This window comes from Nicotiana attenuata, unplaced genomic scaffold (genome assembly GCF_001879085.1).
Source record: "Nicotiana attenuata strain UT unplaced genomic scaffold, NIATTr2, whole genome shotgun sequence".
In the NCBI taxonomy this organism is placed as follows: Eukaryota; Viridiplantae; Streptophyta; class Magnoliopsida; order Solanales; family Solanaceae; genus Nicotiana; species Nicotiana attenuata.
The window spans coordinates 866,672-923,158 of NW_017670348.1; the positions used below are offsets into that span (position 1 = coordinate 866,672).

Here is a 56,487-nt window from a genome sequence, read left to right on the forward strand (position 1 = left end):
AGCTTTTCTAACTACTGGTAAGTGATGTATAATTGAACAGAGAAGTTGCATTTCTCTGAACATTCTTTGAAAGTTCTGCTCGCAAACTTAATGTTTAATTTTTTATTTAGATGAGCAGATTAAATTTTATATAAAATACTGAAATGAATAAGATGATAATATATCTTGTGATGGGTCTGTATGTTATTTCCTAATAATTACAATTTATGGATGCCCAGAATGTGTTCGAGTTATTGCATGTACGGTGTCTCAAATCTATTTTTGTTGCGGTAATTTTCGTGATGGTTAGAATGCTGATTTTCGCCATCAATCATATACCATGTTGCCCTTTGAAATATATTTTTCTGTCGATTGCATAAACCACTAAGGTTTTTGTTAAGATCCATTGATGGTGTTCAATAAGATTGTTAGTTACCATCCTTTAATATATGATGTGAACCTTGGTTCTGCCTTTATTTATTACTGGGTTTTGTGTTCAGTTAATGGTGGTGAGCCTCAGGTTTTGGGGAGGGCTTCTAGTATTGGAGCATTGAAGTCAGGGTACATCAAGATTTTCTTGAGAGGGGAAACCAAAGAGGAACAGTTAACTATCACGCGGAAAATAGATACACAGAACAAATCTGATTGAATTTTTAATGGAAAAGTTGTGCCAAAGAGGAACATAACTGATATAATTCAAAGGTTAAATCCAGCAATAAGATGGTGTTATCATGTATATACCATAAATAACACCAGACTTGCTAGTACAATAGAATAAAAACAACTATGCTCCCTCAGGCCCTGGTGTTGATTATGTACATTTTGCAGTAACTAGAATTAGTCTTCTAATGCAGTAAATGAGCTTAACCATCTTTCATAAAATTTGCGTTTACACCAAAAAGAAAGCTAAGACAAACAATTTTACTTGGTTTTGCTAACGGCTGCTACTCTATTCTCGAACCTTTTTGGCATGGCAGTTCACAGTTGTTTGAACCAGATCAATCTCTGGAGGTTTCATGCAGGTGATAATTTTTAATTGCATTACATACTCCAGTGTAAGTTTTACCAATTACTTGAGTCTTATGGGTTGTAACTTCGCTATTAGCATGTAAGCATCTTATTACATCTCATTGTTCTTCCTTTGTTATGGCTATATCAAAAATTTAATTGTAAGTTAACTTACTGTTTCTTCACCTTCTTGCATTGATTGAGGGGAGTTTTTTGGTCGTCAAACAGTGGAACGTCACACCCAATGCATCTCTGAAGTGGTAAAATCTCTACCTTTTCTTGTCACAACCCGAATTTCCCACCTTCGGGAGTCGTGTGGCGCCTACTCGTGAAAGCTAGGCAAGCCAACAGTTACAGTTTTACCACCATTATTATTAACTCAAACCGGAACAGATAATAACTAAAACAAAATAACTATGAAATGCGGAAGTGATATAGCAATCCAACAATTCTAATACATAACTACCCCAACTGATCTGGTGTCACAATTCACGAACGACTAAGATTTACTACAAATACAAGTCTGAAAGCAGTATAACTGTTCTCGAAAAGAAGAGACAGAAGAAACTAAAACAGGGAAAGGGAACTTCAGGCTCTGCGAACACCAGCAAATCTACCTTGGTCTCCTTCGACTAAAGGTAGCAACCTCGAATCTACTCACAATGTCCGTCACCGAAATCTGCACAAAAAGTGCAGAGTGCAGTATCAGTACAACCGACCCCATGTACCGGTAAGTGTCGAGCCTAACCTTGGCGAAGTAGTGACGAGGCTAGGACACGACAACCATATAAACCTGTGCAGTTAAATCATACACGAGCAGAACAATAATAACAGAAATTAACAGATAAAGATGGGAAGGGGAAACATGTTGCGGGGAATATCAAATTCTAACAGTAATTTAACAGAGAAGCATAATGAACACCATATTTGTATCAACAGGAATAATGAAATAGTAAAACGTGCACGGCATCACCCTTCGTGCTTTTACTCTCATCATCACCATAAGAAACAACAGAAACGGCATGGCATCACCCTTCGTGCATTAACTCTCACAATCATGGCACGACATCACCCTTCGTGCATTAACTCTCAAATCATGGCACGGCATTACCCTTCGTGCATTAAAACTCACAATATCGGCACGACATCACCCTTCGTGCATTAACACTCACTCACAGTATCATGCACGGCATCACCCTTCGTGCTTTACACTTATCCTCACCTAAACAGTAGAAACAATACATCCCGGCAAGGGAATCAACAATAGAAACAATAACATCCCGGAAAGGGAATCAGCTATAACCAATCTCGTTTCAACAGTTAATTTCATGAAATAAGTCTCAACCGGAGTCAATACTCAACAATGATCAAATACTCAACAATATCATAAAACTTGCTCGACATAGAGAAACATCATTTTAAGCATGAACAATACATGATAAGAGACATAACGATCGCAATATAAGACTCACTTGCACGCTCAACAACAACGTATAGATACTCGTCACCATACCTATACGTCGAACTCATTACTAACACGTAGCAAATAAGACAACAACACCTATTCCCTCAAGCTAAGGTTAGACCAAACACTTACCTCGATTCCACGGCCAAAATCAAGCCTCAATTACCGCTTTACCTCTCGGTTCCACTTCCAATCCGCTTGAATCTAGTCATAATTTACTTAATAACATCAATAAACACTAAATAAACCAATTCTAATGCATGAGTATAGATTTCCCAATGTCTTCCCCAAAAAGTCAAAACCGACCCCAGGCCCACTTGGTCAAAACTTGAAGTTTGAACCAAAACCCGATTACCCATTCACCCACAAACTCAAATATGCAATTGGTTTTGAAATCCGACCTCAATTTGAGGTCCAAATCCCCAAAATTTGAAAATCCTAATTTCTACCCAAGAACACCCAATTTCCCATGAAAAACCCTAGATTTTGAAGTGAAATCATGTAAAAAGATGAAATAGATTGAAGAAAAAGAGTTAAGATCCATTTACTATGATTTGGGGAAGAACTTGCTCTAGGAAAATCGCCTTTTGGAGTTTAGGTTTTGAAATTCTGAAGAATGAAGTGAAAATCCCGTCCAAGACCCCTTTTACTCAGCTGCAGATGTCGTATTTGCGACAGGAGCTTCGCAATTGCGAGACAGGCTTCGCAAATGTGAACGTCTTGCAATGTCTGCTGTTGTCGCAATTGCGAGCAGTTAGTCGCAATTGCGAAGGCTGACTTTCCTGTTGACTTTGCAAATGCGAAGTAAATGCTCGCAAATGCGAACTAAGGCTGGCCAGGGCTTCTTTGCAATTGCGGTCGAGCCCTCATAATTGCCAAGCCTGAGAGGCTCGCAATTGCGAAGCCTGACCTCGCAATTGCAAGATCAGAGCCTGCAACAAAACACCAGCTGCAACAGAAATTTTCCTAAGTCCCAAAACACTCCGTGGCCTACCCAATACTCACCCGAGCCCTCGGGGCTCCAACCCAAACATGCACACAAGTCTAAAAACATCATACGGACTTGCTCGCGCGATCAAATCGCCAAAATAACATCTTAAACAACGAATTTGACACCAAAACTCATGAATTCCTCAAGATAGTTCAAATTTCTATTTTCTCAACCAAGGGTCTGATTTATATTAAATCTCTTCCGTTTTTCACCAAATTTCGCAGATATGACTTAAATATTATAACGGACCTGTACCGGGCTCCGGAACCAAAATACGGACCCGATACCATCAAGTTCCAACACTATTCAATTTCTAAAAACCTTTATATTTCCAGCAAACAATTTTCTTTAAAAATTCTTTTCTCGGGCTAGGGACCTCGAAATTCGACTACGGGCATACGCCCAAGTCCCATATTTTACTACGGACCCTACGGGACCGTCAAATCACGGGTCCGGGTCCGTTTATCAAAAATGTTGACCGAAGTCAACTTTAATATATTTTAAAGGCCAAATTCAATATTTTTTTTAGATTTCACATAAAAGCTTTCCGAAAATGCGCCCGGACTGCGCACACAAATCGAGGAGAAAGAAAATGAGGTTTTCAAGGCCTCGGAACCCGGATTCGGGTTCTAAGCAAAAGATGACCTTTTGGGTCATCACATTTTTAGTTTTAGCAAACTTTCGTTGTATGAATAACGTCCCGTGTATTTTTTAATTTTTACATGAGCAGTGCAATTTCTGGCCTTAATTTTCTATTTTCACAAGTTAATTTACCAGTACGTGTAGTCATCTCGAGTTAAGTTTTTATAATTATTTTGTAACTTGGCTTTTCATTTTCTCCCGAATACTTGATCTTCATATGAGTAATAAAATTATAGTTTGTATTCTTCATCAAGTAGTTTCACTTTGAAATTAGTATATTATAGTTGGTAAAGCACCTATTAGAAGAAGAAACAGAGAACATAGTGCAAATTGGGATAGACTTGGACTAGGAAACATGAATCAATTTATACAGCAACTCGGAAACTATTTCAAATGCTAATATTGCCAACTATACTAACATCAAATTGCACTATGATATGGCATTTATGAGGTTTGTTCTAGAAAATATGGTTAGTGAATAAACAGTAAAGGAAGTTCTAATTTGTTATATTTAGCTTAGCCACTACATATGAAAGAAAATAATTTTAGTTATCATTGATAACGTGATTTTTTTGAAACATATTGGCATGATTATATCATTTCATTTTTATAGTACCTAAATGTGTTCTCCAACAAATCTCCTTGAATTTCTTTTGTAGGTAGTAACCAATTTATCTAATGTGTACATAAAAGATGATGTGCCTTATGAAATAATACAAAAGAGCGACACTTGGAAACGACCAATATTATTCTCTTTTTATTTTGTATAGGATTTTTTCACTCCCTCCTTTGGCTGCATTCCAGGACATGAGAGTTTCTTGCTGCATTCTAAGGACATATAATTTTAAGAGGAAATTATGCGACTCCGAATCGATTTCAAAACTCAATAATTCACTTTAAAATGATTTGGACAAAAACCTTCAATTTCTCTTTTAAAATCATCAATCAAATGTCAAAATCAAAGATGGAATCATGTGCTATAATCAAATCCAAGTCAAAAATACTTACACCAATCAATGTGGTAAAAATTCTCTCCAAAATAGCCCAAATATGAGCTCCAAATCTCCAAATGTGATAAAATGAATAAACCCTCGAATATATAATGTTCTGTCCAGACATTTTCGCATATTCGAACAAATAGCCGCTTTTGCAATCAATCTCGCTTCTGCGGAGACAAATGGAAACCCGATACCTTACACCTGCAGAAAAAAACCCACTTCTGCGACACTAGTCCGCACCTGCGCCAAGAGACCCGCAGGTGTGATAACGCTAGATCCTGCCACAAACAAGCCTTAACCAAAAAGTTCCAAAATGATCCGAATATTGTCCAAAACTCTCCCGAGCCCTTCAGGACCCCGTCCGAACATGCCAACAAGTCCCAAAATATAACGCGGACCTACTCGAAGCCTCAAATTACACATATCAACACCAAAACCACGAATCGCACCTCAAATCAAATATTATGAGCCTTTGAACTTTCAACTTCCAAAACTCGTGTCGAACATCATCAAACCATCTCAGAATAACCTCAACTTTTGTACACAAGTTCCAAATGACAAAACGAACATATCACAGCTTCCGAAACAACAAGCCATACATGATAACATCAAAGTCAACTCCCGGTCAAACCTATGAATTTCCAAACCTTCAAATTACCAACTTTCACCGAATAGCGCCGAAATCTTCTACAAACATCTAAATGCAAATCCGGGCTTATGCCCAAGTCCAAAATCACCATCCGGACCTACCGGAACCATCAAAACTCCGATCTGGGGTCAAATACACAAAAGTCAAACTTGGTCAACTCTTCTAACTTAAAGCTTCCTAGTTAAGAATCATTCTTCCAAATCAATCCGGAACCATTCGAAAATCACAACCGACCATACACGCAAGTCATAATATATCATATAAACCTACTCATTAACTCAAATCATCGAACTGGATGCAAATGCTCAAAATGACCGGTCGGGTCATTATAGTTAGGGGTGAGCATCGGTCGGTTCGGTTTGGTTATGAATATTATCGGTTAGGCATATCGGTTATCGGTTTATAAATTTGATAAACCGATAATCGAGCCGATAAGATATCGGTTATCGGGTATCGGTTAATAGGTTATCGATCATTATCGGTTTACCCGATAAGATAACTCAATTTAGAGTTAAGCAACAAAAAAAAGACAATTCACTAGAGTTAAGCAAAAAAGAGAAGAATTCACATATAGTATACTACCCATTTCTGCGTTATGTCCGGTGGCCACAACTGGAATAGTACTAATTCTTCAACAACAGTTGTTCAAATACATTAATAATAATAATAATACAAAGTAGTAGCAATTTTACCTTAAAATTAACAAGTCCAAACATATAGTACTAACATTTCAAATTCAAGTTAACAAGACAACAACTGCTCAATCCTTCTAGGCTTCACCAAAAAATGGATAAATACTTATCAAACTGCAGCAATTCCCACAAAATGTTCCAAGGCATTAGCTGCCTCCTCTGATATGATAACAACAATAGTTGATTTAGAATTTTTATTTCACACAATACCTGCACTTCCACAAGCGTTGAAGCCCTCAAACAGTCCAAGATAAACTGGATGTTGTTTGTCAAATGCCTAACCTGAAAAAAGAAACCATGGGGCGATCCCTATATAAAGATGAATTTTGTTATAGAAATTAAAAGCCTAACGTGTAAGACTAAAGACTTACGCTAGGAGTAACTAGTAAGGTCTATGAAGAATGAAGATGAAGCAACCGAAGAGTGCGGCTGAGAAAGAATAGGAGAGAATGAACTGAAGCCCTAGCATATGTATATACTTAAGGGTAAAGTCATACTTTTATTAATTCTTATTGGGTTACCGGTTAATCCATTAACAAAATTGGCAAATCGAGGCCCAAACCGATAACCCAATAGTGAAAAAATCCTAAATCGTTACCGAACCGTTAACCCAATAACCCGATATCGATAACCCAATAAACAATTAAAGATTCGAGTTATCGGTTTTACCCGATATATGTCCAGCCCTAATTACAGTTAATCACATGACAACTTCTTAAAATAAGGAGGTTGATTCTAGATCATAGTCTACAATAGAAAATGTGGGTGGTTGATTATAAAACAGTAGTCTACGAGATAAATTGGTCAAATGAATCCTTAAAATAAAGGATGTTGATTCTAGATCATAAGTCTACAATAAACAATTTGAGTGGTTGATTATAAAACAGCAGTCTATAAGACGTTGAACCTTTATGAGACCTTTTAACTGGAACTTCATCCCCTTCTTGAAACTCATATTCAACCACAAATATCTTTAAACAAGGCCTCATACCATCCACTGTAATATCAAGGAGGTACGATTGCAAATCATTGTCATTCTTAATGAAGAAAGGAGCAATCTTGTCCCTCTTCAGCATAGAGCTAAGCATATATGTAATATTCGAATTCCTCGACGAACATATTAGTTTTCCACATTTAATGACGACATCCACAAATCCGTCAGATGTACAATTGCTGGGTATACAGATAGGTATTGTAACATTTGTATAGGAATTCTAATTCCAACTATTTGGCCCCTCAACCCATTCACCAGAATATAGTCCGCATACGATAATCTCCCATCAATCTATTGTGAACCAGTGATATATTTTAACAATGGTTCATTGTACACTAATGGTCGAGCATTGTGCATATAAAGTTTGCAAAAACCCAATTAACAATGACGAAGAAGATGAGATGCAAACACTTACCAAATGAAGGAATTACACAATATACCACCTAAAATAAATTATCAATCCAATGTACTGCCAATTTCATCCCCAAATTCGACAATTCCAAAAATTTCCAATTTTTCGATTTTCTCTCCGTAAATGATTAATCAAAAGAATGAGGCTTGAGATGAATGAGGAATAAGGGAGACGACCTCTATGTGAAGCATACAAGAAAAACAAGCTGCAATGGAGGATTCAGTCGAGGGAAATGGGGATTGGGACGGCGGGAAGGGTTTGGAACTTTTTTTTTAACTCTGAAAATATTAGAAATTATAGATTGGGGCCAAAGTGTAATAAGTGAAACATTAGGGACAAAAACTAAACTTTCCCCATTTACTTTATAATCCTACTTAAGCACTAATTAAGCATGAAGGTCAATCCTACAATAATTAAAATTTAAAGGTCACTTGGCCAATTCAAGTCTGAAAGTGGGTCATATGACCAACTACCCCAAGCTAGAATGTAAAACCAAAGAAGTAGATAGATTATCACAAAAACAAAGAACTAGACTAGGAAATGATTAATATGTAATACCATAAAATTTTAAAAATTTTATGTAAAAAATTACATATATTTTTGTAATTGTTATAAATATATAATATTATGGATGTTCATTTAGTACTCCTTTGTAAATAAGCTTCCCGAAAAAGCTTATCCATATGGGACTCCGCCGTAAATATGGTTATCTATTTAGTACTCTATTTGAAATAAGCCTCCTGGAGAAGCTTATCATTTCGGTACTCCGTTATGGATAAATATTACCCCCGATAGAAAATTATCTATATCTGATACACTAGCAGCTTACAAGCAACTTACAAGCAGCTTGCAGTAGCAGCTTACAACCAGCTTACATAGCAGCTTGTAGTAGCAGCTTACAAGTAACTTACAAGCAGCTTACACAGTAACTTGCAGTAGTAGCTTACACAGCAGCTTGCAGTAGCAGCTTACACATGAGCTTGCTTTCTTCTATAATTATAGGAGATTTCAGTTCAATATATATAAGAGTTTGAAGTTGAATAATACATCAATCTCTATCTCTCTCTATACTTGTCTTTGATTTATTTAAGTTTATATTTTATAACACGTTATCAGCACGAGTCTCAGCCATTTTGAGCACTTACTTCGAATTTAATTTCTATTTAAGTGTTCATCTTCGATGTAAGCTGATGCTCTTACGTCCGTGGTTAGATCTTGCTCATTCCGAGCATCATAAGGTAGATTACATCATAATTATGTTTCATTTCCTGAAGGATGAGAACTTTGATAAATATTAATCCATTCCCTGAAGTGAATGTGACAATATTAATAAAGCTCGTAAATATGAACGCGTTTTTGATGTGAATATATTACAATTCACCTCCAGAAGAAGTAATATGATTGAGGAAATATATACCAAATATTTCGTATTTTAAATTTGCTCCTGAAGAAGTAACACAATTGAAATTTCTTTCTGAAGTAGGAAAATATTATTAAGTGGTGTTTTCTTGTGCTTAAATATTTATATTGTTTATTTGATTATGATTTCCTCTCATGATACCAGAAGTGTCTGAGCAATATTTGATAGTACAAAATGTATCAACAACTCCTGAAGAGCTACTGTTTGTCTAGAAGACACATGACACCACTAGTGTTTGATAAATATTAGATTGTGGATAATAAACGAAGGCTCTCGAAGAGCTTATATACAAATATGTCATTCATATTATATGATTATGGTCAAAACATATGTTGTAGTAAACCTGAAATTTACTAATACAAATGACTATCATATTGAGGCTACGAACGATTGGAAGATTGAAAATCTTCATGTTTCCACAATCATATGGGGGTAAAATAATATGTATGTGAGAGGTGACTCGCCTTATTCTTTAATTTGTACCATTTTATGTATCATAGTAAACCAGAAGTTTATTAATGCAAAAGAAGTAGTCACAGTAAATCAGAAGTTTTACTGAGGCAAAAGTAGCTACAGTAAATCAAAAATTCACTGATACAAAAGTAGTCACAGTAAATCAGAAGTTTACTAATGCAAAAGTTTATGACATAGTAAACCAAAAGTTTGCTAAGAGATAGCACATGCCATGATAAACTTGAAGTTTTCATTTGCCATTTTTAAATAAGCTATTTGAGAATTCAGATAAGGCTATACTGAAGAACTAGAAGATTCTTCAAGAATTCTCCTGTATTGCTTGTTCTCATAATAAATTGATTATACCGGCTAAAGTTGGGACTAAGACCCCTGATTCTGAAATATATATAAAGGGTGAATATGTGCCTATTTACCTATCATGTGAACCACTTATAGATGCATACATAAGATGGTTACATGTGTGATTATTGTCAACCTGCAGTTTGGCATTTGGAATTGCTTTTCTCAATTAAGAGCATAATTTTCAGATTATGAAATCAAGACAGTTCATCTTGATAATGTTGGTTTATATCCAAGATGGTTTAGCATTGAACACTTCCTGTTAATGTCTAAACCATTGCTTATGAGAACAAAGCTTCGTGTGTTGGTCTATGATTTTCTAAATTGCATATAGCAGCACTTGTATGCATCAGACCAATAATATATGATGAGTTCTCCCCTGACAATTGGTTTAGGATTAGAAACAAAATATTTTTACTATCTTTTGATTTGTGGTATATGATTAATTTCACTACCACAATACATAAAGATATATTTTCCGAAGAATATTGGGGATATATGTTAGTTTTTCTAACATTTGGGAGATGAAATAAACAGTTGAAAAATATGCTATATGAATCGAATTATCATTAATATGATCCTCACTTAGAAGATAATTCAAGTCAAATGCTAGAAGTATTTGGTGATCCAGAATTAAATATCATATTTTAACTGCAAATGCTCCTACTAAAATTAAAGTCCCTGAAGAATAGAGTTTACTGTATGCATGAAGCGTGGTAGACCAATCGGTTCAAAAGGTAACAATCCTTGAAAAAGAATAGGAGCAAACGATCAAAATGATCATAATAAGGAGGAAATGAGCTCCAGAAGAGCCCACGACATAACATTTCATGGAACTCCAGAAGAAGTTCAGGTACCTGAAAATAAAGAAAGTTATGAGATCTCAACAAGTTATGTCACTTAGGAACCGATACAAAATGATCGTCGGCGATATATTTGATACAAGATAGTGCAAAATATTGTAAAAGATTTTGAGGATCGGACTTGTAGTCCAGACACCTAAAGATGTCATGTCATTTAAATGTAAGTCATAACCTTTATGACTCATTTGATTAATTCTATATAAAGATCCCTGAAGGATTTAAAATGCCTGAAGCATATAGTTCAAAGTCTCGAGAAATGTACTCGATCATATTACAAAGGTCTTTGTACGGTTTAAAGCAATCTGGGCACATGTGGTATAATCGCCTCAATGAATATTTTCTGAAAGAAGGTTATACTTATTGTTTATATTGATGACATAAATCTTGTTGGAACTCCAGAAAAGCTCCAAAAGGCTATTGAATATCTTAAGAAAGAATTTAAGATGAAATATCTTGGAAAGAAAAAAGACTTTGTCTTGGTCTGCAAATTGAACATTTAGTAGACGGGATCTTTATCCATCAATCTGCCTATACAAAAAGGGTCTTTAAACGCTTTTACACGGACAAAGCGCACTCATTAAGTACACCAATGGGTGTTCGATCACTTGAAGTGAATAAGGATCCGTTCCGACCTCCAGAAGAGGATGTGGAACTCCTTGGTTCTGAAATACTCTATCTCAATGCAATTGGTGCACTTATGTATCTTGCTAATGCTAACAAAGGTGGTGCAGATCGTTTTGATTATGCAGATACATAATTAGAATGCGAAGACTCAATTATTTGAAACAAGGTTTTCTTCAGGGGAGTAAAATACGCGTTGCACTCTTTTTCCCTTACTAAGGTTTTTCCCACAGGATTTTCCTTATAAGGTTTTTAATGAGGCAGCCAGTAATGCGTATTACTAAATATGTGTACTCTTTTTCCTTCACTGGATATTTTTCCACGGGGTTTTTCCTAGTAAGGTTTTAACGAGGCACATTATCTTTTAATGAACATCCAAGGGGGAGTGTTATAAATATATAATATTATGGTGTTCATTTAGTACTCCGTTGTAAATAAGCTTCCTGAAAAAGCTTATCCATATGGGACTCCGCCGTAAATATGGTTATCTATTTAGTACTCTATTTGAAATAAGCCTCCTGGAGAAGCTTATCATTTCAGTACTCCGTTATGGATAAATATTACCCCCAATAGAAAATTATCTAGATCTGGTACAGTAACAACTTACAAGCAGCTTACACAGCAGCTTGCAATAGCAACTTACAACTAGCTTACATAGCAGCTTGTAGTAGTAGCTTACAAGTAACTCACAAGCAGCTTACACAGCAACTTGCAGTAGTAGCTTACACAGCAGCTTGCAGCAGCAGCTTACACATCAACTTGCTTTCTTCTATAAATAGAGGAGATTTTAGTTCAATATATATGAGTTTGAAGTTGAATAATACATCAATCTCTATCTCTCTCTATACTTGTCTTCGATTTATTTAAATTTTTATTTTATAACAGTAATAATATATTTTAAGTAGGTATTTCTGTTGTCGATTTAATTTAAAAAATTCAAATCCGGCAGCAGAAACTACTAAACCACTCAGCAGTCAGCAGTGTCAATCGGTCTTGCAGCCACGAATTTCGCATTAACGGCTGCTAATAACCGTTCATATTTTAAGTCTTTTAAGTGTCAAACCCACACATTTCGATAGTTATCCTTTTCTCCTTCCACTTTAATAATTTTGCCATTTACTGCTTTGAACAATAAAAATTAAACGAGAGATAGTCGAAGGGATACTGAAAAGAGTAGTGGTTGGGGGTGGGGTGCGTGGGTTGGGAGGGGGAGGGTAGACAAGAAGAATGGAAAACAAGAGAAAAAATGGAACGTTTATAAAAATCCCTAGAGACGATGATAATGGATACGAAACGATACACTTATAGGTAAAAAGGAAACCTAAAAGATTTCCAATTAGAGCTAGGGGCAAAGTAATGGGGCGTAAGAAAGTAGAAATCAAACGGATCGGAGACAAGAACAGCAGGCAAGTGACGTTCTCTAAACGGAGGAAAGGACTCCTAAAGAAAGCCAAAGAACTCTCCATTCTTTGCGATGCCGATGTCGCCGTTGTTGTATTCTCCAACCGTGGCAGACTCTACGACTTCTCCAGCACTAACAGGTTCCTCATTAAATCTCTTCATATTGTTAGATCTTCCTTCTAATTAACAGTTAGTGTTCCTATTTTCCGTACCTTTATGTTTTTACTTATCCAGAAGGTGCACTCCATTATTATATTCTTTATTATTATTGTTACCTCTTCAACCCTAGAAATTCGGGAAGCATGATAGCTGGTGAATCTCTAGGATGACACCTAGCCATATATACTGACACAAAACAAGCACGCTTGTACATTAATTTGCATTAGGGTTACAGTCAGTCTTGTGCTGTTATTATCTGAGTTTTCCTTTCCAATGAATAGTAAAGAGTGTCTTTTTGCATGTGATTATAGCGGCGCTCAGAGAATTATGACGTGAATATCAGGAACCCCGCCTTCTTGAACATTCTTTTACAGGAATTTTAGTCGGGGATATTCTGATATTTTTCGTCTGTGTATGTCAAAAGATTCATAAGATTCACTTCTTGTTGCTTAAGACTTGTAAATTAAGTATTGATATGTAGAAACATTGCTGTTTGAAGAAAATTTTGGAGAAAAAAGGGGTTGGCCTGTTTTAACTACGCTAGTACGGAATAAGATTTCCATGAATGTATGGTATATATTAGCTTAAGAAAATGTTGTGCTTGTGGTATCTTTTGTGATTGATTGCTATTCCACATGAGCAACCTAATTGGTAATAGCACCTAGTGATGATTGCTATGATCATTTATAAGATATATATCTCCTGAACAGAAGCAATGTAATTGTTCTCTTTTTAGGATTTACAATTAAAAGTGAAAAATCCAAGATTGACCATTTTTTCATTTTATATATGACTTTAGATTATCAACTAATTACTCCCTCTGTTTCAATTTACATGAGGTAGTTCGACTCGACACGGAGTTTAAGAAAAAAAAAAGACTTTTGAAACTTGTGATCTTAAAAGTTTAAGGGGTAAAAAGCTTTGTGGGGTCATCACATTTATGTGGTTATAAAAGCTTCTCATTAAAGGTACAATGGGTAAAATGAAGAGTTTAAAGTTGAATTATTTTCAAATTTAGAAATGTGCCATTTATTTTGGAACGGACTAAAAAGGAAAGTAACTCATCTAATTTGAAACGGAGGGAGTACTTTTTATCATCCCTATTAGGGCTTTCAATATGTATGCTACTTGTGTTTGTTTTTTAACAGGATCAGTTAAGTGTATAAGTTTCAACTTGAGACTCCTCATCCAAAAGATTTCAGATTTCATATGTTGTCTGATTCTTTTCTTTAAGACGGTATGTCCGCGTTATATATGAACATTGACATTATACCTTGAGAAATTGATTTTATTTATCGAATCTCCTTCATGTGCATGGACCATGAATGTATCCTGATGTACTTTTAAGGTTTTGCATCTCTCAAGCACAAAGAAGAGAGGAAAACAAAAGCACCCCACTAAAATAAAGTATTTAACAGAACTACCGAAAATGTTCTTCAACACATGTGAGAGGAAAAGTATCTTACCCACTCGTTTCTTAATCCCACAAGATTTCACGAACCGCTAACTTCAGCTCATTTTTAGCTTTTCTATACTGCTCCATATTCTTCCTCTTCGCCTCCTTGTCTATGCTCTCTACTAGTGTCAAATATGCCACTTTCTTATCTTTTACTTTTCCTTGGACCTCTTCACTCCAGCACCTGTCCCCTTTGTGGCCGTTAGAGGAAAACCTTCAAGACCCTTAACGCCTCTCTCGCAGCTTATATAATACAGTTTGCTGTCATGGTACACATACAACTCACATCCCCATTGCTCATCCAGGCTCCCATAATCAGAAACTTCTCCTTCAACTCCTGAACTTTTTTCTTATTCAAGGCACCCCACCTGATCCTCGGTTGACCATACACAACCCTCTTTTTTCTCTTCCTCATGATTTTAAGTCCAAAAATCCGAATCTTTAAGGAGAAGAAACTTTAATCTTGATTGGATTCTTAAGACTTCTTGAATTTTTTTGTAAATTTTGGTCTTTTTGATCTTGCATCATTCTCCTAGATGAAAAAAACTCGCCCTCCAGCCTAACAACTTCCATGAATGGCGCAAGATTTGCTATAGTAAAGAACATGGACCAAATACTCACTAGGTTTTAACTTACATTTTGTTAGCTTATCGTAGAGCTTTTTCACGTTGTCAGAAAACTTAGCATTTGGTTTAACTAAATTTCAATTTTTAAGTTCTAACATTTTACCAAGCCTTCTTCGTGTAATCTTTTTATATTGACTATCAAACTTCAACTTACAATATGAAGTTATTGGTGTTAGAACTTCATGAAACTTAACTAACTCCATGTCTAGCTTTGAATTAAGCATGGAGGTCGACACTTTTCTTAGGAATGCATCAATTGCAACGGTTCTACACCAACAATCGTTTGAATGATAGCCATACATATACATTTATGACGTCAAGGCGGAGTTTTAAGAGAAAGACAGGGGTTGTTTTTTTGCTCATCTTATGGGCTTTAGGATTAATGTAATATGCTGCCTTGTTTGAAATGATAGAGTCGACAATTAAGTCAATATTGTGTTGAGCATCTCTGAAATGTGGAAAGTCAATGACGCACATGGTTGGATACTCCGATGGTTTTGTCATTAAACTTTGATGGTAAATCCTCAACTTGTAGATCCAATGCATGTTTTCTTGTGTCTTTGATAATGGACTTCGTTAGTTTTGTCCTTTTCACTCCATTGACTATTTGAATATTTATCATATTGGGCATGGTGCCTCGATACTCTCATGCCTTGGTCAGCTTTAACCTCTCTAGCCTGCCAATTTTTCTTGCTCTATGCGGTTGAATTGGTGAATATCGAAGTAGTTAACGTGGCAGTGGTACTGATATGTTATGTGGTGGTGGAGGATGTAGGCATTGTGACAAATTTGGTAGCTAATATTGAAGCACGACCTTCAACCAATTCAGTCAGATGCCTCATAGATTCCGTCAAGCTGTCTAGCTGCACTTTAAAGCCATCTAGATGCACTTTAAAGCAATCTAGATGAGCTGTAATTTCTTCATTGTCTCGTTTAAGGACTTCCATTCTTAATTTTTTAATTTTAAATTTCAGATCCCTTGAAGAGGATCCTGAACTTGCTATTTTCTTGTCTGGTGACATGATGAACAAGATAGCAAATCAAGAATTCGAACCTAAAACCTATGCTCTGATACCAAATTGATGTACTTTCAAGGTTGTGCACCTCTCAAGCGCAATGAAGAAAGAAAACAAAAGCTCCCCCACGAAAGTTATTCACAAAAACAAAAGAAAAAAAACAAAATACACAAAAAAAGTAAAATTGGGGAAACTAAGTAAATTTCTAGATAAGCTGGGTTGTGATCACTTTGTTTTGGGTGAGTTTCATGGGTTGTATTTGGGCTGCTTAATGGGTCATAATGGGCTATAAAAAATAATGGGTTAACTTAGGCTAAGCCCAAATTGACCCATGAGCTAAAATATTTTTAGCCCAACCCATTAATCTCTAGGCGGGTTAGATGGGTTTGAGCTCAAATTGCCACCCCTACATGCACTTAATGTTGAATGTGGTGATTACTTTGGCGTATCTTTATGTTTCTTGTATGTCATACACTTCTCATTGTATCGAGTATTGATGTTTTAATCCATAAGCGTTTCATGTGGTAGCACAAAATATATAAACGAGTAGCAATCATGAATAATGTGCATAACATTGCATGCTAATTTTTCAAATCCAAAGGCATTCAATGTATTCAAGATTTGCTATTTGACGTACTTTCAATTCTGACAAAACTTAAGGGGAAATTCCTTCCCGCTCTCCAATAGGGATCAGAACTGATACTAACGTGACTTGCAAACAACAATGATGCTATATAGCCATATAGGCAATGCTCGGGACCACCTCCTTTCGCTTCAGAGTCTTAGGCGCAACTCTTCTAGTTAGAGAAGAGTCCAATTGCGAACTCGTGCACTCCTATCCTATTGTTGCTTCTATCGCGATAGGGAACCGTGTGATTCTTTCTATCCCTGTACTTTCTCGCTTTTATGGAGTTGTATTCCCTAGGTTATGCATAAGGTAAAATCACTTGAGCCTTTTCGCCTTTGCTTCTTCTTTCCGGAGGTACAACATATGAATTCTAATTAATGACCATGGATGTGTCCATTGTCATAGGGGTAGTCTTTCATCGAGAAATGAAGAGAAAAAAAGGACTAGCCGACTCAAGCTCTACTCCTTTTGCTATAAATTTTTCATTTAGTAAAACCTCAATCTCAATTCCAAGAAATTTTGTATATAACATTTATCCTAAAAAGACAAGAGTTCGCACCTACTTTGAGGAGAAAGAATCTCTAACATCGATTGTCAAGATTTATTGTCAACTTGGTATATGAATATGTAAATTACGCATTGGAATACTCAGTGTTTAGAAAAGCGGTCGCTTCGTCGCTTTAAGCGCGAAGCGACGCAACGCGACCCAGTGTCGCTTCTAGCTGCCTGAGGCGACTCGATCTTTGGAAGCGCACGCTTCAATGGAAAAATCGATGAAGAGAGGAAAGCGATGAAGCGATCGCTTCTGTATAAAAAGCGCGGGGGGCCCTTTTTAAACAAAAAAAATGGGTCTGTTTTTCTATTATACAAAACAGAACCTAAATCGACAAAAAAACCCCTTCCCCTTCGACAAACAGCTTCTTCGACAAAATAGAGGTCTCAAAACAAAACCTAGGGTTCCATCCACAACCTTTCTCTCTCCCTCGAGCTCGACCCCTTCTCCCTTCTCGCTCGCGGCTCGACCAGTCCAGGACCCAGGTAATTTCTTCTTCTCCTTTCTTCTTCTGTTCTTCTCGTTTTTTTCTTTTTTCTTTCTTCTTCTTCTTCTTTCTCCAGTCCAGAATAGAGTAAGCATCCTTTTTTTTTCTTTCTTTTTCCTTCTCATTTTAGTGTATATTTCAGCGTATAAAATTAATTGTTATATGTATTTGATTTTAATATTATATTTCAGCATATAAAATTAATTATATATATATATATATATTTTATTATATTTCAGCATATAAAATTAATTATATATATGTTATAATGTCAGTTTATTTGATTAATTTTATATGTATTTTCATTTTAGAAAATTCATTATTATTTATATATATATTTATTTGATTTTTTAAGGTGTATTTGAGTTTATAAAATTAATCATTATATATATTATATGTATTTTCAGTTATTTGATTATGTATTTTCTTATATCTTAATAGGGATTTCAAAATGTCTCAGAGCTCGAAAGAAAAAGACCCACCCGGCTTGGCGATATGGCGATAGAGTTAATGAGAAGAATACAAATGTTGTACGCAAGTTTTGTAACAAGACAACGGGTGGAAGTTATCGCTTTAAGTACCATCTTATTGGTGGCGATAGAAACGTCACAAGTTGTCCGAAATGCCCACCGGAGGTGAGGGAAGATATAAAGAATTTTGTGGAGAAGAAGAAGGCGCAAAAAAATCAAATGAGTCATCAACCAATGGTGACCAATCTTGATGATGATGATTATATTGAAGAATCGTCACTTCCAACAAAACGGGGAAGAGATGCAATCTCTTCAAGCCATGGATCATCGACTAAAGGTCCTATAGATTGCTAGTTCCCAAAGAAGCCGGAAGCAAAGAGCGGTGGAAAAGATGTACAAAAAATTGCTAAAGACATTTTGAGGGATCGTGCAGTTAGAGCTTTTGCACGATGGGTCTATGATGCTGGGCTCCCCTTCAATTGTGTCAACTATGACACTTCTGGAGACTTTATTAAGGCTGTTGGTCAATACGGACCTGGAATGAAGCCTCCCACTTATCATGAAATCAGAGGTCCTTATCTAAATAAGGAAGTGGAGGAGACTAATAAAATTGTTGAGGAGCATAAAGTTGTGTGGAACAAGTATGAATGCTCCATTATGATGGATAAGTGGACGACAAGAACTGGGAAAATGATTATTAATGTGTTGGTGAGTTCTCCCAGGAGAAGTTTGTTTCTTGAGCCCATTGATGCTAGCGACTCATCCACTGACCAAATCAAAATGTTCACCTTGTTTCAGAACACCATTGAAAAGATTGGCCCAAGCAAAGTTGTTCAAGTGGTCACTGATAATGCAAGTGAAAATGTGAAAGTGGGTGGCATGATTGAAGGAGCGTACAAGAATGTCTATTGGACTCCATGTGCGGCTCATTGTATCAACTTAATGTTCGGGGACATTTTCAAGGAAAAACCCTTCTCTACAGTTTTTGGCCAGGGCGTTAAGGTACATTCTTATATTTCTCAGCGGCCCTTGTTATTGAATATGATGAGAAGATTCACCATGCAAAAAAATTTGGTGAAACCGGGCAAGACAAGGTTTGCACTACTTTCTTAACTTTTGCATAGTATCCACTTGCAAAAAGCCAATTTGAGAAAGTTGTTCACTTCAGAGGAATGGAGCAAGAGTAAATTTGCAAAGGAAAGTGCAGGGAAAGATGTTGCACGCATTATTCTTTCTTATTCTTTTTGGAATAATGTCCTTCATGCTCTTAAAATTGGTGGCCCTTTGGTTAAAGTACTCCGTTTGGTGGATGGGGAGCAAAAACCACCAATGGGCTACCTCTATGAAGCTATGGATAGGGCCAATGAGGCTATTCAAGCATCATTCACTGATGAGCAGAAATATGCAAAGGTCTTTCAGATCATTGATGCAAGATGGAATGAGCAACTTCATAGATCTTTGCATGCAGCTGGACTTATTCTGAACCCGTCACTCTTTTATGATTAGCATGAGAATAATTCATTGGCTAAAGAAGTGTGGACAGGATTCCATCAGGTTGTTATCAAGTTGACCCCAGATGAAGACTTGCAAGAAAAGATAGTAGATCAGCTTGCTATTTACAATGCATCTGAAGGACTTTTTAAGCTCCGACTTGCTATTAAACAAAGAAAGACGAAGTCGCCAGGTGACCAAGTGTTTCTATATTTTATAGCTCTAACTTTAATGTATTTTTTATACTTATTAACTCTTGAACATTTATTTTGACTTCTATAGTTGAGTGGTGGGACCAATATGGTGTGGAGACTCCGGATTTACAGACTTTCGCCATCAAAGTTCTAAGTTTAACTTGTAGCTCATCCGGATGTGAAAGGAACTGGAGTGTTTTTGAACACGTGAGAAGTAAAAAGAATTACTTCGTGTTTTGAGATAAAGTAAATTATATCTCAATTGTCCCAACTCCTACTAATTAGTTGACACATCTTGTTTGCAGATTTATACAAAGAAGAGGAATTGACTAACCTTGAAGCGCCTCCATAATCTAGTGTTCATAAAATACAATAGAGCATTGAGGCATCGCTACAACCACCACAATATAATTGATCCAATTCTTTTGAAATTTTTGTAAAACAAAAAATTATTAAATACCCCTAGTTAAAATATCCAAAATTACTTATTAGCCTTAACATAGTGAAAGCGTCGTTCTAACAAATATGTGACCATACCTTGTTAATAACTCTCCAAATGGATGGGGTTCATATCTTTAATCACTTCCTCCGTTTCGTCTTTTTGTGAAAGTGTTTGACTGCGCACGAAGTCTAACAAGAACGTCTTTTAGAGCAACATACCATGACATTTTTGTGGCTATAAAGTCGTGTCATTTAGGTAAAGTAAAAAGTATTTAGCTAAATTATTTCTAAATATAGAAATTCCTATTTTTGGAACATACTAACAAAATTAGTGTCACATAAAATGAAAAAAGGGACTATAATACTTTTGTAATATTATAACATGTTGGACCGTTTGCTTCATAGTTGTATAGAATATACGTATAGACAAAAATTGGACGATTAGCCTTGACATATTCTTGAGTTAGGAGACAGTATTGTTTCTTCTACCATAAGATATTGATGATTTAGCCAGATCTTTATCTTTCGGGCAACATATATATTTTTGAAAGTCCTTTATTATTTGATGATATTGTGGACGAACATTATGCACTTTGGGTCCATAGTTGTGCAGTAATTGGGCATCTCACCATGGTTGCTGGAGCTGGACTAGACAGGGTTTCATCGTTTCTTCTTCCTTCCTTGCAACAAAGAACAAGAGAGAGAGAGAATGTAATGAACACGACATGTTATGAAAAAGGTCATCGTGTTCTCCGAGCAATAGTTCACGTTTCAGTCTATGCTTCGCTTATATGTTGGCTTGGCTGAGGTTCCTTCTCTTTTGTAGTGTTCCTGTCTTGATATGCTTTTCATGTGAGTAGAAATGGCGTTGGGATGGCGTTGGGTAGCCACTGTTTAAGCTGGTATTTACTTTTTATCCAGCATTTTTAATGCTTAGCAATAGTAGCCACTAGTCTATTAAAATTAATATGAAAAGACTGTGTTACCCTTTCCTCCCCAAACGGAAATACACTGATGCATTCAAAACATAAAGACTTCGTATTCTCTAGGTTTTAATTTGCGCTTGTTCACTACTGTTATGATTGACAACGATGCTTTTGGTTTTGAAAACAGCTGCTAATACAAAGATTGCGGATTCTGAGTCAAATGATGATAGTGACGAAGAAGTTCCTTATGATATTGATCCAGAGATAGAAATAGTCTCGCAAAATGTTGAACAGAAAACTCCTTCAGTCACTTCAGATGAAATACAAGTACTTGGTACCAAGGAAATGTAGTCTTGAAGTCCTAAAGTTAAGTTCAATAGTTAAGGACACAAGTTCAAAAGTTAAGGACAGTCAGTTCTTAACTTACAGTTACAAGTTCTAAAGTTAAGGACAGGAGTCCTTAACTTATAGTTACAAGTTCAAAAGTTAAGGATATGCAGTCCTTAACTTACAGTTACAAGTTCAAAAGTTAAGGACAATAGGTCCTTAACTTTGATTTCCAAGTTCAAAAGTTAAGGACAGACAGTCTCCTTAACTTACAGTTACACGTTCAAATGTTAAGGACAAGCAGTCCTTAACTTACAGTTACAAGTTCAAAAGTTAAGGACAATAGGTCCTTAACTTTGATTTCCAAGTTCAAAAGTTAAGGACAGACGGTCCTTAACTTACAGTTACACGTTCAAAAGTTAAGGACAAGCAGTCCTTAACTTACAGTTACAAGTTCAAAAGTTATAGACAATAGGTCCTTAACTTACAGTTACAAGTTCAAAAGTTAAGGACAATAGGTCCTTAACTTTGATTTCCAAGTTCAAAAGTTAAGGACAGACGGTCCTTAACTTACAGTTACACGTTCAAAAGTTAAGGACAAGCAGTCCTTAACTTACAGTTACAAGTTCAAAAGTTATGGACAATAGGTCCTTAACTTTGACTTACAAGTTCAAAAGTTAAGGACGCTTGGTCTTGAAGTTTGAGTTCCAAGTTCAAAATTTAAGGACATGTAGCCCTGAAGTCCTGAACTTAGAGTTACAGGTTCAAAAGTTAAGGACATGTAGTCCTGAACTTAGAGTTCCAAGTTCAAAAGTTAAGGACATGTAGTCCTGAAGTCCTGAAGTCCTGAACATGAGCAGAAGGGTATTTTCGTCCGGACAGTTAAAGTTTATTAAAGCAATGGCTAAAGACTAAAGACATTTTAAACGGTGGCTTAAAAGTAAATACATGTGTTATTAGTGGCCAACCGTGCACTTCCCCCTTCATGTGATCAATTGCTTATATCACCTTACCTTTTAGTTTTCTCTTTCTGCCTATCCTCTTTGACTATATGAGAAAATTTGTCTCATAATATCTTTGCTACAACCCTAGAAATTGTTATTTGTAGTTGTTCATATTTAGTGGTCATTAAGTTATCCTTTTTAGAAATAATAGTTTGTAGGTAGTTGCTCATTTTCTATGTCGATCGGATTGATGGGTGTTATTGGTGTTGGTAGACCTATCGTGGTTGGAGAAGTCGTTTGTCGTTTTCCACTTTTAGAATGATGGAATTCGCAGTTGATAGTGTAGTATTTCTTTTACTTCTTTTGCGCTTACGCTCCTCTTTAATCTACTCTCTGGATTGTGTTACTTGAAAGTCGGTTAAATCAACATGCCGATGAATGTTATCTATTTTGTTGAGCTTGATTTATTTCAAGGTCGTGCAAGAGATTTTAACGTTCTCACGCCTTTTGGGCAAGTCACATGTTCCGTTCTCCTAAATTGTTTCTCTAAATGAAGGTATATTTTTTTTGCTCCAATTCCTTACTACTTTCTGAATATTTCTGTGTGAGGATCTTTGCTTGAACAGGCTTTTGGCCTCCAGAGTGGTGCAATAGAATAATATATTGAGCAAAATGATGTTTCTATCCCATTGTCTTTTAAAGCTGAAATCGCCAAAAGTGACTAGGTCTATAGGGCTTGAAGCGAACAACGAGAGATGAAGAGCACACAAGTTACGAAAATTTAAACAAATATCAATTGTATATACAAATTTGGAAAATATAACAATTGAATTGAAATTAAAATAACTAATTCTGTATATAGGACTTTAGTAAAATATAAATCAAGTTGCAATTACAATGACTAATTTTCACATCCAATGTACAATAAAGTCAACATTAATCCACTCTCAAAGTTAATATTGAAAGCATCGATGTTTCTCTGACGGATAACTTCATGTGTTCGAAACGCACACTTCTATAAAGCAGACACTACTGACTTTATCCATGATGCGATAACTCCTCGTTTCACATTTCTTACAATGAAGTAGTTCCTTATAAAATTGTTCTTCACGTAGAGTCAAGTAAGCTACTGTTCTAAAATAGGACGTCTTACCTCTTGACTAAGACTTTATGTTTTCATCTTTTCATCCTTGATGCATCTACCCTACCTATGTTACAAGATTATTCCGATATGTCATTTTTTCTTCTTCTATGAGAAGTTTGTGTTAATAAAATTTGCTAAGTATCACCTCCAAGTTACATGCAAGGGAGTACTAGGCATTTGTAGCTATTGTTCAAAGACGACTGTGGTATAGTGCCTTCTGGAATGAGGTTTTAGCTATTATTCGACTTTGTCTTTTTTAGGATGTGCTATCTATTCCTTCTTTGATCTTGGCTTGTTGATCCATGTAGGATCAACTCTACTTAGTCTCGGTGCTCGTTTTGATTCTTTAAGTTAAACATATTTTGTGACCCTCACGCAAGCGTAATAATTTTGTGCTAGGTCTCAACACCATACTAAAGCATAATCTTGTGCCATACGAGGACCATTGCAATTATTCCTTTGATTCTAATATGAAACTCTTATCATACTATGTTTTACCATACTATGGCTAATCAAGTTTTAATCTATCAAAGATTGCTCATTATAAGTATGAAAGTTAGTAGCTAAGGTCTCTAACCTCGTACAGATGAATGAACGAATGATTTTTCAAGTTATACGAAGCTTTTTACGTCAGTCAAAGTATGCTTTACACCCTTTTACCTCATAATAGAATACTCACCTTTACCTGGCATGGTTAATTGAGTGATATGACTTGTGATGATTCGTGCCACCTTAGCTGATTATTTCCTTATCGCTAAGGCAACCTCAACAAGATTTGATGCTGCTTATTGTCATGCTTGTTCTTTCTCGTCTATGTTTTTGGCATGTCAAATTTGTAGAGCATTTCTGCACATGCACTTTATATTTCTAGTTCAAGATATTTCTTTTTAACATCAACAACATAGACAAACACACACCTTTGAACCCAATCAAGGGAGCTTGTGTAGCATCATCACCGAAGGCACCCCATTATGTTGGCCAAATACGAACTTTATGCTTCGATGAAAGGTCCAGATATTACTGCTCTGGTCGGGGTTTACCAGAGCGGTCAGTCCTTCCAGGCTTGCAACCCAAAGGGAAAAAAGGAAAAAACTCAACCTATGCTAACGAATCCAACGACCAACAGTTGGATTATAAAATTTTTTATTTAAAAAATCAAAGGCACAAGTAATAATACAAATGAGGGCTTGCAGCTTGTTGGAGAAACTATAAAGCACATCTAGAAAGTATGCACCAGCTTGAGGTAATTGTGAAATATACTACTTATATAGGATCAGATAGAATCAATTAAGTTTATTATTTTCCTGTAATTATGCAATTCTCAGCTTCTTTCGTAGTTTAGAACACGTAAACTTAACTGCTTAAACATCAAATAACCTGAGGGAATAATTAATTTATCACTCAATAATTGTATCCTACAATTTTGTGTACTTACACATTAGTAATCGCATCTCACACTTTTGTATGTTTCAGTCTCACAGAGATCGTTCAACAATACCACAGCCATGTGGAAGCAGAAAAAGAGAGCTCTGCAGAAGTTTTGGACACAGAGGTATATGTGTAGTTGACTTGGCAACCCAGTTTATTCTGATGACTTAGAGTTCTCTCTGGATACCTGAAATATGTTTGCGGCCTGTGAACTAGTAATAACTTATGTACAGTAGCCTAAATAATGGAGTATCAAACAACCCCATAGGTGCATAGTTAATACACCCAAAAAAAACCACTATTATAGCGCTAAATGATCAGTCGGAGACTATTTCCAAATGCACTGTATAATCCATGTAACTTCCTGTATCCTGAATAGGTCTAAAGACACTATCCAGGATATTTGTGTGCCCTCTGACTTGAAGGTTCAACCTAGTATGTAGTGATTAATGATGGTAACTTGTCATCATGGTGCCTAACAAGTGTCTTGTGCTTAGACATGGTTAGTATTTTGTTGAAACCAAAAAACCTGACAGCATTTTTCTTTTGATAAGGACAACCTCTGACAGTATTTTATGGTTCATTCTTGTATGGAGTAACTTATCATCAATTCGTTTAGAGTAGTGATCAATATTTAAAGTTCTGATTGCTGAAAGTTTTCTGTCCTTGTGAGGTGGAAATAGCACTCTAAATATTCAAGCTTCATGACAGTGGGAGAACTGTTACAAACGGTAGAAAGGTACTGACCTCATGCTCCTCTTTCATTTCTTGAAAGGAATACTACTGATCTTCTGTCTCAATTTGAAAGGCAACTCGAGGAACCTGCTGTTGATGATCTCAGTGTGACTGACCTTGTCCATTTGGAAAACCAACTGCAAACTGCTCTAATGCAAGCCAGATCTAGCAAGGTCACACCAAGTTCCTCTCTACTTTTTTACTTTCCTAGATAAATTTACATTTTTTAGAACTCTGGTGTTGATCTGTACATCGCGTTTTTTAGACGTTACACCCCGTAGCTAGTGTACTTCAGTTGTGTTCTCATTCTTNGAGGCATTTCTTGATCGTGACCTATAGCACTTGTAAATAGGTTTTACACAAAACTATTATCCTTCCATGGCTCCGGAATCTGTTACTCTATTATCCTTCCATGGCTCCGGAATCTGTTACTCCTTTGTGCGGGTCAGAGTGTCTTAGCATAAAATTCCCTTTGAATGTTCTGTAGGCATATAAATTTTATTAAAATTAAATCCATAAAATAATTTGGATTATATTTTAAATTCAAGATATACTAGTCCAAGTAAATATTATGGGCTAATATAATTGAATTAATTATATAAGTCCAATATATATGGATTAAATAAATAAGTCTTAATCCATTGGGCTAGCCCATTTAATTGGGCTACAAGTAATGAGCCCACTTCATTAGGCCCAAGATATCATCTTCCTAGAGGCCCAATTTGGTACCACGCGTGAAATGACGTGGCACGCCAAGTCAAACGGAAGAGCCAATAGGATCATGCCACGTGTCAAAATGACAAGGCATGCCAAGTCACACTAAAAGGCCAATGAAATTACGCCACGTGTGCAAGTGACATATTCTGGCCAATCAAATGCGGCCATGTCACACTTCAATTTGATTGGTCGGAAAGAGTTTGTTCTTATCATGACTCCTTCCTTCCACAACTATAAATAGGTGTCTTCATAACTCAGAAAAGACACCAGAAGTTATAACAAGAAGCAAGAGAGAGCTCGTGGATCAAACGCTGCAAATTTCTCTACAAGTTCAAGTTCAAGAAATCAAGTTCAAGCTCAAGAACGAAGAACAAATCAAGTTCAAGCTCAAGAACGAAGAACGAATCAAGGTCAAGTTCAAGCAATCATGCTCAAGCTCAAGAACAAGATCATCGTTCATGGCAACAAACATAGATTCAAGATCAAGCTCAAAGGCCTTTGAATTTATTTACTATTGAAAAGAAGAATCAAAGGATTCATAGAGATTGTACACTCAAATATTCGAAATAAAATACTACGATTGTTGCGGTATTTTCGGTCTTGATTTTATTTTCTCGACGCAAATTTATTGTCTACAAATTCTGGCACGCCCAGTGGGACAATCTCTACCTCTCATCTCAACTTTTCAATCACCAAAGTCCAAGAACATTGAAATGGCTTCAAAGAAAATCAACTCCGGTTCAACTTCCACCAAGGCTGCTAACTCCAGGTTCTACGCTGATGTGGAAAGCATCCTCGATGTCACCTTCGGAAGCTTTGGACCAGTTACGAGGAGCAAAGCAAGCTCTTTAGGACAACAAGCACCCCAAGTGCCGTCCACATCAACCCCTGTTTTCGGATCTTCATCCTCAAAAGGAGCAAGATCTTCCACAAACGCATCTGAAGGAGGAAGCGATGTTGCTGAAAAGATTAAGAAAACTCTTGCTCTGCTTGACCTCTCCGGCTCGAAGCACTCTGCTGTGAAGGAAGATGATGATGCTTCAAGTGATGGATCCTCCCCGCATACACCACATAGCGTGAGCCAATCAAGGATCAATCTGTGTGAAAATCCATGCTACTCTCCGTCATCCACGATAATCATGCAAGCCATGGTGACAAACACTTCATCTATGGAGGAGCAGTTAGCAAACTTGACGGAAGCAATCGCTGGCTTGACCAAATGCATGCAAAATCAAGAGGCTAGAATAGACAAGCTAACATACAGGGTGGGAATCTTGATGGAAGAAGAATCCACCCATGCACCCGGCAAGCTCCCAGAGGTTCTAGAGAGTGACTCTCCTCCAAGACAAGCAGCATCCACTAAGGCTATCCTTGTCTCATCTGAAGGGATGATTCCAATCGATCAATTGAAGGAGTTCATTGAAGGAACCATTAAGAACATGTCACGCCCCAAAATCCGAGGAGCGCGACCGGCGCTCAACCGAGTAAACCCGACTGAGCAAGCCTGTTAGGTGTCATTCTACCCAAACTAATTCATGAATAAATAGGAGATGGACTCCATTAATCATACTTAGTAAGTATTTCATTAACAACTTCCATTTCATTTCCATTAGCAGCTTAAATCATAATTATCAAAATATTACAAGTTTTATAAATCTTTGCCAAACATCAATATTTCTACTTTAATTCCAATACCCGACACTACCCACAACCTGTCTACGGAGCCTCTAAACACAACTGAAGAGTAATGTAATATGGAAATGCCGGTAACAAGGCTCCGACTATACCTCAAATACAAAGTACATGATAAACAGATGAAACAGGACCCCGAAACGAAGTGGGGCTCACCAAGTCAGCTGAAAGGATGATGCGGCACTAGCTGCGACCAACACTGCCTGCTATAGAAACACCTACATCCATTTAAAGACGTATCGCCCCCGGTAAAAGGGACGTTAGTGCCATCGGATAACACTAGTATGTATAACTAAACACCATCTCATTAGAAAGAACAACCATACAAGAATAAAGAAATCATAAGGATCAACAAAGCTTTTAAACAATCACTACATCATCAAATACAAATAAGAGATCACATAGCTTTCACACAATTTCCATAACTTTAGTTTGGGGCATTCCATATTGTTGCATCATCGTTCACAATACCACCGCTTTCTTGAGCGGAGTCCGATCACGGCCCAATCGGCTAAGCCGTCTCCCCGAGACGTTACCATTATTTCATTCTCACTTTCCAGTTCTAATTATCAATACATTACCACCATGTGTGTATAACATGGCGTCCGATCACGACCCGATCGGCTAAGTCGCCTCCCCGAGACGTTACCATTATTTCATTAATCATCTCACTTCAATCTTTGGTTTCACATGTATCAACTCATAGGCACTTAGCGCCACAATTTTCACATTATACTTGGCTCTAGGCCACATTTCACAACTCACATTCCACATCTCTTTCACTTTCAACATCAAGCTTTCAATTTAAGGTAATGGGCACATACAAGAGCGATTCAAGTTGTAAGCATAGAGAGAGATTCACATGATTTAGCATAATAATCACAATTTAAACTTGACTTGAAATCTAGGCAATTTAGCATATAGTTCACATTCTTCACATATCACCAATTTATCAAGAATAGCATATTGAACATCTTGGGACACACTTTTCACATATATTCTTGCAACACCAATTCCTTTGAAATATGAAATACTACGTCAATCAAATTCCGGACTTACAATTTTACGTGGGCACCATGGGAGCTCAATTTCTAAGAAGAGGGGGTTTTAGCCATACATACCATGTTTAAGCTTTCCTTAAGTTACTACGACGTTCCGAAAATTCTAGCAATCCCAATCTAGTTTGAGACATAACAAAATTGAACACAAATTAGGAAGGCATTCATGGTTTCAGCTCATTTGAGCATTTTATTAAATACTAGTTGAGCATCTTGATTTCAAATCTCTTTTACAAGATTTCCTTCATTCCCCAACCCAATCTTTACTTATTTATGTTCAACAATCTTCCCACAAACCTAATTTGTACATGCATGTATACATAATACTATTACACCAATAACCCATCTCACAATCTCTACAACACCAACACAACCTAGGTTAGGCACTTATGGCTTCCAATCACCATCCCATGAGTTCTAACGTATATATAATACATAAATAATTACCATAGAGTAGTTAGAGGTGATAGACATACCTCTTGTAGTAAGAATCTTGAGAATCCCCACTTGTAGTGTTCTTGATCAATTTAGGGATTTGAATGGGAATCTATGGATTTTCAAGATCAATCCTTGTTAGTATAAGTGTTTAGGAGTAGTAATCAACTCAAAATACTCCAAAAACATTACCTTGGATCATAGGAGGGAAGTACGGGACGGATTCCCCTTGATAAAGCAAGCCCTAGCTCAAAAAATGACTTAGAAACTCTCCATACCCGGTCTTGGGGTATTTATAGGGCTGCTAGGCGCGCGACCGCGGTCAAACCGTGCCCGGGACGCGGTGCCCGCGCTCGGAGGCAGAAACTTGCAGTTTTCCCGCGGCCGCGCCGCGGCCGCGCGTCTGACACAAGTCCGGTAAAATGGTCATAAATTTCTGTATACACCTCCAAATGACAAACGGTTTGATGCGTTGGAAACTAGACTCAAAGAGCTTTAATTTGATAGGTTTGGCATCACACAAAAACTTATATAAATGGAGATATGCTTGTCCAAATTGAGGTCTTGTGCGTACTCATTTACAACTTTAGTCTATTATGAAATTTTCCAACTTGGCTTAGACATAGGCCCCTCCTTAGACCCCAATTCACTTATAATATGACTTATACGCTTATTAACATGTCCAATTGATATCCCTTATATCATGAATCCTCATTTGCACACAAAATAAAATAATTAGCCTACCTTGGCACCACGAAATCTTAAATTACTTAGCAAAATTTTTCGGGGCCTTACAGTCTCCCCCCCTTAGGATTATTCATCCTCGAATGAGGAGTAGAGTCCGCCCTAAACGCTTAACACAATATATCCCCCCCTTTTTTTTTCCACCTACCTCAATTCCCTAAATTTAGACTAACCCCCAAATTTTTCAGAAATTTCGGCAGAGTCTCCTTTGTAACTAGGCCTATCCACCTGCTAGAGAACCACCAAGACCATCCTAACAACTTATCCTCAACTCGGCAAAGCACCACAATGTATATATCAACAATACTAATCTCACAATTACAAGCACTACATTATCATAATGATACCTGAATATGGACAGCACATTTTTAAATCACAATACCTATAAGGTACCTTTTAAATCAAAACCAATTGTTATACAATCAATCGAGAATATTTTCTTTCCACGGCACTTTCGGCCTTCAAGGTGGCCTCCTCGACTTATAAGCTTTGCCATGACACATTTACGGAAACAATCCCAACCTCCAAACTTATCTAACAAGGATGACAGCTAGATACCTCGTATAAGCTAACTATCCATTAACTTCACCTTCAATAATTTCCACCGGAATGATACGCAAAGGATCTCCAACAACCTTCTTAGACATAGACATGTGAATACACCAAATATATGGCGAACAACTACGGGGAAACTTCAAACTCCTAGTGCGGCCTAATGTGAAATACCCTTATGCAACCTTCATTATCAACTCACATAACATCTTCAGGGGAAAATATTGAGAATAACCTGTTCACGCTCCAAAACTCTAAATCTCTAGGCGAACACTCACACTAAACCTTTGATGACCTTCAACAGTTACTCTAATACGTGCTATCATAAACTGACCATAAAATTACCTATCAAATATATGTGATCACACTGCGAAGCTTCCTCTTTGACTTGTTTGAACCTACAATACCCAATGGATCTAATACAATGAGGAACAACAGAGTTCAAGATCAGGCTAGAATTATTCAGGAATCCATTAATGTGCTGAGCAGAGTATTTCATGAGGTTATATGCTAATAGACACAAATATTACTACTAATAATACTGATATGGTTAATCATTGTGACGACATCAATTATTAGACAAATAAGGCATAGGGGTAACTCGTACATTTGCAATAGGAACCATTAAGGAGGAATATTCAAGTACGTGACCCTGTCGTCTCCTGGAGTGTAGGGAAAATCCGTTTATCAAGAATAAGAATACTCTGGCACCTTGAATGCGATATGGGATTCAAAACTCATGAAGTTGAATTGCACTCCTTTCGTTAATTGACACAAGGAATCTATGCCACAAGCCCATGAGGATGGAATAAAGTGGAACACTTATGAGATTATCATGCTTCAAACAGCTTAACCCTTCCTGATAATTGACCCTATATGAGAGAATTAAAGATACGACAACTAGTCTTCCAAATCAATATGCTCATTATATGTGCAAAAAATCTGAAGGCATCTAATCTCAACCTTTCACGAGTGAAACCACATAGCTAGGAGGTGAAATCATGTATTGGTTAGAGGGGTTTTAATGGTTGACGTAACGCTCTGGGAGGAAAGACAATTAAAACTCCTATCCTCCTTAAGGAGGTGAAATGACACGGGTAGCAAAATTTCCCGCTCATGACAATGACGTTGTCAATAATCCTAGAAGCCGAGTGAGCAGAAGATCACGTAACCCATCCAATCCGACCCATTTAAGACTTTTGAAAAGGGAATGCACTTTTGTTTGAAATCATGGCAATATAAGTTTGAACTTAGGGGAAATCATTACTTTTGGAACTCATGAGACAAGCCCACGTAGCCCTACAAAATCGTTAACAATGGCGAGAAAGTACTTAAAACCATTACGAGTTGGTATAAAACAAGGCCTCAAAGTGCCTACGTGGATAAGTTTGAAAGAATGAGACGTCTTAATGCATTTATCGGGGAAAAGTAATCTAGGTTATCTAGTCACAGGGACAAGCAGAGCAGGTAAATGGTTGTTAGAAGAACATCTACAAGGAATACCAACAATATTTATTTATTCTAACAAAAGGAATATGTCCCCATCCTTGATGCTATAAGACTTCCTCTTTAATGCCATAAAACATAAAATGAGTTTTACAATGAGAGTTGTCAGATGAAATAGATAGTAGGGCAGCAAAACTAAAGAGCACCATTTGGAACCAACAAGCTTAATCTGAGTTGAAGACATTAGAAGTCTATAGTACAGGGGAATTTACCCACTTCCAGTGTCCTTTTTAGGAAAGAGGGGCTTGTAGAGTACATAAAAGTGAGGTGAATTGAATCGACTCATATAGTTGGATAGCTAGTCGAGAAAATGAGATAAGATCGTATTGAAAAATATGGAGAAACGACACATGATGCAAGGTAGATGAAAAGAAAGTGAGAGAGCCTATGGAAGTAACCTTTACATTGTAACCACTAGGAAGAGTGGTAATATAAGGGATTTCGAGAAGCTAATTTTTTTTTTTGAAAGAAGATCTCTGTATGTATTCACGTGATGTATAGCTCCAGAATTCAAAAATCCAATTATGTTTAGCAACTCTACTTCACAATGAAGCACTACAACACACTTCTACACAACCAGCTATTACCAGCCAAATTGGAAGACGCTATAAGACTTGACTAAGAGAAAAGCTTTGACATACGAATGTGTTACTAGGTGTATTTCTCCTTGGTCAACCCAAAACCAGAAGGTGAGAGTTAGACTGATAAGCAGATCGTTGGACTAGCACATGCGTAGATAATCCATTATCGAAAGGAGATCATTCAATCTCAGCAATTTCGGCATGCTATCAACCCTTGATGAACTTGAAGTGAGGTGGGAATACAATGAGATAGTATTAAATAATCATGGAAGGTTTGCAGATGTTCATAATGAGTTCTCCATGGATTTTGACCTGAGAAATACCCAGATGCTAATGAAAGGCAGAAAATAGGAGAAATGGGCGTTGTTCTACGATAACCTCCAAAGGTGCGCTTGGTCTTGACAGAGAGCCTAGTAACAGTCCTTACGAGAAAGAAAGTGTTACAATGACACATAGAAGGATATGTTCTCTCATGGTTATCGAATACGTGTGGGGAAACTAGCACAATGAATTCACTAACTAAGGAACACAATTATCACATGTTGTGGAGGTGTAAAGAGAAAATAAACATTTGTTATGAGCTGGACATACTCCTGCTATATTAACTCCCAACTGCAATACACGACCACGCCACGGGCCACCGCGATACTAGGAACAAAGTGAGCTACTTACTATGGGATGCCCCAAGTGGACACGAAAGTTATACTAAGATGGCGACACAAGATCTTCCTATGACGGGGATGTGAGGATCCCAACTTTCAGAGAGACTTTATGCACACGATGACCATTTTGATTGACATGCACTCATGTGATAGGTGCTAAGTTGTGCTCTTATGTTACTAGATATTGAGAAGCTTTCATGATGATACTCGCAAGAGAGTAGAGTGATTGTTCAAACCATATAAGCCATATTCACAAGTGAGTAAAATAGTGACTCGAGAAGGATCGCAACACTGGGATGCTTTACATGGAACTTGACACCACATAGGTAAACTTTACGACGGTGCATGCATAGGCACAAATGAGCAGACGTTGTCCATAAAAATATTTTGTAACAAATTCATCGGACGTAGCCCCCTGTTGAGAATTTGGGAAAGAAAGTGGGAAGTATTAATCCTAGAATTATAACTCCATTCAAGGACGTATTTGTAGAACTTAATTCCACAAGAGGATGTAAATAAGAGAATTTGTGATAGAGTGGATTCACGAACAATATGTCTCCTTCAAGGAGTAGTTACACACAAGTTTTTGTGACTCACATCTTATTAATACCATGTTTATGAGGACTCTTCAATATGGATGTAGACATACAATAAGTAAAATTTTTGTGTTGTTCATAATGATGTACTAGGGATGACTTACTTGGTGGGTTTAGGTTGATAGTGCAATAACTCAATCGATGCCCCTCGACTCCACATCCCTAACGCACGTTGGTAACATACTTATATACTACATTATCTGGTGGTGCAGTGACATTAATAGGAACAAGGGTACTCCCCTTAGCAACAAGTTCTACCGATCCCTCCATGGATCGATACATTCTCCTAACAAAAGCTTGGGCAATATCCCTCATATTCAATGGTGGGTTTATTCCCTCCCTACTGCTTCCAAAATCATGAATTACTCATCTTGAGATTGAGACATAGAATGGAAATTAGCTCCCTATCTTGAGCTCTACTGCACGATCTGGAGTATCAAAGAAGGGTGAAATTCCTAAATGTCCGAATAGCCTCCAACTTATAGATGTGGTCGACTACACACCGATAAGAAGGACTCTACTAGACACGACTCCGAGACATCCTAGGACACTTCAAAACCTTAGGCTCTGATACTAAGTTTGTCGCGCCCCAAAATCCGAGGAGCGCGACCGGCGCTCAACCGAGTAAACCCGACTGAGCAAGCCTGTTAGGTTTCATTCTACCCAAACTAATTCATGAATAAATAGGAGATAGACTCCACTAATCATACTTAGTAAGTATTTCAATTACAACTTCCATTTCAATTCCATTAGCATCTTAAATCATAATTATCAAAATATTACATGTTTTATAAATCTATGCCAAATATCAATATTTCTACTTTAATTCCAATGCCCGACACTACCCACAACCTGTCTACGGAGCCTCTAAACACAACTGAAGAGTAATGTAATATGGAAATGCCGGTAACAAGGCTCCGGCTATACCTCAAATACAAAGTACATGATAAACAGATGAAACAGGACCCCGAAACGAAGTGGGGCTCACCAAGTCAGCTGAAAGGATGATGCGGCACTAGCTGCGACCAACACTGCCTGCTATAGAAACACCTACATCCATTTAAAGACGTAGCGCCCCCGGCAAAAGGGACGTTAGTGCCATCGGATAGCACGAGTATGTATAACTAAACACCATCTCATTAGAAAGAACAACCATACAAGAATAATGAAATCATAAGGATCAACAAAGCTTTTAAACAATCACCACATCATCAAATACAAATAAGAGATCACATAGCTTTCACACAATTTCCATAACTTTAGTTTGGGGCATTCCATATTGTTGCATCATCGTTCACAATACCACCGCTTTCTTGAGCGGAGTCCGATCACGGCCCGATCGGCTAAGCCGTCTCCCCGAGATGTTACCATTATTTCATTCTCACTTTTTTCAGTTCCAATTATCAATACATTACCACCATGTGTTTATAACATGGCGTCCAATCACGGCCCGATCGGCTAAGCCGTCTCCCCGAGACGTTACCATTATTTCACTAATCATCTCACTTCAATCTTTCGTTTCACATGTATCAACTCATAGGCACTTAGGGTCACAATTTTCACATTATGCTTGGCGCTAGGCCACATTTCACAACTCACATTCCACATCTCTTTCACTTTCAACATCAAGCTTTCAATTTAAGGTAATGGGCACATACAAGAGTAATTCAAGTTGTAAGCATAGAGAGAGATTCACATGATTTGGCATAATAATCACAATTTAAACTTGACTTGAAATCTAGGCAATTTAGCATATAGTTCACATTCTTCACATATCACCAATTTATCAAGAATAACATATTGAACATCTTGGGACACACTTTTCACATATATTCTTGCAACACCAATTCCTTTGCAATATCAAATACTACGTCAATCAAATTCCGGACTTACAATTTTTTGTGGGCACCATGGGAGCTCAATTTCTAAGAAGAGGGGTTTTTAGCCATACATACCTTGTTTAAGCTTTCCTTATGTTACTACGATGTTTTGGAAATTCTAGCAATCCCAATCTACTTTGAGACATAACAAAATTGAACACAAATTAGGAAGGTATTCATCGTTTCAGCTCATTTGAGCATTTTATCAAATACTAGTTGAGCATCTTGATTTCAAATCTCTTTTACAAGATTTCCTTCATTCCCCAACCCAATCTTTACTTATTTATGTTCAACAATCTTCCCACAAACCTAATTTGTACATGCATGTATACATAATACTATTACACCCAAGAATCATACCCCAATAACCCATCTCACAATCTCTACAACACCAACACAACCTAGGTCAGGCACTTATGGCTTCCAATTACCATCCCATGAGTTCTAACGTATATATCATACATAAATAATCACCATAGAGTAGTTAGAGGTGATAGACATATCTCTTGTAGTAAGAATCTTGAGAATCCCCACTTGTAGTATTCTTGATCAATTTAGGGATTTGAATGGGAATCTATGGATTTTCAAGATCAATCCTTGTTAATATAAGTGTTTAGGAGTAGTAATCAACTCAAAATACTCCAAAAACATTACCTTGGATCATAGGAGGGAAGTATGGGACGGATTCCCCTTGATAAAGCAAGCCCTAGCTCAAAAAAATGACTTAGAGACTCTCCATACCCAGTCTTGGGGTATTTATAGGGCTGCTAGGCGCGCGACCGCGGTCAAATCGCGCCCGGGACGCGGTGGCCGCGTTCTTACCGCGCTCGGGCCGCATTCGGAGGCAGAAACTTCCAGTTTTCCCGCGGTCGCACCGCGGACGCGCATCTGACACAGGTCCGGTAAAATGGTCAAAACTTTCTGTATACAGCTCCAAATGACAAACGGTTTGATGCGTTGGAAACTAGACTCAAAGTGATTTAATTTGATAGGTTGTGCATCACACAAAACCTTATATTAATGGAGATATGCTTGTCCAAAGTGAGGTCTTGTGCGTACTCATTTACAACTTTAGTCTATTATGAAATTTTCCAACTTGGCTTAGACATAGGCCTCTCCTTAGACCCCAGTTCACTTATAATATGACTTATACGCTTATTAAATTGTCCAATTGATATCCATTATATCATGAATCCTCATTTGCACACAAAATAAAATAATTAGCCTACCTTGGCACCACGAAATCTTAAATTACTTAGCAAAATTTTCCAGGGCCTTACAGTTATACTTAGGAATCTCGGGCATACGGAACTTCTTGGGGATTGGCTTCGGAGCCGCACTTGAGGGGGAAGGGTTTTTGCACAAACTTTTTAGAATCTAATCCTTTCAATATCGGAGGTGCCCCCCGGATTTGATCGACCCTGGAGTTATAGGTTTCCACCTTCTTATGAGTTTCCTCGATCTTCTTTTCTCCCGTCTCGATCCGCTTCGTCAACTCTTCGAGCATCATTAGGATAGCGGGATTTGTCTCCGATTCCTTCTCATTCGATTTTCTCGAAGTCGATTCGACCCTGTGCACAATTTCTTGGGACGGCTCGAGTTCGACCCTGCTCGGCGTGTGGTTTTGATATTGGAGCTGAGCTATTGCTGCCTGCTGGGCCTGTAACATTTCGAAGATTACTCGCAGGCTGATCCCGCCATCTTTACCGCCATGCGCATTTTGCGTAGCTGATCGGGTACCCCCACGAACGTTGCTTTCAGGATCGACGGTCACATTTCTATTGATGGCTACATGCGAATTGACGTCAATTGGGTCTGCAGCCGGAACTCTATCGAGGCCAGCAGGGGGTGCAATGTTTCCTGGTGCAATCTTCTCATTCTCGCCGTGTTGGCTGAGATCATTTTTAATGTGTTGAGGTGCTGACTGAGAGTTTGACATCTTTCAATCTTTAATCAAAGACACTTCAAAGAACAAGCGTAAAATAGTGTGTGTTAGGAAAATTTGTACCAGGCAATCATTATTATCCTTAGCTCCACAGTGGGCGCTAAACTATTTACCCTTAAAATTGGATAATAATTAAACTTATAAGTGGTTTTAAGGATACGTGATTTTACTTGGCACAAACTGAGAAATATGAGAATTAATGCTAGAAATTAACTGAAAATAAAGCAAACTAATATGATGAGCTATTATGACCTTCGAGCTAGATCGCCCTCGTACAACAGGGTATGCTAAATAAGTATGAACTGAGCAGCAGAGCTTAAGAGAGCTTTAAGAGAGAAAAATGTAGTATATTGCTTGATTATGCGTGAATAACATATGATTACAAAACGATTAGGATCCTCGTTATATAGCAGAGGAATCCTATTTATGGTATAATTCTAATTACAGAAGCAAATCCCATGATAGGCTAAATAACCGGTCCTGACTCGATACGTGCCGGTATTTCCGTCACGATCCTTACCCGATCACGGATATCCCGGCTTTCAGTTATTCGACCTAGCAGGCTTCTTTCGATCTCGCTCGATCTCTTTCTCGTTTCGGTCTCAATCACGGCTGGTCTCGATCGGCCATTGATCCACGAGCTTACCAATCCATCTCCGTACTATGGTCCGATATTACCGAGGCCGAGCCTTGATCTGCCACCCCGATTTCAGTTAGTCATACAAAATTAGGCAAGCCCGATTTTGACCGTATACATCATTAACGGGCCAATTGGAACCTTGTTAAAATTCGGTAAGGTATACTAATTAATTACTCCCTCTGGTCCTAAATAAATGATCATTTTATCTTTGGCACACCCATTAAGGAAATAAGAACTTCTAGAGAAAAAATAATGTATTCACTAAATTAACCTTAATTAATTGTTACCTTGCCACATTGGAATATGTAAATAAGGATAAACGTTGGAAAAATAAAATTAATTCCTTCTTGATTATGTAAATGGACATACATTTTGGACAAAAATAAAAAGGTAAAATGATCACTTATCGTGGACCGGAAGGAGTAAACCATTTTACATATACTACAAACTTTGCATGCTAGCTACTGCGGTTCATAAACATAATCCAATCACTTATTTATCTTTTTAACATATTTCTGTATATGCATAGACAATTGATTCTTTTAAATATTATACTGATGCCTAAGCTCCTAGAACAATAGATAGCTTCTTTATCTATTTCTACTTTGGATTAACAATCTTTAGGAAGTGGTTTCGAATAAGATCGAACTTAGCTTTGTAATCAGTCCAAAGTTGATCAACCGCCTTATCCAATATCTCGACAATGAACTTGTTACAATAACCGTTTCTCATCTTCTTGTTAAGTTGTGCCACATACCCTACTTTCTGAAAGCGAGTTAAGAGAGGAATCTAATTGCATGTAAGTCAAGGAGTCTAGAAACGAGATTGTGGAGTTGGATAGAATTAGTAATTGAATTATGTAGATCATCTATGTGTATAAAAGGAGAGGAAAGTTGTTGGTGTAGAACGTGAAGAACACAAGCAATAAAACACAATACATTGTTTAACATTTCAGTTTGTGTAATTTCTTCATGGTATCGGAACTTTGGTTCTAATAAAAATAAATCTATATCCTGAACCCTAATCTACGCTTCAATGCCTAGTACATTGACCTTGTAAATTTTGTGGATCTGAGAATGATAATCTCTCTTACAGAGAGAAAAAATAGAGAAGAGAGAAAGAAGCTTTTCTCATAGCTCTGCAAGAATGAATTGTACTGTACAAGCTATAGTAGTACCTAATATAACCGCCTAATCACTAACTGTAGTTAACTAACCATTAACTACTAATTACAGGTAACTACTAATAACTAACTACAGTTACAAGAAGTCCTAACTACAGTTAAGTTAACTTGGGTCATGACTATTACATAGCTCATTAGACCTCCATCTCCTCTCTCTCTCTCTTTGTAGCCTCTCTTTATCAACTCATAGTCATATGTTCCAACAATAACTACAACAACAACAAATACAGTATAATTCCACAAGTAAGGTCTGGGAAGGGTAGCCTGTGCGCCGCCTTACCCATAGCCATATGTCCCATAAAATGAAAACTCTCAAACTACCTAGTTTGGGAAAGCCAAATAACTCTATTGATGCAGACCCTGAAAGTTGGCGATGTTGTAGTGAAAGACCCACCATCACCAGTTGTAATGAACGGAAAGGAGGAACAAAACCCGAAGCCAAATTTCCTAGAATGGGAAGAAAGGGATGACTTGGTTAGATGTTGGCTCATTAGAACTATGACGGAAGAATCAATGTTCGTCACTATTGAGTGCAATTAAGCCAAGTAAATTTGGCAGAGTCTTGGAGACAATTACCTACAAGCTAGCAAAGATAAAGAATTTCAGTTGAAGCAACAAATTCATAGTATTGAAATGGGATAAAAAAATTGTTGATGAGTATATAAAAAATTCAAGGTAATTTGTGATTGCCTCGCCACTATACACAAACCATGGATTTTCAAGCTTAGAGGACACAAGGATTATTTGGTAGAGGCAGAGGAAATCCTTTAGAGGAAGAGCATGTTAGTAGACTGTATTTGTAAAATAATTCTGGAAATATAAATGAGTATAAACAGAAATGAACATAAACAGAAATGACATAAAACCAATTCGAGCCCACTGAATTCACAGTGTTTCCTTAAGGAATTTAATCCCCTCCTAGTACCCAAGGTTATGGATTATTTCCTCCCAGGATAGAACGAATTACACACTGGTGTAGTGGTACTTCAAACCCCAGTGTTTCAGCGAACACAAAGTTCGGTAGCAAATCACACTTACTTTTTGCTTTGTTTGATGCTAAAAGTATGCAGAAGAAGGAGAAGAAACTCAGAAAATCGTAGTGAAATTCTGAGCAGAATAGTGTTGTATTTATAGCCAAAGTTAGGCTGAAATCTGAAGAGGTGCAACTCTTCAGAATGGCTGTTTATGCAAAACGCCCACAGCATAAATGCCATTACATAAATGGCCATTTACTCAATAATAAAGAGGGAAAATAAAGAGGGAAAATTGAAGATACCAAAACAGAAAAACGGATTGGATTTAATGTTAATATTTAATATTAATATTTTGTTATTAAAATAAATATTTAATAACATTTCTGTTAATATTTTACTATTAACAAATAAATTTGGTCCAAAAAGTTAATCAATCAATCGATCATTTGACCAAATCCAAATCCGAATCCGAATCCGAAGCCGAAGCCGAAGCCGAAGCCGAAGCCGTAGCCGTAGCCGAAGCCGAAGCCGAAGCCGAGCCGAGCGAGCGACGACGACGACGGCGCGAGGCTTGCCTTCTTCTCAACTCTTTAAGAGCTAGAAGAAGAGCAATTGCTTATATACCCATAAAAAACCTCTTCCTCTTCCAATATGGGACAATGCCCATTTGCCAAGGGGGGGAACTTAAAATTTCACTCAAAAATTTTATTTCCCTCCATTTCCCATTCACCCTCTTTTAAGTATTTAATATATTAATTAAACACATCCAAAACCCAACAATCCCCCACATGAATGGGGAATGGCTATATCACGGAAGTATGCATGAAAAACTGTGTGATTCGCAAGTAAGGATTAATTGCATCTGGATAAGTGGGTTTCCCTTTGAACTTTCCGTAGTGAACTTATGTCGGATATACTCGATCAATCGGTAGATTTGATATCTTTGAACCGTCGAACTTTAGTGTATACCTAGACAACCACAAGTCACACAACCAACCCTTAACCGTCTTTGGTTCTCATTGTTGTGTTCTTTTCAGCCATGAACACCGCCTGGTTTCATAAGTGCGTAGAGAACTGGCCTTACAATGTTCTCCTTGAAGCGGCTAACACTTCACACTTACATAGGTGATTCCTAAACGTGTCATCCCGTAGATACACTATTTGATATACCCCGTATCAAATTTAGAAATCATTAAAAAGCCTTAATGCTTTATCCTTGGTACTGAACATTGTCTCATCACGAGAATGGACCAAAAGTTTAGTTGACAATGTTGAACCGTAATAAATGACTTTGTTTGATCTCCTTGAACCTAAATCTTGGGATCTCCAGTCTTCTAGGTAGAGTTACCGCCACTATGACTTGTTCTCGACCACAGTCCCATTCCCCTTGATGACTTCTCAACTACCTCTCTAGTTAGGCCTTTTGTAAGTGGATCCGACACATGATCACTTGACTTTACATAGTCAATTGTGATAATTCCTCTAGAGAGTAATTGTCTAACGGTTTTATGTCTTCGTCGTATATGGCGAGACTTACCGTTATACATAATGCTCCCAGCCCTTCCAATTGCCGCTTGACTATCACAATGTATGCATATTGGTGCCAACGGTTTGGGCCAAAATGGAATATCTTCCAAGAAATTTCGGAGTCATTCAGCTTCTTCACCGGCTTTATCCAAGGCTATGAACTCAGCCTCCATTGTAGAGCGGGCAATACAAGTTTGTTTGGATGACTTCCAAGATACCGCTCCTCCACCAATAGTGAATACATATCCACTTGTGGACTTGGAATCAGTTGATCCGGTGATCCAATTGCATCACAGTATCCCTCAATGACCGCAGGATATTTATTGTAGTGCAAAGCAAAGTCCTGGGTATGTACTAAATACCCCAAAACTCGTTTCATGGCCATCCAATGAGATTGGCCTGGATTGCTCGTATATCGACTCAATTTACTTATAGCACAAGCTATATCTGGTCGTGTACAATTCATGATGTACATTAAGCTATATCTGGCCTTTGTTCTTTGCTAATGCAAGATTCACATCAATTGGAGTCTTTGCAACTTTAAAGCCCAAATGCTTGAATTTTTCAAGTACTGTCTTAATATAATGAGATTGTGACAATGCTAGACCTTGAGAAGTCTTATGAATCTTAATTCCCAGAATTAAATCAGCAACTCCCAAGTCTTTCATATCAAACTTGCTAGTTAGCATACGCTTAGTAGCATTTATGTTGGCAATGTCATTACTCATTATGAGCATATCATCCACATATAAGCAAACAATGACTATGTGATTTGGAACATTTTTAATGTACACACATTTATCACATTCATTTATCTTAAATCTATTTGACAACATTGTTTGGTCAAATTTAGCATGCCATTGTTTGGGTGCTTGTTTTAATCCGTAAAGGGACTTAACAAGTCTACAGACCTTCTTTTCTTTACCTGGAACCACAAACCCTTCAGGTTGTTCCATGTAGATTTCTTCCTCCAACTCTCCATTTAAGAAGGCCGTCTTAACATCCATTTGATGAATTTCAAGACCATAAACTGCAGCTAACGCTACTAACATTCGTATGGATGTAATTCTTGTAACTGGAGAGTATGTATCAAAATAGTCAAGACCTTCTCGTTGTCTATACCCTTTGACCACAAGTCTTGCCTTATACTTGTCAATAGTGCCATCATCTTTCATTTTCCTCTTAAAGATCCATTTAGAACCCAACGGTTTATTTCCAGGAGGAAGATCAACCAATTCCCATGTATGGTTGTTCAGTATGGATTCTATTTCACTATTGACTGCCTCTTTCCATAACAATGATTCCGAAGAAGACATAGCTTCTTTAAATGTTTGAGGCTCATTTTCCAATAAGAAAGTCACAAAATCTGGTCCAAAAGAAGTAGACGTTCTTTGACGTTTACTACGTCTTGGATCCTCCTGGTTAAGTGTACTTTCTTTTGTTTCTTCCCGAGGTCGTTTAGATCCTTTACCAATCGACTCACATTCCTTTTTATACGGATATATATTTTCAAAGAACTCAGCATTATCTGATTCTATAACCGTATTATTATGAATGTCGGGATTTTCTGATTTATGAACCAAAAATCGATATGCTTTACTATTAGTCGCATATCCTATGAAAACACAATCAACGGTTTTCGGTCCTATTTTTACCCTTTTGGGTTTAGGAACTTGCACTTTTGCCAAACACCCCCACACTTTAAAAACTAATTTCAAAGTTTTNAAACCAAAAAACCTGACAGCATTTTTCTTTTGATAAGGACAACCTCTGACAGTATTTTATGGTTCATTCTTGTATGGAGTAACTTATCATCAATTCGTTTAGAGTAGTGATCAATATTTAAAGTTCTGATTGCTGAAAGTTTTCTGTCCTTGTGAGGTGGAAATAGCACTCTAAATATTCAAGCTTCATGACAGTGGGAGAACTGTTACAAACGGTAGAAAGGTACTGACCTCATGCTCCTCTTTCATTTCTTGAAAGGAATACTACTGATCTTCTGTCTCAATTTGAAAGGCAACTCGAGGAACCTGCTGTTGATGATCTCAGTGTGACTGACCTTGTCCATTTGGAAAACCAACTGCAAACTGCTCTAATGCAAGCCAGATCTAGCAAGGTCACACCAAGTTCCTCTCTACTTTTTTACTTTCCTAGATAAATTTACATTTTTTAGAACTCTGGTGTTGATCTGTACATCGCGTTTTTTAGACGTTACACCCCGTAGCTAGTGTACTTCAGTTGTGTTCTCATTCTTTATACCTCTTGTAATCTTTAACCGGGTTGTGATTTTTAAGTTTGTCTTGATTTGTTTTCTTGTCCAAAAGTCAGGGACCTGAAATTTTTTTATGGTTTCACAAGCTATTCTTTGTACTTCCATTTATTTTGACTACTTCGTAATTTTTGCATATTCTTTTTAGTAAATTTTGACATTTGTTTATCCTTGGAAGGAGATTTGACTAGTTTGTTTTATGCAGACGCATTTGATGATTGAATCTATCCAAAGTCTTCGCGAGAAGGTAGGTCCCGGTTACTCCTGGCCCAAATATGTTTAGTATGGGAAAAGCATTTCTTGAAATTAAGAGTGTGGTCTATCGTGTTTCTAACTAGTGAACCCTTCTCTATCAGAGCCATATCATCTCTCTGTCTCCGACTCCCTGAATATTGACTCTCATCATGGTATATTTGATATATGCTAGGCTTGGTTTCCTGTATCTGCCTGGAACTTGCATGCCATCTTAATGTCAAATGCTTAAGCTTAGATAATCTTAAGTAATACAGCTCCTACACTAAAATAAGTTAGGGGGAGCAAACTCACAACACTAGTAGACTAATATTATGTTAAGTTGCCATTACACTATTCTTGACAGCACCTTACAAATTTCTATACAGGAAAAACTGCTGAGTGAAGAAAACAAACATCTGGAGAAGCAGGTAAGTTTTTGATAAATCTTCTTATCCACTAGCACAAAATAGGTGGAGTCTGCAAAGATATCTTCCATGTTTCTCCAAATGACTAATGTGCATATATATTATGGCCCCATAGATAGCTACGACGAAGAACAAGAGAGAAGTGAACAATGGGATGGCTTTAGATTTCACTAACCTTACACCAGCCAGCATGAATTGTCGGCAGCAAAAAGCGACCCTGAATTTCCTCTAGTTATAATTCAGGAAAGGTTTCCTGTTGAGGCTCAACTGGAACAACTTGCCAAGGTTATCTGGTGCATCTTTACTTTGTAAATTCCCATTAATTGTACCAAGTGTCCTGCTGTACCTGAAACACTGCAAATAAGGAGTTTCCAGAATTAATAAAAGATATTGGTGTAATCTTTAAAAATAAGTATTTGAATAATGTTCATCTGTAAGACCAATTAATTGGTTGTGAGCGTGATGAGTTCTTTCCACGTCAGATGTGTACGGAGCGTGATGAGGATCTTTATTATTGTAGCAGTAGCACGTTTAAAAGGTTGTGCGAATGGTCCAGAATAGGAGTGACAAATGGGCGGATCGGGTCGGATATAGTTCAGGTTGAAAACGGGTGATGAAAAAACGGATAATTTATCCGAGTCGACCCATATTTAATACGGCGGATAACATGGGTAACCGTATTATCCATAACTTCTTGCATATGATCACTTTTGGAGAATTCTTAGTCTCCCTAACTTGAGGAATTCCCAATTTGAGGTTTTACAAATATAAAAGTTAGACCCATTGGTTATCCATATTATCCAAATAGATAATATGGTTCTTATCCATATTTGATCAGTTTTTGAATAGTTTATTATCCAAATCATATCTTAGTGGACAATATGGGTGGTTAATTGTTTTTTTTTAACCATTTTGCCACCCCTAGTTCAGAATGTAGACGAATAAACTCTTGTATGGACTTGTAAAGGTCTGAGAATGGACAACTTGAAAAGGTCTTTGTAGACAAAGAGACATCTAGATCGAAAGTGACAAAAGAAGGCATCTTTTCTTAAATACTTTTTCGTTTGTTCCAGCAAAATAACACTAGCTAGCATGCATTTAGAAACAACTTAAATTTAAACTTCTCAAATTTTATAGCATTATGGCATAATCTAAAGCTCTATCTTTCTCTCTTAAACTCCAGGTACACATTAAATACATTCACATAAAGTGATTAAAAGGAAGGGAGCACTAAAAATGACACCTTCTATCACAAAAAAAGTTGGCTAGGAGGACCTAATGCTGTCAAGAACTTATATAAAGACAAATAGATTTAGTAGAAAACTTGTCTTTGATCCAATCGGTTCTTGGGTCAGACCAAACTTTTGAGAAGTAAAAATTGATAATAATAGAAGTGAAGGGAATCAAACACAAAAAAAGAAACTTTTTTTTTCCCTAAAAAACATTATTCGGGAATATGTGAAATATGAAGTTACAATGTGGAGTTACCGGTTATCGAATGCTTTCGCTACTTCTCTGGGTCTGATTTTTACCGACTTAAACCTGTTGTTACGTTTGTCAATAAATTATACTAGAATTATAATGTGCTCATTAGAATATGAAAGATTAAATAATAACGAGACTATTTAGTGGACGTAAGGTAAATGTTTAGGTTTGTAAAGATATTATATTAGAACTATAATATGTTGTTTATAATACAACAATTAAAATAATAATAAAGTTATTTAGTGAATATGCTTGACGTTTGATTTATTAGACTGAAAATGAGATATACATAGTATTATCGTGGCAAAGATACGCTTTTCACAAAGGAAAATGGATTCTCCCTCTCTCTATATATGTATATACAAGGTTAAATTTTCCTGTAATTTTACAAACACACGCATATAATGTAATTTTTTAGCAAAGGGGTACGTAGTCGAACCACTTTCTGCTCTCCTGATTTCGCCCATGTTAGTATAGTATAAATTATGCGTATGATTTTAATAAATAAACTGAAATAAATTTTTCTAGTTTTTATTTGTACCTTTACATTCTTAAAGAAATTTGAAAGAACGAATTTTGAACAGAGTGCGAAGGATTATTTAACAAAGAAAATACTGTAAATATGGATTTGATCTAAGGAGATCATTTTCTGATTATCGCTAGATCACTCGTACAGTTTAAATTTATGATTGAGAATAGTTAAGAATAAGTTCACAAAAATTTAATATGTATTAACCATGTACATAATTATTGACGCAACAAGGAATTGTATCCCAAATCCGATAGTCACCTTTTGTCGCCTCTTACGCGCAGCAAAGAGTCGATTGAGTCAGCGCAATGCGTAATTTCACCGCTCTTCGATCTTTAGGTTACTGAACTAATATTACTATAAACATTTATAATTTTAATTTATCATCTTTAACTTAATTCGTGCTCAATTAAATAAAATCACATAATTTGAAATGAAGGTAGTTTTTGTTCTAAAATTTTTATTAGGTATTATTTATTTAAATCCAATAATTAAAAATAATTATAATCCCGAACATGGGCGGATTTAGGCTTTCTATCGGTGAACGTGTACCAATAATGTTTTCGTCAAAATAAATATTTATGTTTATATTTCATAAAATTGATCTAATATTATCTCCAAAAAGTTTGAATAGTGCACGCCAAAGGAATATAGATCAATTCCTATTTGTATTTTTTTTTCCGCTTTTTTAGTGGTGCACCCATTCTTTGAAAATTCTAAATTCGCCTCTAACCCCGAATACACAAACTTAGCTAGCGTTTGGATATTGATTTGATTGAAATTTTAAAAAAAATATTTTTGTAATTGCTTGAAAATTAATTTTTTAAAGTTGAAGTTGTTTTTGGAAGAAAAGTTGAAGTATTCTGAGTGGAAGAAAAATTTTCATCCAAAAATTACCCTAAATAAATTTTTGGAAACTTGTAAATTTTTTATTTTTTTCTTCTCCAAAACATGATCATATTTTATAAACAAATAATATATTTAAGGTTTTCTCGAAAAAATAAAGCCAAAATCTATGACGTGGAGCTTAAAATCTTGGCTTCGCAAATTTAGGTATTGCCGTGTTTCAAACTTTCAACAAACAGATAGATATTAGTAGTTGCTTCTTTCATGAGCAAGGAGTCTTTTTGCATGTGGGCCCCAACTCCCAAGTAGATGGATTAAAGTAAATGGACGCTGCAGAAAGAAACAGTTGATGTAGCAATAGCAAAACCACAAAAGACATGGTCTACAACCAACCACATATCTACTACGTCCATTGACCGACTCTACCAACTACGCATGCAGCTGCTGCGTCGATGAGTTTGACTAACTTGCATAGTTGCAGAGCTCTATCTCCAATATCTAAAAATGCTGAAAATAGATTTTCTCATTTATTTTTGACATATACGGCGGAAGATTGTACAAACCTATTTACAAAATTACCTCGAAAATACGAGTAACGATTAATTTTAACTTGTGGTTTTAAAGATATGTGATTTAGTTCAATACCAATTGATAATCAAGAAATATAAAATAGAAATGAAAGAAATAAGTGAATCAAACCAATATTACCTAACAGTAATGACCTCGAGACGGGTTAAGAGCAATAAAGTAAGAAAAGTAGAGCAAAAGCAGAAGAGCTAAAGGACAATGCTGATGAACAATAGGCAAAAAGTAGAGAGTATATTCTTTTCTCAGTGATTAGATGATGTTACAAATGATTGGGGTCCCCTTTATATAATAGGGGAGCCCTAAATAAGGAATATTTCTATTTACAGTAGGGAATATTCTTGATACAGCTGTCTAACCGACTAGCACGGAATCGCACAATCCTATCCCGGGATTTGCGCCATGATTTTGGGGACGTGGCGGGAATCTTGTCCTTCTGTAACAAACTCATAACGGCACTGTCTCGGAGTTAGTCGTACTCGATTCCGGTGTTCCTCGAGCACTTACGTCTTCGAGCCTCTTATTCTACCTTCGAGCCTGAGCTCGGCTCCGATGTCCCTTTAGCACTTAGATCCTCGGGCATTGCACTCTGTCTTCGAGCTCAGTTTGTTTCATCGAGCCCGAACTTGACCTTGCTTGAACTCGGGCTTAAGCTACCCCTCGAGCCCTGGAAATCGGGCATACCTGATTTCGATGGTATACAGATAGTCCCCGCGTTTCTTGGAGTGTAATGACAAGAATTGAATCCTTGATCTTTACCCAGACTTGTCATGATACCATCGTCATGATGCAGGCGATAAAGGAAACAAAGCTTCGACGCTGGCCTTTCCTGAGGAAAACTCCGAAAACTCTAGTGAATCTGGCGGTGGATAAGATTCTGAGGATGAAGACACTTCTATTGATAAGTGTGCTGCTTAGGTTTCGTGTTCTTCGTGATTCTTCGCTTTTGAGGCTGATCGACCTTTATGAGGCATTCTTGATCGTGACCTATAGCACTTGTAAATAGGTTTACACAAAACTATTATCCTTCCATGGCTCCGGAATCTGTTACTCTATTATCCTTCCATGGCTCCGGAATCTGTTACTCCTTTGTGCGGGTCAGAGTGTCTTAGCATAAAATTCCCTTTGAATGTTCTGTAGGCATATAAATTTTATTAAAATTAAATCCATAAAATAATTTGGATTATATTTTAAATTCAAGATATACTAGTCCAAGTAAATATTATGGGCTAATATAATTGAATTAATTATATAAGTCCAATATATATGGATTAAATAAATAAGTCTTAATCCATTGGGCTAGCCCATTTAATTGGGCTACAAGTAATGAGCCCACTTCATTAGGCCCAAGATATCATCTTCCTAGAGGCCCAATTTGGTACCACGCGTGAAATGACGTGGCACGCCAAGTCAAACGGAAGAGCCAATAGGATCATGCCACGTGTCAAAATGACAAGGCATGCCAAGTCACACTAAAAGGCCAATGAAATTACGCCACGTGTGCAAGTGACATATTCTGGCCAATCAAATGCGGCCATGTCACACTTCAATTTGATTGGTCGGAAAGAGTTTGTTCTTATAGAATTGGATTGTAGGTTGATGAAATAAAATAAACGCGGGCGAAGGATAAATTATATTTGTGTTAAAAAGCGTTTCGAGTTGTCGGCATACTCACACTACTACTTGCTTCGGAGTAAACGTAGAGGATTGGGTGGAATAATCCCTACAGGGGGGGAGAGCACTGGTAAGGATGGCCCTTCGAAAAATTTTGACTAAAGATGATTTTAAAGAAATTTCGTGAAGATGCAAAAAGTTTCTGCTTTCGTCTGCCCTAAAGTTTTATTATGGTTTATTTAATGTGTGCAAGGTAGTGAGGAATATCACGATTGATAATAGTATAATAAGTAGTGTGTAAATCCAAATTATGTGAACATGTTTAATAAGCGTATAAGTCATATTATAAGTGAATGGGTCTAAGAGGGGCCTAATGTCCTAAGCCAAGTTGGAAAATTTCATAATAGACTAAAGTTTGTAAATGAGTCACGCACAAGACCTCAATTTGGGACAAACGCATATCTTCCATTTATATAAAGTTTTTGGTGTGATGCAAACAAACAACTAGTCATATAAGAGCACTTTGAAGGTCATATGTTCCACGCCATACTATATTTATCCCGTTTGTCCTGGCTCGGATATTTGGAGGTTAGAGCCAATATAATCTACAGACAATTATTTATGAACTCATTTTACCGACTGGTGCTTCAGATGGACGACGCGGTATATAACTTTATGCTGCCGGAAAAACCCGCCGCGTCGGCACGCTAATGCGAAGAAAACCCTAGAAAGAATTCTTGCTCAGCTCCAATAAACAATGTCTTGTGTCCAAATAAATTGGTCTATCGAGCGTCCCGGGCACGGTTTGACCCAAACTGAGGGCGTGAGGTCCGCCAGCACTTTGCGGAATTCCTCCTAGCAGTATACCCCAGATTAGTAACAAATTAGCTACGGCGCAACCGCATTAACTCGCAGGCTATTTAGGAGAGTTTTCTATGATTAAAGTATCTTATGTAAACCCTTTTTGAGCTAGGGCTTGCTTTATTCACGAAGGCCGAGAACCAATTCTACTGTAACCCCGAGACTTTCTCCTCCTTATTATGAAATTATCCAAGGTAATATTTTTTGGAGTTATCCTATGCCGAGTTTGTGACCTCTATCTACTACCTAAAACACTTATACTTAAACACCACCACGTCGATTTATGTATTTGATCTTGAAAATCCATTGAGATGAGTGTTAATTCTCCATATTCCCATATCTCCTACCAGAGATTGATAGCTAATGTAACATTGGGCATGTATGTCCTGATATTATACACAAGTGGGAATTTCTCAAATTCTTTACTAACAAGAGTAATGGTCTATCACCTCTAACTACTCTAATCCATTGGTAATTAATATATTATTATTGTAGTTTATGCTTATAATTGAATTAACCTACTCCGTTAGATATTCTCCAATGGAGATGTTTGTTGCACTCCTTTGTTAGAGAGAAGCCACTAATAAGTAAAGCCGTATTATCCATTACTAGGATCCTTGTCTAGTCTTTGGTACGTTTGTATCCAAAAAAAAAGAGACTATGAGAAGAGAGTTCATGGGTTAGAATTGCCATAGTAGACTAGTAACCACACTTCCAAGTATACATGCATGACAAAATTTAAGGTTTGTGGGAAGATTGTTGAACATAAATAACCACCGCTAATAGATAATTGGTTGGGGAGTATGTTTACAGAAAAGATTACTTGTACCAAAAGAAGATTGATGATAATCGATATGCATACACTCCTTAACACTAGTATTTTTAATTATAAATTGCCTCAATGATGGTTCTTTCGAAACAATGGAAGTAATATGGCAAATATCTCTAATAATGCGGATAGAAGAGTAAAGTCATAGAAGAATGATATAGTTTGTGGTGTAATTATTATCAAACTAGATTTGGTATATTGTCACTAGGTGTTAGGATTTCTCTCTTAAGAGTGTAAATACGTCCGCGGAGTAACTTAAGGAAAGCTTAAACATAGTATGATTATATAAGCTAAAACCCCTCTTCTAAAATTTGGAGGTCATCTCAGATGGTGCCCACAACAAAATTAAGGAATGTAAAAGGTAAATGTGTAAGTTCCTCGAGAAATTACACTATTATATGAATTAGAGAACTAAGAATTGTAGGTTATTTTTTTCTTAATATTTCAAAGGATATAGTTGGGTGTGTGAAGCCAAGATATATGGGTGGGTGAATATAGTGGTGTACCCAATGCATATGCCTCAGGAAATAAGAGCATATTCTTGATAAATTGGTCGTTTATGGAGACACCATGTTTGAAACCGATATGTTGTGATCACTTTATTGTCTGATTTATCTATAACACATTAGTTCCCTTAGTGTGTTTGCCCAAGTAACTAGATACAGTTATAAAATTGTGATTTTATTATGTATATATTAATCTAAAATTCATAGTGTCGAATCCTTCATTCGGTCTCCTGATCTTTGTTGCCTTTATTCACCACTTGAATATTGTTTAATATCATTTTAGATTTATATTAGTTAGTCAACATTCTAATTTTTTGTATTGTACAACTAACCTAAGGAAAAAATGGAAAGGTTCTAAAAATAAACGTAATTCTAATCCTCACCGAAGCAGCTTAATTATATATTGAAAAATCACGCCTGATCGTCTCGCGTGAAATTAAGTCGCACACCTTATGATATTGAATTGAGGGGATGAAATTAGTCTTTGAAGAATATTAATGTGAAGTGTTATTGGCCTTATGGTAATCAAATAGCATCATAAGTATAAACAATAACACAGCATGTGAAAATTAATAGTGGTCTAGCCTAACGAGGTCCTTATTAAGAGGATAAAAAATTGAAGGAGGTATGTTGTAAGTAATTTTTGTTTACAAATATGTATATATTGAGAAGCGCACAGTAAAGAATTCTTAGAAGTGAAAAATATAATTATTCATATAACAAATGAAAATATAAGGATAAGGTTAATAACGGGGCTACTTACAAGGAAGAGATGACAGTGTAACTATTAAAAAATATAGGGAATTCATTATTGCAATGAATTATAAAAAGCGACTAGAAAATTGAGATAACACAATTCCGTGGGAATATCCTTTTTGAGCTTGATATTCGTCTTAGAGTAATCCTGGACCGAGCCATGTATATCATTCCAACACTTAGGCCATAGTTATATATTTAATTCTTAACATAAATAAAAATTTCTATTGTTCCTTTTTTTTCACGGATCGATCATTTTAGTGGAAAATAAATTTATGTGTACCTGGTTTAATATATAACTTGGACAAAAAATTTTACTTAACCATATAATGTTTTTTGAAAAAATATTGAAATTAGATTTTTTTTTTTATATAATTTAATGTAATCTCAATAGAATATAGATTATTTATTGAAGATTTATGAGGTATATAGACATAAAGAGGAAATGATGCTCGAATGTAATAATCTTTCGGAACTTTTTTCGTATAATCGCGCGAATGAATGATAAGACGCTTTTAAGCTCACCGCACATTTTGAGATTTGGTATAATAATGTCAGGGATTGGATTTTTTCGGGGCTTTTATTTACCTCTTTAAAGATATATTTTATATTGGATAAAATAATTTTTGCTTATCTTCCTAAATTCTAGCTTCTAGAATCAAAAGAAAGCAGGTGGATATTGTGAAACGATGAGCAACATATGGAATGCCCCCAAACTATAAGTTAGGCAATTGTGTGAAAGCTTATGTGATTCTCTTATTTGTATTTGGATGATGTTAGTGATTGTTTTAAAAGGCTTTGTTGAATCCTATGATTTCTTTATTTCTTGTATGTGTTGTTCGTTTCTAATGGAGATGGTGTTTAGTTATAGACATAATACTAGTGTTATCCGAATGGCACTGACTAACGTCACCTTTTTCCGGTCGGGGGCGATAACGTTCTTTAAATGGATGTAGGTTTGTTTCTATAGCAGGCAAGTGTTGGTCGCAGCTAGTGCCGCATACATCCTTCAGCTGACCTTGGTGAGCCCACTTCGTTTTCAGGGGTCTGTTTCATCTGTTTATATGTACTTTGTAATTTGAGGTATAGTGTCGAGCCTTGTTACCGGCATTTCCATATTACAATTACTCTTCAGTTTGTGTTAAGGCTCCGTAGACAGGTTGTGGGTAGTGGGTCGGTATGGATATTAAAAGTAGAAAATAATTGATGTTTTGGCAAGATTTATAAAACTTGTAAATTTTTGAAAATAATTATGATTTAAGCTGCCTAATGGATAATGAAATGGAAGTTGTTAATGGAATACTTAATACTTAATATGATTAATTGGAGTCCATACTCCTATTTAATTTTCATGAGAATTAGTTTTGGGTAGAATGAGACAACCTAACAGGCATTGCTTCAGGTCGGGGCGGGTTTACTCGGGTTGAAGCGCGAGTTTACGGTCGGCGCTCCTCGGAATTTTTGGGGTCGTGACAATGTTCTTAAATGGTTCCTCAATGAAACTCCTTCAATTGGAAAATCGATTTGGAATCATCCTCAAAGATGAGAACAAGGATAGCCTTAAGTGGAATGCTGCTATGTCTTGGAGGCAGAAGTCAACTCTCTACAATGACCTTTCTCTGGGAGCTCTTTTGGCGGGATGCATGCAAAGATGGGTGGATTTCTTCTTTTTCCACAAATCAAGGATTTGTGTTATGACCACCCGTTGTTAGCTTTTGTTATTCTAGCCTCTGATTTTTGCATGCATTTGTCAAGCCAGGCGGATTTGCTTCCGTCAAGTTTGCATGTTAACGTACCCGAAAAAACTGCATCCGCTTCCATTAAGGTTGCGAAGTGTTTGTCACCATGGCTTGCAAATGATTCTCGTGGAGAAGGAGAGTAGCAATGGATTTTCAACACAGATTGATCCTTGATTGGGCTCCAACGCTATGTTGGTGTATGCGGGGAGGATCCATACTTGAAAGCAATATCAATCTTCCTTTCACAGGAAGTGCTTCGAGCCGGAGAGGTCCAAGCCAGGAGCAAAGAGTTTCTTAATACATTTTCAGCAACAATCGATCGCTTTCCTCCTTCAAGATGCGTTTTGTGGAAATCTTGCTCCTTTTGAGGATGAAGATCCGAAAACAGGGGTGGGGAATGTGGACGGCAAACTTGGGGTGCTTTTGTCCTAAAGAGCTTTGCTTTGCTCCTCGTAACTGGTTACAAAGCTCCGAAGGTGACATCGAGGAATTGCTTCCACCAATCAGCGTTAGAACCTGGAGTAGCAGCCTTGGATGGAATTGAAACCGCGAAGTGATTTCTTTGAAGCCATTTCAATGTTCTTGGACTAAACTTTGGTATTGAAAAGTTGAGAATGAGAGGTAGAGATTGTTCCCACTGGGCCGTGCTGCAGTAATTTTTAGACAATAATTTGCTGCTCGGGAGAAATTAAAATCAAGACCGGAATATACCCTGCAACAATCGTAGTACTTAGTTTATTTCGAATATTGAGTGTACGTAATCTCTAATGAATCCTTTGAATCTTTCTTTTCAATCATGTAAATAAATTCAAAAGGCCCTTTGAGCTTTGTAGTGCGTGTGATTGTATGTTTGTTGCCCTGGAATGAACGATGATCATTTTCTTGAGCTTGAGCATGATTGCTGTTAACATTGACTTTGATATTGGTTTCGGTCTGTTCTTGAGCTTGAACTTGAATTGTTCTTCGTTCCTTGAGCTTGAACTTAATTTCTTGAACTTGAACTTGTAGAGAAATTTGCGCGTTTTAGCGATTTTGATCCACGAGCTCTGTGGCTCGTTGACTTCTTTTATAACTTTTAAGTGTCTTTTCTGTAGTTCATGAAGACACCTATTATAGTTGTGGAAGAAGGAGTCTCATGATAAGA

At 36.9% G+C, this 56,487-nt stretch overlaps 2 protein-coding genes across 2 annotated transcripts; both read left to right on the forward strand.

Annotated features, from left to right (window-relative positions):
• The first annotated feature begins 12,756 nt into the window (after window positions 1-12,756).
• On the forward strand, window positions 12,757-26,266 carry LOC109238199 (agamous-like MADS-box protein AGL27). The gene is made up of 4 exons (XM_019404625.1): window positions 12,757-13,088; window positions 25,284-25,362; window positions 25,922-25,977; window positions 26,047-26,266. The coding sequence occupies exons 1-4, from the start codon at window positions 12,904-12,906 to the stop codon at window positions 26,186-26,188; spliced, it is 462 nt and encodes a 153-aa protein (XP_019260170.1). The 5' UTR covers window positions 12,757-12,903; the 3' UTR covers window positions 26,189-26,266.
• Window positions 26,267-44,479: 18,213 nt separating this feature from the next.
• LOC109238200 (agamous-like MADS-box protein AGL27) lies at window positions 44,480-46,069 on the forward strand. The gene is made up of 5 exons (XM_019404626.1): window positions 44,480-44,612; window positions 44,682-44,781; window positions 45,140-45,181; window positions 45,555-45,596; window positions 45,709-46,069. The coding sequence occupies exons 1-5, from the start codon at window positions 44,578-44,580 to the stop codon at window positions 45,823-45,825; spliced, it is 336 nt and encodes a 111-aa protein (XP_019260171.1). The 5' UTR covers window positions 44,480-44,577; the 3' UTR covers window positions 45,826-46,069.
• Window positions 46,070-56,487: the final 10,418 nt, after the last annotated feature.

Coding starts and splice junctions, on each gene's coding strand:
- LOC109238200 (XM_019404626.1), top strand. CDS start 44,578: ATGACAGTGGGAGAACTGTTACAAACGGTAGAAAG. Junction 44,613..44,681: donor CTGTTACAAACGGTAGAAAG/GTACTGACCTCA, acceptor TCAATTTGAAAG/GCAACTCGAGGAACCTGCTG. Junction 45,597..45,708: donor ACAAACATCTGGAGAAGCAG/GTAAGTTTTTGA, acceptor ATGGCCCCATAG/ATAGCTACGACGAAGAACAA.
- LOC109238199 (XM_019404625.1), top strand. CDS start 12,904: ATGGGGCGTAAGAAAGTAGAAATCAAACGGATCGGAGACAAGAACAGC. Junction 25,363..25,921: donor CAGAAGTTTTGGACACAGAG/GTATATGTGTAG, acceptor AGGTGGAAATAG/CACTCTAAATATTCAAGCTT. Junction 25,978..26,046: donor CTGTTACAAACGGTAGAAAG/GTACTGACCTCA, acceptor TCAATTTGAAAG/GCAACTCGAGGAACCTGCTG.